Consider the following 72,089-nt stretch of genomic DNA (forward strand, 5'->3'; position numbering starts at 1 on the left):
AAACAAGAAGGCATTTAAGTATTGGGTATGCAAGGAACTTTCTAAATATGTCTGCAGTATGTGTAGATCAGAAGCTACAATGTTAGCAAGGATGCCAAGCAAGTATCAAAATCAAGGTAACTTTGCATGAAATTTCTCAACACTGTACTAGTGACAGATCAGTCTTTACACAGTTTACATCTGGTAAGTTAAACCTCTGACATAATGTAAAGATTAAACAGACTAAAGAAAAGTATTCTTATTATCAAAATAATGAAAATAAAACTTCCCATCTATAGACCAATAAAAACATACAGAAATTATTATTGTTCACTTCCATTTTGCACTTAATCATAGTTCTTTACAGACTTTTCTTGGTAACAAAATAACACGAAAACAAACATACAGTGTATCTTTTGGGTTCTAAAATAAAAACATGCACACAGAGGAGTTCAAAATTAAAAAACGATGTGGTTCATAAGCTTGAAGTAAGCTGGCAGTCAGTAAACCCTTGTTCTTCTCTCAATGAAAATCACTCTCATACATTTGATCCTACTCTACCTCTTAATCCTTCTTGTTCTCCCTCTCTGCGTTCTTTTCCAACCTTCCTCTCTTCTCTTGGAGCACTCCTCTTGACTCCTTTCTGCCATTCCCCTCCTCAGCTACCCCAGCTCTTTCATTAAATAATTTATATTTACTACTTAATTCTCCACCTCCTTATGTCTCAACCTCTCTTCCTCCTTCTCTTTCCACCTGTACTGCAACCTTTGTACCAAAACTTCCACCATTCAAAAATAGTGATCTTGAATTGTAATCATTAAGTGTAAAAGGCTGACTGCATAACACTTCTGATGAAGAACATTCAGATGCAATGGTAAACACAGAGAAAAATAACTCCTCAACTATCTGACATTGTCAAATTTTAAAGTTGTTTTAAAGAATACAGTAAATAAAAAAAATACTCTTATAACATTAATGGAGATAAAGGGTTGTTATTCTAAATTAAAATAGGCAGGCTGACTAAGTAGAGTGCACTTTTCATTTAGTAGCTTTTTTAGTTTACAGTCCATTACCCAAACACCAGACTTAAGAACAGCTAAAAACTTACTTTGAAATTCTGTATAACTTTGATAGTTCTCAGGCAATTCTAATGTGCACCCACAAGTGTGAGACAGTGGACGTCGGGCTAGTCCTTCAAGTTTGGAGAATGTAGCCTCAATTTGATTAATGCACATAATTTCAACACCTGTGCAGAATCTGAGGAAAGAGGCCATGTCTGCATCATCTAGTTCCTTTACAAATGTCAGTAAGTAGCTGGACACATGTCTTTGGCAAGCACTCATGTGCTCTGGAAAGCAAATTAGCTTTCTTACTTTTTTGGCATCTGGTGTAGCACCCTCATAAACCTTTTTAACATTTATTCTGTGAACTTCAGACTTTTCAAGATTTCAGCCCAGATATCAATCACAAACATTGGTTCTTGTACCAACTCTTCATGTGGAATTTCCACAGCAATCTGTCTGATGTTGTCAGCCTTTTTACATGAATGATCTGCTAGTATCTCAGTGAGCTCAGAGATGTCCAGATTTGTGAAATCCAATAAAGCAATTTGGATAATATCTGCTTCAGAAGGAGAAATGAACTACATGAAACTGTCTAACAATATGTCAGTTTCCTGAGACTGAATCTTTCCAAACAGCACTTGTTACATGAAACCTGGTACAAGACCAATTGGGAAACACCCACATTGCTTATAACCCACTAAGATAATTCTTGCTATGACTTCTCACTTCGTCTTTCCAAAATCATGATGCAGATAAGGCACCATTAAGGTTTTACCAAGTGTGCACCTTCAATAAAACTCCTCCCAGAACTCTGCAAATGTGTCTCATGAGACTCCTCCCAAATCATTTGCCTTTTCTATTTCTCCTTGGCAGGAGTCTTTGGATTCTCAGGATCAAAAAAATTATGTCTGTATAGTTTTCAAAAGCTTCCATCAGGTCATCCATTGCATTCCCATGTCGTATCACAAGGTTGTGTTCAGTGAGACAAGAGGGAGAGCTTGATTCTAAAGGAATGGTATCAGATAAATCATAAGTTTCATTAGAGACTCATCCAAACATGATCTCATTGCTGTCATGAAGCATGGATTTGTGCGCTGGTTCAGGAATATTTTTAGGCAGCAAATCAGTATGTGTTTCAAATGAAGCAACAAAGGTTATATCAGGACTTTCCGAAGAAAACATAATAATTTTCTTCTTGCAATTCATTCTAACTTTATTTTGAAGAATGAGGGTTTTGATCTACTGAATCCCTATTTTCATTTATCAATGTGTGTGGATAGTCCATGTCTCACATGAGTGGTGCTCCTGGTCAGGTTGGCCTTTTTCTTTTTCTGCTTATCATACAGTTACAAATGGACAGGATGTGTCTTCTGAATTTGATATTTTTTCACTTGTATTCTGCTTTCTGCAGGTAACAAGATAAAACCTCAGCATGGGAAGTTTTGTTTGTTCATAAAATTGTGCAACAGTTTCTCCTTCATTAAGGTGATTCTGTTGAAAATCAGTGTCATCTAAAATAAATTCATTATCACATCCACAAGCTGATTTTCCATTAGGAAAAAAAAATGCTCTACCAGTCTTTAAAATCTCTGTCTTCATACTGTCTTTGGAAACAATCTTCTTGTCCCTACCCTTGTGTTCGTACACACTAGGTTCAAGGTTTAATTGTCACTGTTTTTTTTCAAGCCATCCTATCTCAATTCTGCGTAAAGATTTTGCTTCATTTCTGTTTCCATATCACCATGTACTTTGTCCTTATGTCGGAGTCTTCATCATCTTCCTCTGAATGTGTTTAGGGTGTTTGGATTTTATCCCCAATTTCATGTGGAGTGATTGCCAAACATTTTCTTTTCTGGATTTCTCCTGAGGCTGAGTTGCCTCATACTATCATAGGATGACTAGCACTAGCAAGCACTTGACAGAGCACTCAAGCATTCAGCTTCTGAACGGGTTCACTAATCACACGAGAGCCTACTCAGTGCAGTGTTTCACAACGACGCAACAGCCAAAATCCAATCCACAGTGAATTAGAAATGCTTCTTGCATGTAATGCGCCAGAGATGAGTGCTACAACACACTGATTCACATGAGACAGGTTGATTTTCACAATAGTGAAATTGCAACGATATATTCCATAGTTACTGTATATGGGACCCCTAAGCATTTTGGCAAAGTACCGAAAGTAAACCTGAAGACAGTTAAATGAGATGGGTCAAGCACAGACAAGTATGTCTCGATTTTTGTGTATGTTTTGAATAGGGTATTTCCAATTAATCTGCATGGACAACAAAGACTAAATGAACAGTGGAAAACATGTGAATGCAACCCTCAGTATGCAGAAACAACTGCAGGACGTAACACTAATAATAATTAATAATTGCTTACACACGTAGCGATTTTCTGGACACTCAACTCAAAGCGCTTTACAAGTCATGGGGACTCCCCTCCACCACCACCAATGTGCAGCATACACCTGGACTATTACTAGTACTAGAACACTAGTACTATCGCAGTTTTGAACAAAGCCCTCTTTGCAGCAATATGTTAGCCTCTGTATCTCGTATAAACAAAATCCTTTCTCATACAAATACAATACTATCTCATATAAATGAGTTATTTTTTCAACTCTGTGGCGCTAATAAGCCTCCGTATTGATTTAGATAATTGTAAATTGAAATAATTGCAAAAACCAAAGACAGAGGTCAAGAAATTTATTAATAATGAATGAAACACATTTTGAATCCCTATATTTAAAATATATAATACCAGATATTGCATAAGCTTAAAAGTACATGGTATAGTAAATTTAATGTCAGAGAGAATTAGGTTTTTCAAAGTGGAGTGTCCAGTTAAGGAACAATTGTTTCAGACAAAGAAGATTTAATGTGTGCTTAAAAACAGCTTATCTAGATTCTATGTATTTGATTTTGAAATTTTTGTGGGGGGGGGGGGGGGGTTTGTATATACAAGATTTGTTGAGAATAGACATAAATGTTGTATAACTCCTAATTAAGTTCTTATTAGCATCCCATAGGATAAAAGAGTTGCTCACTGGATCTCACTTGAAAGAAATTCATCGAGTTGGAACTGAAAATAATGGCAGAATAATACTGTTGTGGCTTTAATTAGAGCTTCCATAAGTACCTTGGGTCACCGTATGGTTTGGGGAAAAAATTAGAAAAGGGGATCAAAAGTAAGAATAATCATGGAGATTCATTTATGTCCTATGAACTATTTTTTTTTGTGTGTTCATTAGCCAAGCATCAAATACAGTTTGTTCATGCATAAATCTACAGTGAACCACAGGTTATGCCTAATGTGCAGAACTCTACCTTGTACACAGCCTGTCAAGAACTGGGTTGGGTAGTGGTTGAAATCCACACCCATCACTGTACAATATTCTATTGGATTTAATCATTAGAAAATTACATTATTATACGTGATAAATCATTAGGAGATAAAGTAAAACTTCACTGATTAATTACCTTTTAAAAATATTGGCAAAAATTAGTCCTTCTTTCTCCACCACTCTCAGCACCTAAAAGTGGAAAAACAATATGTTGCAGTAGAACCAAATTGCCCCACATTGTACGATTAACAGACAAGGAAGTGTCAGGATAATAATATTTGTTTAGCATATTTGCTAACATTTTGCTGCCTAAGATGTAACTCCTGAATTGTACTTACATTTACTTTCCTTCTGTGTTGGAGATCTATGTAATATGCTTGTTGGGGGAGTTCACTGTCCAGGAGAGTACATATCGTTACAAATAGCAGAGTTCTAAAGTTCTAAAATAAGAAGTACAAAATCAGATCAATCAAACTCTGACACAACCTTGCTTATACTGTTACATTCCCAGCATCCCGTACTGTCCCTTTAAGAAGGCATAGACCTTTCAGTAATACCTAACCACTCAGCTTTTCCGACTTATCAACCTACCCTTAGTATTTCACTTTTTTAGGATGCTCTAGCGCAGGCGTCGGTAATCCATGGCCAGTGGCCAAATCCAGACTGGTGAACTTTTCTGAGTGGCCCGCAGCTCACAACTGTTTGACTCTCGAAGGTTAATTTTTGCATCAGATATTGAAAATCTTCCGCCGGTGGCCTCTTGTTAGCTCTGTTGCTCTCTCTCAGCACTAACGGTCAATTGCAGAACAACACCTATTGTATGATGCATTTTAGTTTTAGCCTATTAGACGTCAACTTTAGCCTATGTTACAGATGCAGCCATTCAAAATGCACGGTACAAACCCGCAGTACGGGAAACTACCCACAAGCCAACGCAGGGCACCGCGGTAAGTGAATGGCTAGCCAAAATGACCGACAGGGGCACTCGTGTTGCATCGGTCGGTAGTGAAAAGATTTAATCATTTAATCTCTTTACTGTGCACATTTTAATCCGCTTAGTATTGAATATTTATATGGAATTTTACCACTAAGGGAAATTTAAGTAGCTGAGCATAAAAAGAAGAGGAGCAAAACGCATCTGAAGGTCATAAACGATATTAATTTAGGAACATAAACATTACTGTATGTAAACTGTACTGTGTATGGCTGGTCTTGGTAGTTTAAAGAAAAAATACACACCAGTCTTCCATTTCTCCCTAAACATTTTAAGCATGAAAGTTTTATGAAACGGTACCCAAATATGCGATTGCTGTATAGAATGAATTTTAATTTAAAAAAATGTAACACGAAAATTAAGCACCCGTTGCTACCCAACACAAAAACACAGCCACTAACCAGCAAAGAGAGGACATTAGCTAGCCAATAAGATAAATAAATAAATGATTATTTTGTTTATTTCTTTTGCACATTTATTTGAACATTTCCATCGATTGTACAAGCTCTTGGAAACTGTCCAATCCCTAGTTCATCAGGCATTTTCTTTTATGCTGCGGGCATTCTCCCGGTCTGGCGCAGATCTGTGTCTTCTCGGGTATAATGCCAGCGAATTTTTGTTAATTTGGGTTCCAATAACGCCGCAGCAAACTCTTGTTTTTATGTCCACTATAACAGACAATTTCCTTTGCTTTTAACCGAGCGTTTAATAATTTCCTAAAATGAAAATGATTTACTTTATTTCCCTCAATAAAAGATCAATAAAAGTATCTATCATCTAAACTTTCTTTTTAGATGATATTCTGGGGTCTCCCTATACCAGAGATTACGGTAGGGCTTCAGAATGGTGATTTGCTGACACCATCTGACACCCCTCTGATTGAAGAAAAAAGACATGCTGGTCTGCTATACATACTGTACCAGGAAGAGGATTTCTTTCTATTCGAAACGTGTATTTTAAAAGTTTAATTAAGAAGTAAAAACCTTACAGCGTACACAGATTTCTAAACTGATCAGGAGGAAGAAAAATCACCCGTGTTTCGTGCATAAAAAGTGGTTATTAACTATTAAAACCTGTTTTATTTATTTTATTTTTATTTAGATTAAGAGTTCCCTTCACCCCCATTCCAATTTAAATCACAAACACATGTTTAATTAAGTCTTTTAACGTAAACCATTATCTTTGTCTTCTGCATAATAATGTTCACCACTCTGTCCAGCAAATTAATATCCCCACCTCCAAACAAGAACAAAATTGCAACGATTTTATTAACTGGCTGTTTCAGTAACCTAAAGTATATATCTAAAGTAATAATTTAACAATATATGTAAATGTTTTAAGATATGTTTATGTTGTGAATGTCTGTAGATTGTATCTTATTTTTAGTTTTTGTTTTGTTTCAAATGGCCTTGCAGATCAGATACTGTATCAAGCAACAAAACAATTATCGCGCCCAGCTCCTCAATGGAATCGTTTTAACATGCTAATGCGTTGGTGTAACACTCTGTGTCTACAGTACATTGTGAACAAACCGGTTTCACAGGTATTTTCAACCCCCAACCAATGTTGTTTCATCGGTTGTTATCCTGTAAAGCGCTTTGAGGAGCCACCTTTAAAGGCGCTATATAAAATAAAGTTTATTATTATTATTAATATTTATCATATTTTTCCTCCCAGAACTTGTAAATTGTTGTTGTTATTGTTGTTGTTATCCTGTAAAGCGCTTTGAGAAGCATACTGTCCAGCTTGTCAGGTGCATTCTTTTGTAAAATAATAAGTACAGCTTTGGGCTTATTAGTGCTCCACTTACAGCAACCCAATGTAAATACATTTTGTCTCCAAATCCACCACCACTTGTATGAATCATAGCCCTGCCAAATGATGCAAATTCCGCTGCAATGGTTGTGTGCAGGAATTATTCAGTTTGTCATCCCCATGTTCAAGTAAACACTGCTCTGTGTGCAAATGCCAATGCATTTAAAAAAAGTTACACCCCTACTCTTTTCGAGAAGTGCCCTGGGATTTTTAATGACAACGGAGAGTCAGGACCTCGGTTTTACGTCTCATCCGAAGGACAGCACCGGTTTACAGTACAGTGTCCCCATCACTGTACTGGGGCATTAGGACCCACATGGACCGCAGGGTGAGAGCCCCCTGCTGGCCCCACTAACACCTCTTCCAGCAGCAACCTTAACTTTATCCCAAGGAGGTCTCCCATCCAGGTATTGACCAGGCTCACACCTACTTAGCTTCAGTGGGTTGCCAGTTGTGAGTCGCAGGGTGATATGGCTGCTGGATAATCCTGCTGGATAATCCTTCATGGATGGTGAATTTATTAAACAGTGTATGCAAGAGGTTGCGGAGGAGATGTGCCCAGAGAAACGCGACCTATTCCAGTTGGCCAGTTGATTGGCTAGATAGAGGCTTTCCCTTAGATGGCCCTTCAAGGTTAGTAATTTCTTTTAGTGGCCCTTGCTCTAAAAAGTTTGCCGACCCCTGCTCTAGCGGATCATTCACTGCTCAGTATTTTGGAACCTCACTCCCGGTACTTGGCGTTCCCTTTTCGGATAGTTAACTTCAGGCTCCTGACTTTGTTTCTCTGTGACCACATTCTTTGGATTTTGCTTTTGGCTAGCTGTTTTTGGATCTTCGTTTAACTGGTGTTCAGACTTCTCGGTTTTCCTGGGTTTTGGTTTACGGCACTTGTATTGCATTTTGGAACTGTTCTCTTGTGTTTTTTTTGGCTTACTGAACTTTTGCTAGTACTTTGGAATGCGGTTTTGGGACACTGCTCTCTTCTCTGCACAGGATCCCTCTCTACTCACCTGGCTATCTGATACTTTCGTAACATATACAAGCGAATTGTAAACATTAACAATATTTAAACTCCCTACAGCAAAGCAATACTGAGTGTGACTGTAGATGGTGGAGGAAGATATAGAACAATTCAAGTCAGAATATATTCAACCAACAACATTCGTAGATTTCTAGAAAATAGCAGAGTGACAACCTAATATAATATGGTATTTGAGTTATTATAGATTGCTGTGTTATAGATATTTTAAAGTATAGAAATCATTGAGTCAATGGAATGTAATAGGTTAGGTGCTAGACATTTTATTCAATAAATATATTATGTAGTATGCATTAATTTAGAACAATATTGTATTAGTATGAACATCTGAATAAAAAATGAAAATAATATATTTGATATGTTGCAACTACACAAGTTTGATAGATGATTAGAAATAATGAAATAGTATTCTTTTACTAAAATATAATAGCAGGACTATTTTATTTTGTAATTTAAAGTTGATTTAAAATAATTCTTAGCTAAAACAATTTCCTTTCAATCAAATGTATTTTTTTTCTCAAGAAGGAACTTCCCCATTCTCATTTCTTCCCTTCAATATTGCTTTATCAAAAACATCAAAAGTTGTAATGATGAGCCTCCCACCTCTCTTGAGGTGTTTCCAAGACTGATGTAAGCACACTCCAACAGCATGTGCTATTTACAATATTAAAGCCAAATACATTGTTTTCCAATTACATGTGGTTTTCATAAAATAAATTACCATAAATATATTATTTTGTAACCTGCACACATTTTATTTTTAATTAAATATCAGAGTGTAGATTTTAAATTTATCATGTTGCTAATGCCTGAAAGCACTGTGCTCTTGTGATAAATCACAGAAATCAAGGCTCACCACCAAAGAAAACCACACACCAAAAGATTCTTATAAAAAATATTGATTTTTTACTGAAAATGTGGAATTCCTGCATCATTTTTAAAAATCACACATTTCATTACATTGGGAAAACAGTACAATATGATGCTGCCACATCTACACTGGACAGAAACACACAAAACAGAAAGTCTTGTTACAAAATAATGAAGTCAGGAAATAACTGTGCATTATGTATTAAGGTCTGCCATCCGAGTTTTTTTTTCTACTCCAACACAGCTCTAGTAATAGAGTAATTAATCATTTTCAAACATAGTACAGTAAATATTTTTAATTAGAAAAATTATACAATTATGTTATACAACATACACATACATACATTGTAACATGTACAGATGCAGCTATTTAGAATTCTTGAGGCATAATATACTGTGCTGCAAAGAACCTGTTACATGGCACTGTTAGACCCAACACCTATTTTTTTTTAAACAATCTGATGCAGCACTGCACTACTTTGTAAAACTGCAAGGTGGCGCAGAGAATGTTTAACGTGACGTGTTCAGGATAGAAAATGGATCTGTTGGTGAATGCCTAATTGTAAAAACGTTCCAATTCAAATACAATGAGGAAGGCATTCTCTTCAAATTTTGTTTAAAATATAAAAACATTTTTAAATATTACTGAAGTTTGTATGTGTGATACAGTCACATTTTCAGTGCTGTTTTGCAGATTTGTTATTAACTACTTACAGTAGATCAACTTAGTACATAGTAATTGTATTAAAACATATAAACCAACTTCCTGGTACTTTTCCATGTTTATGTATTTGCCTTCCATAAAATACACAGTACAACAATAGTCTTTTATCGAGAATGTTGTTCATTCCTGTGGTTGCTGTGAGCTACCAAACATCCAGGATATCTACTCAGCTAGATGTCTGAAAAAGGCCAGGTCCATTCTCAAGGAGCCCAGTCATCCCAGTCACAAACTGTTTTCCCTCCTACCGTCCGGTAAACGGTACCGAAGCATTCGGTCCAAGTCCAACAGACTACGGAACAGCTTCTACCTCCAAGCACTAAGACTGCTAAATAGCCAACCTGCAGCTCCTTTAGCAAATCACCTGTAATGGCTACATGGACACACAGTTTTCACTGTATTCAGCATAACTGCACTACTTGTATATATTGCATACACCATGGTCACATAGCACATAGACACATAGCAATAACCTTGATTTTTTGTGTTTTTGTGATTTTTGTGATTCTTGTGATTCTTGTGATTTTTGTGAGCTTGCAGAAAAGACATTTCATTGCCAGCAACTACTGCTTCATGCCGTATTGTTGTGCATTTGATAAATAAACTTTGATTTGATTCCAAGCATTTTAAATATGTCACTTGAAAAACAATTTGAAAATTTAAATGTTCTTTGAAGTGCCTATTTATTTAAAAAGGACACAATGAGAAACTGGTTACTTCAGTTTTAAAAATTGACACAGCTACAAAGTATAGATTCAGCCACTCCGAAAGCACAGTATTTCTTCCAAATACCTCAAAAGTAATGCAGCATGGTGCATGTAATTTACTGGTCAAAGACAATCGATGCAGAGCATGGCGCTGGAGAGTGGTGACATGTTGCATTTTGCTACCTAGAGAATTTTCATCTGAAATTATGTCTGCGGTGTATATTCCACCCCTGGCAGATGTGAAAAAAAGCACTCAGTGAATTAAATGCCACCATTAACAGCTATGAGATTGCTTACCCTGATGCTGTATCTGTTGTTGCGGGGGACTTGAATCAGGCCAACCTGTGGAAAGTTCTTCTGAAATACTACCAGCATATCTCCTGCCGAACAACGGGTGAGAATACTCTTGATCACTGTTACTGTTAAGACACCTACCACTCTATCTCTCGCCCGTGTCTGTCATGGACCAATATGAGTGTTAACACCTAGGAAGCTTGAAAGGACTCTTTTGTGTGAATACAGTGTTAATGATCGCTGATTGCAAAACACAATGATTAAAAAGAACAATCACCCATTTCAGATGTTTAACATTTTGTTGGAATTTTATTGGAGAATTGTATTCTTTATTTTCTTATAAAACCCTACACATTTGTTAGTGCTCTGTTTTATGCTGGTATGTACTGTTGAAAGGTGATGTCGCTCAGCCCCTCTCAAATGGTACTGGAGAACCGATCTTGTCTCATTCTTTAGTGCTCCAGTTGTGCCAGGCTGTGTCGTTGAAAGTAGCTCAATTGAAAGGGTTCAATTCCTGAGGTCCTATATGTGTGGAGTTTGCATGTTCTTACTCAGTTTACATGGGTTTCCTCCGGGGAATCTGGTTTACTTATACAGTCCAGAGTCATCCTGGGGGATTAATTTTTTGTAATTCCTTTAGGTCAATGGTCACTGTGCATAATCTCAGAATTTCTTTATTTAAAAATAAAAATGATTACAATTGGCACGTCTGTAGCTTTTTCACTAAACCTCCTAGAGTTACGAAAACACTTGCTTTGTGTACAAAGTACATTGCCACTGTTTTCACAGCCTTCACTATGTCGTTTTTAAGCCATTTTTTGACCACGCTCGAATATTCTTCTGTCCATATCTTTGGAAGGGAAACACAGAAAATCTTCAAATCAAATACATTTTAAAGACCAGGACTTGTGAAAATCAGTGAGGTATTTTTTTTTTTAAACCTCAGGTTTTTCATTGATGTGTAATTACGTACTAACTGGAACCCGGGGGGACCGCTGTGTACACACGTTCACAATGCAAGAAATACTGCCCCCCCTCCAAAAACCCTTTTTTTTTTCTTACAGTAGTACTTCTCGCGTTAAGAAAGTTAGGTGTTAGCATAAACTATTAGTGATCAATAGTTTCAGAGAAATCAGAGAAGAGGCTCTGGTGAAATTTCTCTGTGAACTGAAGAGTTAAAGTGTAAAGTGTCTCCTCCTTTTAACAGAAAGAGATGTGGTGCTTTAAACAAGAGAGTGTGGCATTACTTTTTTCAATGAAAAAGTGTGTTTTTTTTACTCCCAGGAGGAAACGGGCTTCCATAAGAATCAAGTAATAGGTTTATTCCATGCTGAAAAAAAGAAGAAAGAAAACACATTCCATAAGAATCAGTATATTGTAGCTTCTGGGAAATACAGATGCAGCCATTCAAAATGCGCGGTACAAACCCGCGGTATGGTAATCCACCCACAAGCCACCGCGGGGCACCGTAGGGCACCGCGGTAAGTGATTGGCAGGCCAAAATGACCGACAGGGGCACTCGTGGCGCATTGGTTGGTAGTGAAAAGATTTAATCATTTAATGTCTTTAATGTGCACATTTTAATCCGCTTAGTTTTGAATATTTATATGGAATTTTACCACTAAAGGGAAATTTTAGTAGCTGAGCATAAAAAGAAGAGGAGCATAACGTATCTGAAGGTCATAAACGATATTAATTTAGGAACATAAACATTACTGTATGTACGTAATCTGTACTGTGTATGGCTGGTCTTGGGAGTTTAAAGAAAAAATACACACCAGTCTTCCATTTCTCCCTAAACATTTTAAGCATGAAAGTTTTATGAAATGGTACCCAAATATGCGATTGCTGTATAGACTGAATTTTAATTTTAAAAAATGATTTAACATGAAAATTAAGCTGTTTACATCTTCCGCCTGAGAACAGTCACCTGTTGCTACCCAACACAAAAACACAGCCACTAACTAGCAAAGAGAGGACATTAGCTAGCCAATAAGATAAAGAAATAAATTATTATTTTTTTTATTTCTTTCGCACATTTATTTGAACATTTCCATCGATTGTACAAGCACTGGGAAACTGTCCAATCCCTAGTTCATCAGGCATTTTCTTTTATGCTGCGGGGATTCTCCCGGTCTTGTTTTTATGACCACTATAACAGACAATCTCTTTTGCTTTTAACCGAGCGTCTAACCAGTCTGGGATTTGGAGATTGGAGAAAAAAGACGTGCTGGTTTGCTATACATACTGTACCAGGAAGATGATTTCTTTCTATTCGAAACGTGTATTTTTAAAAGTTTAAGAAGTAAAAACCTTACAGTGTACACAGATTTCTAAACTGATCAGGATCGTTATCTTTGTCTTATCCATAATAATGTTTACCGCTCTGTCCAGCAAATTAATAATAAACTTTATTTTATATAGCTTTTTAAACGAATAAGTAATTAGATTGCTCAAAAACCTAATCACTTTTTCTACATAAACACAACGTAATTGCTCTCTGAAAATGCTTTTTCTTTTTATTTAGGCTCAGATTTCAACTACAGATTGTATTATTATAAACTTTCTTGGAAAAATGTCTTTTATGTAATTTGTAAACCATGTTTGCTATTAATTCATTTAGGGCTAGTATATGTTAATTGTCTTCCAATCGAGTCGAGTTGACATTAGAAGCTTGCCACACACGGACTGTTACACCAACGCATTAGCATGTTAAAGCGATTTCATTGAGGAGCCTAGCTTCTTAACTAGTAAGTACTGTACTTCCTTGGTTTTGGAGGGGGGAGGTGTCTTTCGTTGGAAATCTTGCCCCCTTCTACTTTGAAAATACCTGTTTAATTCGTCACAGCCAGCACTCCCGCAAAGAGGGGGGTTGTACTCGTTAATGTCTTAGCCGGAACACATCATTATATCTCATTTTGTATTTCTATAAAAAAATCACTATTGTTGGTATTGTTTTTATCCTGTAAAGCGCTTTGAGGAGCACAGCTTTCTCACCACTTAGATTGCTTTTTGATACCATCCTTACACAAAGCAGAAACTTCTTGTATTTTCCAATGACTTACAAGTTGAAAGATTACAGATTTTAATTGTCTTTTTTCTGAACTAGGGAAAATCTGATCATGTTTCTCTATAACAATAATAAAAAGCTTTATTTTACATATCACCTTTAAAAGTGGCATCTCAAAGCAATACAGTAGATATAAACCACAGATTGCAAAGTAAATACCCAGTCAAACGCAAATGCGTTTTTATTAAAATGTTTTTATTTATTCAGCAGAGAGAGAGCGTAAAACCTGGGTGTAACAGCTGTTCCTTTTTCTGATCACTCGCTCTCTGGATAAACGTCTCACCTGTCCTGTTCTTTGTTTTCCTAATTTGCTGATTATGCTTTCTGCGATCCACTCCTGCCCTCACACCTAAAGAAGACTATTTTAAATTTCATTGCACGGTCCATTGTGCAATTAACCCTTGTATGTGCTGTCCTTAAGGTGATATCACATAAAGGTGATATGTAAAATAATGTTTTTTATTATTGTTATAGATAAATATGATCAGATTTTCCCCGGTTCAGAAAAAAAGATCTAAAGTATACTAGTTTGTCACTAGTATACTTTTAATACAGTCTTTGCTGTGCTCTACAGGATCCTTGTGATATTTCGAGTTCTGGTTGAAAGATAAGTGTCGCAGTTTAAATACATTTCGTAGTTGGAAATTATGAAACACTCTGTTAAAAGCAAGGGAGTTTTTATGTTCGTTGCAGTTTTTTTGAATCCCCGGCGGAATACATTCCATAAGAATCAGCGCTTTTATATATCGCCTTTAAAGGTGGCTTCTGCAGCGCTTCTTGCAGGCTTATTAATTAGACAGAATTAAGTGTTGCTGGGCTTTCCCAAATGAGGCCCCATCTCCCTCTTCATCTCTGTGGTGCAGCCACAGAGAAGCTATTCATGCAGGCTGATTTAAAGATTTTTTCTTTTGATATGGGACAGCTCCCAAATGGGGATGCACTTAGCTAAGCATGGCTATCCTGATCAATGTATCTGTCTAGGGAGTGCCAGTTGGACATCTGGACTGCATTCCTAAGTGTCAGGAGGAAGTCACTCATGTCTCACCTTGATCAACCAATCAGGGACTGGTAGGGCCAAGTAACCCACGTGGGACTGTGATGCCCATGGAACTTTCAGCCAATGAACGAGCTGAAGTTCCTCCAGGTAAAAACAGGCAACACAGAGGGCCTGAGAGACTTTCTGTGGACTTTTCTGTAAAGGGAATTCAAAGGAGAATTCCAGGGCAGGACGGCCCAGGAGCAGAAGGCTCCCAAGGGCAGGAGATTCTCGCAGCGCGCCTCCTGACCGTCCTGAGACTCAGCCCGGACAACCACGGAACGGCCAGTGTGTCCGAGTGCCAGAACTTTCCTTTGTTCTAAGAGTCTAGAGCGGAGGTTGCCAGAGAGTAACCAGAGGATCCACCTGAGGTTAGCACCAGCAGCAAGCCTCGTGAACAGGTCGGAACTGTGGACAGCTGAATCACTATTCAGAACTAACGCTTCATCAGGAACGAACCGGTCCTCTTTCAGACCTGCTGGGACCCACAGTCATCTATTCTCCTGTGCACAAACTTTGCTAGTAAAAGCCAACACTAACTAGCCGGTCAGTGAGCATCAGCAGCGCAGCGTCGCAAGCCGCACAACAACAGCCTGCAACTGTTTCTTTTTGCCCGCAGGAGATCTGAATCCCCAGAGATTGGATGAGTATTCAACTTTACTGCATTACTGCTGGAGAATTCAATTGTTATCCCAACCAGTTGATATCAATTTAATTCCTAAGAGTTATGTACTTGTTTTGAGTATCTAATGTAGAAGTTATAACCAAGTTCATTTGCGAAATGGTCTAAATGAATGATATACTGAACATATGTCCTCTTGATATATGTAACTCTTCGTAACTGACTGAATATATACCTTTTGTATTCTGATAACCCTCTCGATAAGATCTGTTAGGTTTACATGCATATTCTATGTATTAATAAATGTATCCTCGTGTATTAGTACCTGTGTGTGTGCGTTGTTTGAGTTATATCGCATGGTTGGATTCTAAAGCCATTAAAAGATTCATTTTGTGATTTACTGTTACAATTAATAATTGTCCCAGTAAATGCCCAAACCCTACAGAACTGGTGCCTTCAGAGAGCACACTACACTTCTCAAAACGCTTTACAGGATAAAAACAACAATAACAGCAACAACAACAATATTGTATTTCATTGCACTTTGACAGATCATCCTTAAATCAATTGTTGACTTTTCTCTCTTTTCTACTGAACTTGTTTGGATTGACTGAGCTCCGTTCTGTACCACACAATGATCACCCCAGAGTCTCTGCCACAGGTGATTTGTTTTTTTTTTGACAGAGGGTAAAAAACTCTCTCTCTCGCTTGCCCTCCCCCCCTGTGTATTGTCTGTTTTTTTTGTGCTGTCCTTTGACAAGACAAGGCTCGCCAGATAATGTGAATCGAAACCTGTTTTTCTAGCCTTTAAAGTCGTGCGATGTGTAAGCGGGAACACATCATTATATCTTACATATGAAAAATATATAATATAGCTCCCAAACAAACGCAAACGTGTTTTTAATAAGATGCTTATTAAAGCTAATTTCAGGAAGACTAAGGGAGGACTAAGGGAATTGTCATCTGTTGTTGAAGCTCTGTGAGCTCGGTGACTTTGAGACCACTTGTTATCCCAGGTTGTTTGAATCACCACAATTCAAATAGAGAAAAAAGAGCTGACTGACAAGATTTAAGATGTGGCTGTTAATGTTGGATTTAAAAAAAAACACTTTGTCTTGCTTGAAAAATAACTATTTCGAGAGACTGGATAAGTAATTCAAGTGTTTTTTTTTAACTTCCTGAAAAACAACTAATAATTTAACTATATGTGCAAATGTTTTATGATATGTTGCTGTTGTGAATGTCTGTGGACATGTGCTGGCTGGACAGGAGGCTCTACTGTACACAGAGAGGGGCGGGAGGGGGAGACAAGCTGATACATACTCTTAGATTTTGATAAATAGGGAATATAATATAAAAATATAGTACTAAAAATAAGATACACTCTACAGACATTCACAACAGCGACTGTCAGAAGATAGGACACAGCGGCTCAGACACCCGCTGAATGGAAAGGGGCACTTTAATGTTCTCTATGGCTAATACTAAAGGCAATACTTTAATATTATTTTCTGTATGTTTAACAATAGTGGGTACTGGCCTAATTCGGCCCTGCTCCCGTTGTTAGGTGTTAATGTGTTGTTGTTATTTGTTATGTGAATTTGTACCTGTTTCCCTGAGGTCTGACTTTGTTTCTGGAAAACCATAACTCTGGTCTTGTCCAGATTGACTGTCAGTGCCCAGATCTGACAGTGCTGCTCCAGCATTGCCAGGTTCTGCCGCAGCCTCTGTTCTGTGGGCGACAGCAGGACCAGGGCGTCTGCAAAGAGCGGGAACTCAATTTCTGTAGTTAATGCAGTAAATCAAGGGACAAAACAATTATTGCGCCCGGCTCCTCAATGGGCTTTGACGTGCTAATGCGTTGGTTTAACAGTCCGGGTGTGGCAATGTTTTTTATTATTGTTATAGAGAAACATGATCAGATTTTCCCCGGTTCAGAAAAAAAGATCTAAAATATACTAGTTTGTCACTCTTCTCATCCCCTCTTTGCTAAATGACTTTTGAATAGAGTCACATGAAGAGAGAGGTAAAACAGCCCTACACAGCCCTGTCGCAGTACACAAATATAATTCTATCTTATTAATTTCTTTAGATACGTGATTCTTTTAATACAGTCTTTGCTGTGCTCTTGGGGATGCTTGTGATATTTCGAGCCCTGGTTGAATGATAAGTGTTGCAGTTTAAATAATTTTCGTAGTTAGAAATTATGAAACTCTCTGTTAGAAGCAAGGGAGTTTTTATGTCCGTTGCAGTAAAAGAAAATGCCTGACAAAGAAGGGCTTGGACAGATTCCAAGTGCATTTTTGCAATTTACGTTGCATTGTCCATTGTGCTGCTGTAATACAGTTTAAAATACTTCAAAGTCTAAACAGTATCAGCTTTATTTATGGGTTGCAATTTAAAAAAAGCCAAAAACCGCACTCAAAATGCAATTTAGAGCTTTCTGGCAAGAGGAGACACCCAAATTAATAATGTAACATGCCACTGTTTGTGCATGAACAAGGTTATACTGCTATTTCCTTAGATAAGCGATTAAAAAAATAAAATAAAATTTTGAATCCCCAGCAGAACACATTCCATAAGAATCAGCGCTTTTATATATCGCCTTTAAAGGTGGCTTCCCAAAACGCCTTACAGGATAAAAACAGCAATAACAGCAACAACAACAATATTGTATTTCATTGCACTTTGAAAACCAAGTAATAACTTAACAATATTTGCAAACGTTTTATGATATGTCGCTGTTGTGAATGTCTGTGTAGTGTATCTTATTTGCCTGTCTGTCCTGGCTCTCTCGCTTGCCCCCCCCTCCCTCAATTCAATTCAATTCAAGGTGCTTTATTAGCATGACAGATGGGTACAATCAGTGTTGGGTACGTACTTTGCTTTGAGATGCCACTTTTAAAGGTGATATATAAAATCAAGTCTTTAACTCCGCAAGTCTGAGTTCTCGTGTCTGTCCTATCCGAACTCGAAAGTATTACAATATGTATCTTTATAGCAGGTGGTGTATAGCTTTTTAGTATAGATTACACTTTTCCAAAATGTATTTTAAAAATAAAAAAACGATTACAATCTAATCTTTCCACGTTTGATCCCAAGATCCCAAGAAAAATAAATCTAAACGGGAAGAAAACTATGCCGAACGTTTATTAAGATACTTAGAAGACAAAGATATCAATTTATGTTGCATTTGTCTGATTGTGAATCAAAACACATATATTTAAACCCACGTTTGCGATTTAAATCAAAAACGCGGTTTAAATCAATATAAATGTTTATATTGTAACGACTAGGTGACTATTCATTGTTATTAAAATGACTTAAATTCGATCATGCTGTGATATTTAGAAATATAAATTTGTTTGGTGCGAGTGAGGTTTTAGTTAATCTCTGACTCAGGGAAACGTTTCATTTTTTCAAAGAAATGTTTGTTAAAGGAAATTGATGGCTCCAGCAGGATTCGATCACAGAGCATGTGACGTGGGAGTCAGGAACCTAACCCACAGTGCAACAGGCAAGTTCACATGCAGAGTGCTGAAAAAGCACTACAGAAACATTATCAACAGACAGGGTGCATTTTGGAGTGATCTAGGGAGAATGGACTATGTGCCATTTTCCTGGCCTGTGTCACAACGTATTCTAGATAGCTTGTCCCTGACCACTCTGCAGGAAGCCAGGGGTAGGCATTCTTCGCACTAAGTTGGTGCCCCTGGGCAGTAACCCGTCTAACAGGTACTTCCCCACTCCCCAAGTATAATTGTCTCCTTGATGATTTCTACTTTAATTCACCATTGTCCTCTAGAAAATAATAATAATACACTTTTATTTAATATAATGCCTTTAAAAGTGGTTTCTCAATGCCACTTTTAAAAACAAACAAAAAGCAAACAAAAAGCACGTAATGAGAGACATAACATTGATGCCAGAAAAGTGCCCAGTGGGTTTTGTGGGAATTCCTAAACTAATGCAGCATCTGTGAGCAATCTGTCTGTTCTAATCCCTGCCTCCTTTCCGATTGATGTTAACTTGTATGCCCTAGCAAAGTGAAGAAGTAGCTACTGCACACTAATGGGAAATATTAAATATATTGTGTAAATAATTACATCTAGATGAAGGCAGTCTGAAAGAATGCAATTGTTGTTCAAATGGATATGTGTGAATATTACTTCACACATCTTTAAGAATTTTGTCGACAACTTTCCTTACTTATTTTGACATTATTTTGCTCATGTAATAATTCATTTACCAACAGAATCCCATGTTATGAATCCTATCTTCAAGTTTAACCTGCGTTGATATGCAAATGTATATTCATGCTTAGGAACATGGTAAGGTAAAGTATAACTCATACTTTAGTTTGTCGCACCCCTCCTCCACTTTTCACAGTCCTCACTCTGCAGGGAATCCTAGCTTTGTCATCCACAAAAGAGGGAAGAAGGGGGGGAGGGAGATCAAACATTTTAAGACAATTGTTTTATAACATCATTAATCTCATGTTTCTGTTATGCCACAGCTTCATGAAGCTGAGGGAGGTAATCTTTAGACTGACAGAGTGAAGGGCCTCGGTGGTCTTTGGGAGCTGGCAGAAAAAGCCAATGTACAGGAGCTCGAAGTTTGGCAGAGATATCTGATCAGAATAGGAGTGCTGACTGAAATATGGTGAAAAGCATAGGAGTGTGCACAAACAGAAAGGAGGTGGCTGAGGGGAGACTCTACAGGATTTGTGTGGGACTTCAGACTGAGTAGGTTCCGTTTTTCTGGTTATGGGTTTTGGGTTACCGGTTTCAGGTTTCAGAATCCTTTTGGGTTTTCAGGTTTTCAGGCTGACATTTGTTAGAGCAGGGACAAAGTGCAGCACTTTCTAAAAAAGCTCACAATATCAAAGCACCAATCAAGAGGTGAAAATGGTATTAAAAAGTGTGAATCAATGTGATGACCAAGTGGAAAAATTAGAAGATTGATAGGGTATTGGGTTTACTAAGAAACAATCTGAGCATATTTGAACACAATCATTCGTGTACCATGTCCCAGGGCAACAGAGGGCTGTGAGCTGTTGGCTGTCCAGGTGTGCAAGTTTGTAGCTAATTGTCTTTTTAATACTACTTTGTTATTCTAGAATTAAATGAATAAAAATAATTAAACATAAGTTTATAGTTAATAATGTTCAGAAATATTTATACTTTGGATATTTTTATTTACAGCTGCCAAAATTTCCATTTTTGGAAATATTAATATGTCCATATTAATATTCAATATTAACTGGATTTACAGAAGTACAGTAGGGGAACAGATTAAATGAAGCAATCAATTCACTAATATCTAAGGCTTCACAAGTGTGACCTATTGATCGTCTTTGGGCAGTGAATCTCACAGTCAAATTACACCACAGTATGTCACAACACATTTAATGTTGCAACGAGTTCTACTATGCCTTCTGAGTGGCTGCATCTATACAATAGGGAAACAGATTAAATGAAGCAATCGATTCACTAACATCTAAGGCTTCACAAGCTCCACTTATCAATTGTCTTTGGCAAGTTAATTGCACAGCCAAATTACACCAGAGCATGTCGCAACATGTTTAATGTTGCAATGAGTTCTACCATGCCTTCTGACTGGCTGCATCCGTACAATCTGTGCATCCCAGATTCCTGTTTCCTAGAGGGCTAGATATCCAGAACTTGGCCCCTAAAATCCAAATCCACAATCGAAACATTTTAAAGAAGCAAAAGAGAGAACCTGCATCTGAAAGAAAAAAGAAATAACATGCGTGCCAAAAAGTGAATAGAAATAATTTTCCTAACTCTAAAAATTCAAAAACTAAAAGAGAATGTCTTCTCTCTTCTTCCCCACTTTTCTCTTCCTTGCCTCTGTATTTATGCTGTGAAGTTATTTAACCTGACGTTATCGGACACCGTACACCCTTCGATGTTTACTTGCCTTGCAAATATATCAAAATAATATTCTTTGTTTTTAGACTTCTTAAATAGGAAACGCAAACATGTCTTAATTTTAATACCAATCCTTCACATCCTGTAGCTCAATACAGAAGCTTAAGTAGCTCACTTAAACAGCTCCCTGTCAGCTTCAGGACTGAAAAATGCAATTGCAAGAGTCTGATGCAATTCAAGGTTTACAACACACTGTAGACACATACACTATGCTGTAAACAGTGTAGCAGGTGTTGTGCTGTAAGGAACCAGCAGCAATGTCTGCTCCAGAAGCAACGTTTCTTAGTGCAGTAGCTCTGCTAGTGTTTGGGACACTGACACCTTTGTCGTACCAAGCTTGGTCAGTAAATTTGACCTGGCAAAGCCCATCAAGAGCCATTGTCATTCCCAGTCTGAACTGGTTGAGATGGGTGCTAGGGATGAACTTGGCAGTAGCTTTCCAGTCCTTAAACATTGTGCTATATCAACAGAGACAGGGACATTTTGCAGCAAAGCACGAGCATCATCCTGCTGTTGCTGAATGGAGGGTGAACTTGGTATTTCCTGACTAATTAGTGTGTGATAGTATTTCATTTTATGAAGCTACTTGTACTCAGGTTTTCATATATCAGTTTTTCCTAACCATATAGATGTGTGCTAGGGCAGATGTGTATGCAAGAACAGGAGGATGCATGGAGGTTTACAGAGGAACCAATGTGTAGAGAGCACTCAAATAAGATGCAGAGGTGCAGACTGTATCAAGAGGTGGTGCATAGAAGCACTGAGGTGTGTAGAAACTACAGACCCCAAGCTTCAACACAGAAGAAGGCAAAAATTAGTATGTGAAACAAATTTTGGAAACTGCAATGCAGCTTAATACTGAAACCTGCTAATTATTATTGTCATTTTAGTTGTTTTCTCATTAAAACCCAACCACAAATATGAAGGAAGAAAAGGACAGTGCAAATGCCCCAAGCAGCCATCCATATGCTAACCACTTTATCCAATATGGGGTGGCAGTTATCACAATCTATCACAGTCTATCACAGAAAGCAATGAATACAAGGCAGGATACACCCTGGGGGATGCCAGTCCATTGCAGGGCACACACATACACAAGTATGCACACACTCATATAAGGGTGAATTTTCTCAGAAGTCAATGTACCTGTCAGTATGTCTTTGGACTGGGAGGAAACTGGAGGACCTGGTGAAAACCCAAATCAAACATGGGGTTAACATATAAATTCCACACAGATATCACACCAGTAATTTAACCCATGGTCCAATCTCTGCAAGATATTGATGTTAACTGCTGTATTACCATTCTGCCCTCAGTCCAAAGCAATACAGCAAAATAGAAAGACTACTTTTTTGTTGTGTTTTTGGTTGACTTCTAGAGTAAAGGAGGGCAACAGGACAAAATTATTTCTCAGCCTTCACTTCTGTGAAGACAGAATTTTAAAATTGACCGTGCTGAATATTTGTCAATGCTCTCCGAAATTTTTAATAATAAGTAGCTTTGTGATTGCTTTCAACATATTTGGGTTTGGTTTGATTCCATTTCCATTAATAAAGTGTCTTTCATTCCCAAATTTGTCTTTATTTGAGTTTATCTCCAATGCAATTCAGTGGGCAAATGCCTGTTCTTCAGGAGCAATGACAACAGCTGTGCCTTTGAAACTATAGGAAGCTTGCTCATCTGTCTTTGGGATATTTCTAGGACATACGTGATTATTAATCTGTGAAAACAAAATATGCCATATGGAGTACTAAAAGTAATTAACTTTGCATTACTAGGATGAAGAAGATTCAGACAATTCCAACTAGAGGTATCAAATGCAGAAAATACACAAACAGCTTTGATGCAGTGTTTTCCAACATTTGGAAAATGTTTGAATTGGGAAGGGCAGTGCTCATGTTGTGGTAAAGTTGTTCATTGGTTCACAATTTACAGTCTAATCTCTTTTAATCTATGGGTTCTATGTTCTGTACTTTTGTATTTTGTGCTTTTTCACAACTGTTTATATTCATAAACGTATGAGTTATCCACTTAGACCATTTACATTATTTGCAAAGGAATCTAAAAGAGGGAGCTGTGGCATTCTACGGTGTTCCGAATCATATTTGTAATTTTGGCACGTTTGCTTAATTTAAACTCCAATGGTCTGCTCTGAAATATAAACTCAACATGCCAATTTTCACATGTAATTCAATTTGTAATATCATAATGTGATATATTTAATCTGAATTACATTATCACAGATCATTTGACCAAAATAGAATGTTACTCGATCCTGAACCCTTGAAATACGTCTTTTGACACCTAATCTCAAAGTGACCCATTTTGTTATATTTCCTGCACCTTTAATTCCCTATTGGATAGGTTTCATTTTGTTTTCTGTGCTTGCAATCACAGTGCGCATGTGGTGCATACTGTATTCTTTCTGGCTGGTGAGTTTTGTTTTACTGTAATAAGATCTTTGACATTTTTGTTTCCATCAAGTTTTTAGTTTTTAAACTTTTAGTTTAGTTATTAACTGTCCAGGTTTATGGGAAATATCAAATACATCTTAAGCTGCTTCATTCTCCATGTTCTGCTTTTTAATCATCTTAGATTGATAAATTGTTTTAGTTTTCTTTGGCGTTATTTTCAATTCTACTTTAAAATTTCTGTGGGGCTCTATATTTGGTCTTTGTTACAGAGCCTAAATTTATTTTGCCTGCTCATACAAATTTCTTAAAATTACTTCCATTGTTTTCTCTACTTTCTGGTAATACTGATGAAAGCAGCCCATCTCATACATACCATTTCTCCTTTGCACAAAATGTTAATGAAACCTCTTATTCACAATATCTTAATGCTTAATGCTTAAAAATAAATGTTTATTTTAGGAAAACATACACTAAAAGGGAGAAATACATGCATTTACTAGTAGCTACTCTTAGAAACGTATGTAAAGCTTGTACTATGTATCGTAATGTTCATTACATTTATTTATTAAAATGTTAATTCATGTTTAAGCCAGTCCATTGCAGAGAACACAGACACATACTGGTGATCATTTTATTTAAAACTGTTATTGGATTACCAGAAAAAAAGAAACTCCAACATGATACAGAATAAGGAGTCAAGAATAGCTAATGACACACAAAAATACTTCACATTGATGTCATATCAATTCCTTTAACATTACCCTCAAATACAGTATATACATGTATATATTAAAACTATTGGACACACTATATGGTTCCATAATCATTGTCATTAACATAAAACATTATTTCTCAATCAGTACTGTATACAGATTTTTCTCACCTTAGACACTTGTACATAGGTTCACGTCTGAATTTTAAGGTATTCTTTGCTGCTTGTTTAAAGTATCTTCCACCTGTAAACATCTGTATGAGGACATCCTCATTATGTAAACATAAAGCAAAATAAAATGTTAGATTAGACCCTCCACCAGTAATGTATTGTGGTGTATTCTTTCCTGTGTTTGCAGTATATTTAAAAATTAGTTTTGGTTAGTGCTCAGAATCTGGAGCTGAGAAGTTGTGTTTAGATCCCAAGCAGGTGTATTCCTTTGCAGGCTGCTTCAGTAAAATTTTTTGAATAAAAGTCAGCCAAATTTATAAAAACAACAATAACAATCCCTGAGATTTCCTCCTGGCTGAAATTCATATTTTGCTAAAGACAACCCGATTCTGTAAAATAAGATTTATTTTTAGAGGCCTTGTCATCTTTTTACCAAATGTGGCTTCTAATATTTATCTTTTGCTTACATTTTTGTATCATTATATGTATAGTCATTGTAGGGATTCTAGTGGAGAATGGACTAGTAAAAAGTACATTAATTAAAATGCATAAGTGTCAAAATATCTGAAAATTGTTTGCACACACTCTTATAATTCCTGTGTGCTCTATAGATATTTCATTGGACATGTTTCATAATTTAATATTTGGAACCCAACTAGAACATCCTTCCCGAAAAGGATTAATCAAATGATATTCTGTCCTATTTTTTCTTGGGAAGAAGCTACCAACATCGAGAACTACTGGTAATAATTGTATTGCTCTGTTATCAACTGATATTTTTGGTACCTTAAAACATAAATACTGTATACATAGTTTTCTAAATCTCTTTTAAAAAGTGCAGAAGGAATCAGTATGAACATATCAAGATACTGTATCTCTCAATTAAGACAATGCTGTTTCAAAGATCGTGTTTCAAAAGAAATCTGCAGACATTTGAAAGTTATTCATAGACAAAAGGACATTTCATCTGTCAAAGCACAAGATTGCACTCAGTATGTTTTCTACTTGCATGAAAAATTCTGTCTTAAATGTTAAGTAGTATTACAAATCTTAAAATAGAAGTTAAAAATATAGAATGCTACATATTCACACAAAGCAAACTTGCAACTTGACTTTGCAAAGTAGAACAGATTGTAACAAAGCTCCTACGATGCTAAAGTGTCTTCATAATCAGGATGTTTTAATATTGTACAGTAGGTACAGTATGTGTGGCTCTTGTGTTTTTTATGTGCTTCTATTGTGATGATTTCTTATATGAACCATTATTGTCTGTATGTAATAACAAAGATGATCCAAATAAAGTTTATACAAGTTTTGCATTGTTCTCTAGCCTAGTTCTTGCAGAAAAATAAAGCCTCTGAGTGCCTGCCTTCACAATTAAAAAAAAAAATTAACCTTACTGTTCATATAGTGACTGGCTATATCTACTAGCCATCTAGAGTTCTGATCATGTTCCTTTTTATTTGTTTATTCTGTTTATTCATTTTATAAGCAAAGACAATATACAGTATAAGCTTTAGTGAGTGAGAAATAGCTAATCGTAAATTATTTACTTTATATTCCAAGCGATCAATACAATTGTGTACATTACATATGCTGTGAAAAGAGTAATATAATAATGCATTTGTTCTGCAAATTGTCCTACATATTGAAATATTATTGTAGCACAAACAATATAAAAATATTTTCCTTCATATATAAAGGGCAAGATAATTGTTTGCAAGGCAAAGAAAACAGTTGAATAATGAAGTCTCAATGGGGCACAATGTACAAAATATATCAGTTCAATAATGTTTGTTAACCCCTTGTTTCCTCCTGTTTACTTGTTTTCAGATGATGTATTGTGGTAATACATTTTCAGCAGCTTTCTTTATACATGAAATATAGTGCAATTCTGCTATTCGTTTTTATTCCTATTCATTATGATACAATGGGTGTTTGGTTGTAAGGATAGTATACCTACATTGTACATTGTACCATGCCAGGAAAGTCCAAAATCTGGAATGTGTGGAATGTGAAGTGTATACAATGTGGAATTTTGTTGTTATTTATAAACATAATAATGCATTTGTTCTGCAAATTGTCCTACATATTGAAATATTATTGTAGCACAAACAATATAAAAATATGTTCAAATATATGGTTGTAAGGATAGTATACCTACATTGTACATTGTACCATGCCAGGAAAGTCAAAAATCTGGAATGTGTGGAATGTGAAGTGTATACAATGTGGAATTTTGCTGTTATTTATAAACATAAATAACAACAAAATTCCTTAATTTATTTTACTTTATTTCCCTGTGGGATTAATGAAGTATTATCTATCTATCTAACATTAGGTTATAATTATGGAAGGTGCAATGAGGGAATAAGAGCATTGTCTCTATATCTTTCCATAAACACTAACTGTGATTTTTAACCATACATCTAACACATCAGTACACATTCTACATCCTGTCATGCCAGACAGAAACGCAACCTTTTATTTACCTCAGTATCATACCAATTTAAACTCCAGTGACAATAAACTGAGCTCCTGCTTGATAACCCATTATTTTTCATTTAATGTATTCATATTTTTATATTTTTCTCATCAAACTATTTTCAATATTATCCCATTGAAGAAGAAGGAGGGTTTGGCCAAGGAGAAACATTTCAGATTGACCCCAGAATATTATAAATGTCATATACTAGAGAGAGCTTTAGGTGCACAGAACAATTTACTTCACAGCATTTTAACACTTTTAGCTTAGGCTCTGGGTCCTGTTAATTATTCATTACATAATCTATGACAAGATCTTAAACAATTTCAAACTGTAGAAAAGCTTTCTACTGCAACAGACACACTAAATGCTGATCTGTGTCTAATAAAAAGAGAAGCCAATGACAGCCTGAAGCATCTGAAGTAGCTCCAGGCCAAAGCTGGATGATAGAGTGTGCTGCTGTAATGTGAGGCTCACGGGGCTGCCTGGGACACTAAAAGTAAAGATGCAGTTCAGTTCCTCCAGAAGATGGTGCCTCAGTGGATCCCTTCACGTCCTTTATCTACTGCTATTGAAATTAAGCGGGCCCACTGGATGTACAGATGCAGCCATTCAAAGTGTGCGGTACAAATACGTACCGGAGGTAATTGGCTACGGCCTCGCGCATCGTAAAGCGCCATGACGCAAAATAATGCGGTACGTGATTGGTTGACCGACAGGGGCACTCCTGGTCCGTTGGTCGGTCGTAGAAAGACTTACAGTAAATGTCTTTACTGTGCCCGTTTTAGCATTGAATATTTATATGGAATTTTACCACAGAAGGGAAATCTTAGTAGCTGAGCATAAAAACAAAAGGAGCATACTGTAACGCGTTTGAAGGCCATAAACGATATTAATTTTGGAACGTAAACATACAGTATATGGCTGGTCTTGGTACTTACACACCAGAAAAAATACACACCGGTATTCCATTTCTCCCTAAACATTTTAAGCATCGAAGTCTTTAACTAATGTGATAAGTCAACAAGCATACTTTTAGAATTTGATTAAAAGAGAATATAATATGGAATCGCGTATCTAAATAAATTAATAACGATATAATTATATTCAAGTACCGCAACACAAGAATAGTACACGCTGTACATTGTCTATTGATAATGTTTCTGTAGTGCTTTTTCAGCACTCTGCATGTGACCTTGCCGGTGGCACTGTGGGTTAGGTTCCTGACTCCCACGTCACACGCTCTGTGATCAAATCCCACTGGAGCCATGAATTTCCTTTAACAAACATTTCTTTGAAAAAATGAAACGTTTTCATGAGTCAGAGATTAAATAAAACCTCACTCGCACCAAACAAATGTATATTTCTAAATATCACAGCATGATCGAATTTAAGTCATTTTAATAACAATGAATAGTCACCTAGGCGTTAAAATATAAACATTTATATTGATTTAAACCGCGTTTTTGAATTAAATCGCAAACATGGTTTTAAATATATGTGTTTTTTGATTCACAATCAGACAAATGCAACATAAATTGATATCTTTGTCTTCTAAGTATCTTAATAAACGTTCGGCATAGTTTTCTCCCCGTTTAGATTTATTTTTCTTGGGATCTTGGGATCAAACGTGGAAAGATTAGATTGTAATCGTGTTTTTATTTTTAAAATACATTTTGGAAAAGTGTAATCTATACTAAAAAGCTATACACCACCTGCTATAAAGATACATATTGTAATACTTTCGAGTTCGGATAGGACAGACATGAGAACTAAGACTTGCGGAGTTAAAGCCATGATTTTATATATCACCTTTAAAAGTGACATCTCAAAGCAAAGTATGTACCCAACACTGATTGTACCCATCTGTCATGCTAATAAAGCACCTTGAATTGAATTGAATTGAATTGAGGGAGAGAGGGGGGAGGGCAAGCGAGAGAGCCAGGACAGACAGGCAAATAAGATCTACAGACATTCACAACAGCGACATATCATAAAACGTTTGCACATATAGTTAAGTTATAACTTGGTTTTCAAAGTGCAATGAAATACAATATTGTTGTTGTTGCTGTTATTGTTGTTTCTATCCTGTAAAGCATTTTGAGAAGCCACCTTTAAAGGCGATATATAAAAGCGCTGATTCTTATGGAATGTGTTCCGCTGGGGATTCAAAAAAAAATTTTTTTTAATCGCATATCTAAGGAAATAGCAATATAACTTTGTTCATGCACAAACAGTGGCATTTTACATTATTAATTTGGGTGTCTCCTCTAGCCAGAAAGCTCTAAATAGCATTTTGAGTGCGATTTTTGACTTTTTCTAAATTGCAACCCATAAATAAAGCTGATACAGTTTAGACTTTGGATTATTTTAAACTGTATTACAGCAGCACAATTGACAATGCAACGTAAATTGCAAAAATGCACTTGGAATCTGTCCAAGCCCTACTTTGTCTGGCATTTTCTTTTACTGCAAAGGACATAAAAACTCCCTTGCTTTTAACAGAGCATTTCATAAATAACTATCAAAATTATTTAAACTGCGACACTTATTATTCAACCAGAGCTCGAAATATCACAAGGACCCTCAAGAGCACAGCAAAGACTGTATTAAAAGAATCACTTATCTAAAGAAATTAATAAGATATAATTATATTTGTGTACTGCGACAGGGCTGTGTAGGGCTGTTTCACCTCTCTCTTCATGTGACTCTATTCAAAAGCCATTTAGCAGAGAGGGGATGAGAAGAGTGACAAACTAGTATACTTTAGATCTTTTTTTCTGAACCGGGGAAAATCTGATCATGTTTCTCTATAACAATAATTAAAAACATTTTATATATCACCTTTGAAAGTGGCATCTCAAAGCAAAAGGACCAAAGTAAATACCAGACAAACGCAAACCTGTTTTTAATAAAATGCTTTTATTCATTCAGCAGAGAGTGAGAGGGACATCCAGCAGAGAGAGACACACACACCGGTTTTCAATGACAAAAAGTAATTGTTTTTTTACATTCCTCTTGTCTAACAGGAATGTTTTGTTTGTGGACAGACTGTTAGACTAGAGGAAAACAAGCGCCTCCTTCTACGGAGCATTCTGTTGATCCGATCACAAATTCTTTTCCAGTCGCACAAAGTAAGGGTTGAGAATCTCCGATTCACCATGCTACTAATGGTTTCCCGGAGATTGCAAGGCAAGGCACTTTTGCCTCTGGATCCATCGAAATTTACAGACGTGGTGCACCCCCAGTAAATTTCAAAAGTCACAAGATTTCGAAACACGAGGGCGGTGTAGCGGTCGGCTCTTGCTTTCCCGTCCAATGAAAGGCAGGTTCCTTTTGCCGAAGTCGGGAGAAATCAGAGGCTTGCCACACCCAGACTGTTAAACCAACGCATTAGCACGTCAAAGCCCATTGTGGAACCGGGCGCAACAATTGTTTTGTCCCTTGATTTACTGATCTGCATTAATTACAGAAATCGAGTTTCTGCTCTTTGCAGATGACCTGGTCCTGCTGTTGCCCACAGAACAGAAGCTGCGGCAGAACCTGTCACGGCTGGAGCAGCACTGTTAGACCTGGGCACTGACAGTCAATCTGGACAAGACCAGAATTATGGTTTTCCAGAAAAAAAGCCAGACCTCAGGGAAACAGGTACAAATTCACACTTAACAACAACACATTAACACCTAACAAAAGGAGCAGGGCCGAATTAGGCCAGTACCGACTATTGTTAAACATACAGAAAAGAATATTAAAGTATTGGCTTTAGTATTAGCCATACAGAACATTAAAGTGCCCCTTTCCATTCAGTGGGTGTCTGAGCTGCTGTGTCCTATCTTCTGACAGTCGCTGTTGTGAATGTCTGTAGAGTGTATCTTATTTTTAGTACTATATTTTTATATTATATTCCCTATTTATCAAACTCTAAGAGTATGTATCGGTTTGTCCACCCCTCCCGCCCCTATCTGTGCACAGTAGAGCCTCCTGTCCAGCCAGCACATGTCCACAAACATTCACAGCAGCGACATATCATAAAACATTTGCACATATAGTTAAATTATTAGCTGTTTTTCAGGAAGTTAAAAAAACACATAAATTACTTATCCAGTCTCTCGAAATAAAGTTATTTTTCAAGCAATACAACAAACATCGGGCAATGTTTTTTTTTTTAATCCAACATTGACAGCCACATCTTAAATCTTGTCAGTCAGCTCTTTTTTCTCTATTTGAATTGTGGCGATTCAAACAACCTGGGATAACAAGTGGTCTCAAAGTTACTGATCTCACAGAGCTTCAACAACAGATGACAATTCCCTTAGTCCGTCCTTAGTCTTCCTGAAATTGTCAAATTATGAGTGAATAAAAGCATTTGATTAAAAACACGTTTGCGTTTGTTTGAGAGCTATTTTATGTATTTTTCATATGTAAGATATAATGATGTGTTCCAGCTTACACATCGCACGACTTTAAAAAATAGAAAAACAGGTTTCAATTCACATTATCTGAGGAGCCTTGTTTTGTCAAAGGACAGCACAAAAAAACTTACAATACACAGGGGGGGGGGGGGGGGGGCAAGTGAGAGAGAGTTTTTTGCCCTGTGTCAAAAAAACCCAAATCACCCGGGGCAGAGACTCTGAGGTGATCATTGTGTTGTACAGAGCGGAGCTCAGTCACTCCAAACAAGTAGTAAAGAGAGAAGAGTCAACAGTTGATTTAAGGACGTTCTGTCAAAGTGCAATGAAATACAATATTGTTGTTGTTGCTGTTATTGTTGTTTCTATCCTGTAAAGCATTTTGAGAAGCCACCTTTAAAGGCGATATATAAAAGCGCTGATTCTTATGGAATGTGTTCCTCCGGGGATTCAAAAATTTGTTTATTTTTCTTTAATCGCGTATCCAATTAAATAGCAGTATAACCTTTATGTGATATCACCTTAAGGACAGCACATACAAGGGTGAATTGCACAATGAAATTTAAAATATAAAGAAATTTAAAATAGTCTTCTTTTGGTGTGAGAGTAGGAGTGGATCGCAGCAGACATAATCAGCAAATTAGGAAAACAAAGAACAGGACAGGGGAGACGTGTATCCAGAGAGCGAGTGATCAGAAAAAGGGACAGCTGTTACGCCCAGGTTTTCGACGCAATTGTTTTCAATTGCTAATGCATCAGACACATTTCCAGGTGTCCTGGTATTAGCTCATCGGTGTAAGTTTTATCTGTACCATACCATACAGTATATAAGTACAGAATTCAAGCTGCACCACTGTATCGCTTTGGTAAGGAGACGGACAATGGCCAAAATCACAAAGACTCTCTCACACCAAATAATGAAGATGAAAAGAAATGGGAAGTCAACACGGGACACTGTACAGCATTTGGCTTCGATGGACATCTTCGTTTCTGAAAGCAGAAAGTGAGACGACATTATAAAGGGGAGAGGAGGCAAAGAGAATCTAAACCGAGGACGATTCAAAGGTAAATAACTTTCTAAAAATACTTTTCTTGCATGTAAATACAACCACGCACATTATTTTTAAAACTAACTGTTGATCTCTTTATTTTCAAGCCCTATTGTGCGAGCTTTCGACAAACTGACTGATGAAAATGATGAGCTACCGGCGATGCAAGTCCAAAGACGGCTATGGGCTGACCCTCGTTGCGACCGTTAGTCCGACATCGATAAGAAGAGTGCGCCGGAGGCTTGGATGGAGATACAGAAAAACCAACACATGCTCCATGATAAGGCTAAAAAACAAAGAGGAAAGACTCAAACAAGCGCTCCAATGGATTGTTCAGGGGGAGGCATTTCAGGATGTACTTTTCACCAACGAAACAACAGTGGCTCTGGAACAGTTTTCAACAATGTCATTTTGCAATGTCATACAGCAGCAAGGGCGAGGCTTGTAGCAGAAGGAGTGAACTGGGTGAAAACTCCAGCCGAATCCCCAGATCTAAATCCGATAGAGATGGTTTGGCATTCGCTGACAGACTACGTTCGGAAAACTGCTAAGCCCGTCACAAAGCAGGAACTGATCGATGCAATCTATAAATTCTGGGAGGAAGAACTGACCAAACAAAATTGTAACAATTTTATTATCAGGCTGTTTCGTGTTCTTCCTAGGATTGTTGACCGGTGCGGGGGACATTCAGGACTGTGAGTCTGAGAAAGACAGACTCACATTTGTGGACAGTCTGTCCACAAACAAAACATTCCTGTTAGACAAGAGGAATGTAAAAAAAACAATTACTTTTTGTCAATGAAAGCCTGTGTGTGTGTCTCTCTCTGCTGGATGTCTCTCTCTCTCTCTGCTGAATGAATAAAAGCATTTTATTAAAAACGTGTTTGTGTTTGTCTGGGTATTTACTTTGTAATCTGTGGTTTACATCTACTGTATTGCTTTGAGATACCACTTTTAAAGGTGATATGTAAAATAAAGTTTTTTTATTATTGTTATAGAGAAACATGATCAGATTTTCCCTGGTTCAGAAAAAAAGATCTAAAGTGCTACACCTAACTTTCTTAATTCGATGTATTTAAAGCAGTGAATTACTGTAGGTGTAACATAACATTCAGAAATACAATCGAGAATAGTTTTGTGGTGTTTTCATTGATGAAACGTTCCTAAAACGTATAACGTAACAAAACTAAAGACGATTAAAATCTGTGATCTTTCCACTAGTACTGTATGTCATCGTAAAATACAAAAAGTTTCTGCTTTGTGTAAGGATGGTATCATAAAGTAATCTAAGTGGTGAGAAAGCTGTGCTCAATGTATTTAAGGGACTTAAAAGTAAAAGGAGATGCTTCATATTGCTTGACTAATTTTAATTTTGTTATAAATGCAGACGCTCCCTTGGTGCCGTGCCAGGTGTAAATATCTAAATATACATTCATCCCGGGCAGAGGCCGAAGAGCACCCGGCTGGGGTGCGTGGGGAAGAGCAGGACAGGAGTGAAAGTGGTCAGGGCGGGGTTTAGGTAGGCTGCCAACCAGTACGGCTGTCCCACAGTGAAGTGGGCGTACAGTCTGGGCAGGTATAGATTACACTTTTCTAAAACCTATTTGAAAAATAAAAATGATTAGAATCTAATCCTTCCACGTTTGATCCCAAAATCCCAAGAACAATAAATCTAAGCGGGGAGAAAGCTATGCTGAAAGTTTATTAAGATACTTAGAAGACAAAGATACTGTACCAATTTATGTTGCATTTGTCTGATTATGATTAAAAAACCACATAATTAATCACGAGTTTGAGATTTAAATCAAAACGTGATTTAAATCAATATAAATGTTTATATTTTAACACATACTGTCCAGCCTCCATTTCTCTATAAAAAATTACTCAATTACAAATTTACAATTTGTTGATAATAGAATTGTTAGGTTCTCTAAAGCTTTGTGATAGTTGACCCATCCAGGCAGCAAAAGATCAGCTGCACTGGTAAGATGCTACACCGAAGATATGATTAATAACCTTTTAAATCTGAAGGGAGATCTGAAGGGATCCCCCCCCACCACACACACACACAATAGAAGCAGGAAGCAGAAGCAGGGACCATTGTCAGAAGGGAAGAAGGTGACTATTCATTGTTATCAAAAATTACTTAGATTCGATCATGTTGTGATATTTTGAAATATAAAAGTCAATTGATTGTCCATAATATTGCTATTCAATTTTTTCGAAGAAATGTTTGTTAAAAGAAAAGTCACATCGCCTGCTGGATTTTAACACACAACCCGTGAGTTGGTAATCAGGCACGTAGACCAGTAGGCTACAGGGGAAGTCACACTAAGATTTAAAGTATACTAGTTTGTCACTCTTCTCATCCCCTCTTTGCTAAATGGCTTTTGAATAGAGTCACATGAAGAGAGAGGCGAAACAGCCCTACACAGCCCTGTCACAGTACACAAATATAATAATATCTTATTAATTTCTTTAGATACGCGATTCTTTTAATAGAGTCTTTGCTGTGCTCTTGGGGATCCTTGTGATATTTCGAGCTCTGGTTGAATGATAAGTGTCGCAGTTTAAATAATTTTCGTAGTTAGAAATTATGGAATGCTCTGTTAAAAGCAAGGGAGTTTTTATGTCTGTTGCAGTTTTTTTGCAACATGAATATAATTATATCGTTATTAATTTCTTGAGATACGCGATTCCATATAATATTCCCTTTAATCAAATTCTAAAAGTACGCTTGTTGACTCAAGTATCACGTTAGTTAAAGACTTCGATGCTTAAAATGTTTAGGGAGAAATGTAATACTGGTGTGTATGTTTTCTTTAAAGTACCGAGACCAGCCATATACTGTATGTTTAAGTTCTAAAATATTGTTTAATATCGTTAATGACCTTCACACGCGTTACAGTATGCTCCTATTTTTTTATGCTCAGCTACTAAGATTTCCCTTCAGTGGTAAAATTCCATATAAATATTCAATACTTAAACGGACACAGTTAAGACATTAAATATACATATACATACTGCATACAGTACAGTTTGCATACGGTAATATGTTTATGTTCCTAAATCAATCTCTTTTATGAGCATGTGAAAGGCATGGTGAATCAATTCTCAAAAATTACTGTACTTTGCATGATTGGAAACAAATGCGTGATTGCGAAATGCTGTGGTATTACTTTTACAAAGACGGTCAATGAAAAAAGGAACGTGGACCAGGGCAATACTTTGAGTTTACACTTACAGCTTGTCCAAGGTCATTCATTATTAATGCTATTAGTAATATCTTCGTTAAAGACTTTGATGGCGACAGCTCAAACATGAGAGGTTGAGCTTTATTAGCTCCACCTTGCGGAAATTCCGGATACTATTATTTTGCTTGCGGTATTATAGAAGAATTTACAGTAACTAGCGGTATTTACCGGTAAGTCGCGGTAGACTGCGTACAGTGCACCGGAAAATAATGCAGTATCGCCCGCGCATTTTGAATGGCTGCATCTGTAATTCTATACAGTTATATAGAAATGCGTGCTATGAGCGAACATAATCAATTGTGTTGAAATAAGTTATCTTTAGCAAACAGGGAATTAGGAAGATGTGCTTGATTTTGGAACTCTGCCAATCTGATAAGCACAAGGAAGCGTGATAGAAAACAGAAAAATATTTAAGGACTGTTCTAGTTTACTTTGAGAAAAATACACCAAGCATCTCCCACGCGCATACAATAAAAACATATTTTAACATCTGAGAGGGACTCCTGACTGTCTTTTAAGGGGAAGCGGGAAAAGTTTCCCCAGCATTTATGACTAAGGCTGTCTCCTTAGTGGATTAATTGCACTAAGTGGTGAGTCATCTTTTTTTTTTCTCTTTCATCTACAGTATGTTCTTTTTTGTGGGCTCAGTAACACTCCGCTTTAGCTTCATCTGGGGGATCACATGGGGTTTTAGTGTTTTTATTGCGGCATGCTGTCCCTGTCACAAATGACAGATTTATTATGAGTGGTGGAAAGTAGAGGTCATCCGGTCTTTTTTTCTGTTTAGCTCAGCAGAAGATGGCTGTTTTGACTGAAGTATTCATATGTCTTGTTCTCCTAGAGTGTAGACCTGAAAAGGACCAGAATGCTTTCTTCTTTTTAGAAAAGTGTTAGTCGACTCAACATTTTGTTGATACAGGAATCTCACTGAATGCACAACAGTATCTCTAGACTTTCTCCTCTGTGCATAAGAAATCAAGGAGATCACCGATTCCACTATGCTGCAACTCGTATTTTGTTGTTAAGACGGGTGATGGAGAGGACAGAGTGGCTTTTTAAAAAATGTTCATCTGGTAAAAAATTATATTGTATCAGATTATGCTCCAAATACATTTGAGGCTGAATTAATCAGTTCTCTCACCAAAATACTATCAGAATTATCTGTGGCTCAAACCCCTGCCCCTTTGCCCTCATTGGCCCAAGTGCCCTTTTTTCCTCTACTTGAGGATTCTGCTTCTGTATTTAGTACAGATCTCCTGTTAGGAGAAAAAAAAAGTTGGACCTAATCTCATCCGAGCACAAGTGCCCATCTCCTGTTTGTTGTAAAAAGTGGAGAAAAAAGCAATGATAAGCAACTTAGGCTACTACACCTGTGAAGGTCATGTTAAACTTTTTGAATGGTGAAAAGATACACAGATTTCTCAGAAGGACTGTACAAAATTAACACACCAAGGGTGTCATATTGAGCACTTTGTGTTTAAGAAAGACTATTTTCATTCACCTATTCAAACTGACAAACTTGCCATGTTATTGACTGGATGGCTACTTAGCTAGCTAGATTTGAGATTTCCTTAAGAAAATTTAGTTAACTGAGTAGGTAAGCCAGTCTTTTTGTATTTGATATAAACATATAAACAGCTAACATGCATATTCTTTGTTGTATATATATGGTTCAGTCACAGAAACAAGAGAACGTGCCTTCAAAATATAAATAGTGTATATAAAACCATGTTACGTTGTACTTCAATGTTCTGGATCATAAATTGTTTACTTTTCCTTGCTGAAAGTCTAATGCACAAGGGAGAATGGTGATATACATAAAAAATGGTAACAGATTATTTCTAGCGGCTTCCTGAATATTTGTTACACAATAGACACTTTTTAAAAAAATATTTTATTTGATGTGCTATTATGTGAACTTTTGCTTTTAAGATGGAAAGACATTGAATTTGATATTGCATGTAATTAGATGGTAATTCTTTTAGTTTTTCTGACCTCTTGTAGGTGAGGTCCGGTATAGACGGTATACTGGTAGAAATGTGCCACGATATGGATTTGGCTATACCAATTATACCAGTAGAGTATGGATTTTGATGTTTACATAGATTGCGCTGCCAGCATCATCACAAAACTGGGTTGGAAATTTTAACTATTGACCTGTCATAGTTTAAAATTCTGCCGTATTTTAGTTCCAATTATATCACTCTGAAAATGTTCATCTTGCCGATATTTGGAAATCTGATTCAGAATAATTGAAATTTGGTGGTTCAGAAGTCAGGTTTATGACGCATCTGAGATCATTGCAGCCAATAAAAACACGCTGGTGTTTTTCCTTTTCCGTAATATAAATTTTAGGCCTTATAACCCACCCCTGTGCTCTTGTTAAGATGTGTTATATCAGGAAAATAAAGTATATAGTCAGTAGAGGGAGTGTAATATTTTGTCTGTTAATCAAACAATCAGCAATTATGGACAACCATATTTTGGTCAAGGTTGTGAATATTGTAATGCCTGTGAAGTCACATCCAATCTTCCTGCACAATTAAAAAGCACAGAAATACAAGTAGGCAGTGATTTCTGTCTAGGATTCTCTAATATAGCAAATCCTGCCCTGTAAAGTGCCCCTTCTCTCCTTTTGAGCCACTGCCAACCAAAAAGTCTGTGCACGTCTCTGTCTGGCGTAAAGGGAACTTCCAACATTCAGGCTTCTGACTTACTTCAGAAACTTTTGTGTAATTTAGCTCCCATAAACACCCTCTTTGAAAACGTAACAGTTTTGTTTTCTGAAAAGATGATTACACACTATGAGTGGAGACTGAATAGGACCTTGATTTTTTTTTAATGTGCCTCGATTCACAGACATTCTCAGAAAACAATGAAATGTCATTTTAAGGGATTATAGATCGCACCCGGTGGAAATTTAACTATCATCTAATTGCATTTTAGAAACCTTTCCTTTTAGTGTAGGCACAATTACACACAGGCTAGAATATGTCTGAACTGTGCTGTACATGGATTCACACTGTGAAAATTTCTGTTAAATAGGTATGCAACCTATCAACATGCAGCATGATCATATAAATACCTGTTGATCAGTAAGTCTTGCAGTATGAACTCATATACGCCATGGTTCCACCATATTCTAGCTCATGCGTAACTCCACAAACAAAAAGATAAGCTTTCTAAAAATGCAATTAGGTAATAGATACTTTAAAGAAAATTTGTGCAAAAATCTAAAATACTCTTTTAAACCTCAGTGGTTTGATAGTTCTGTGTTTTCCCTGTAAAGTTACTGACATTTGAAATATTGTGTCACAAAAATAGTCCTCCTTGTGTCCAATGCCACCAAATAAGAAAATCAGGAAAAGACCAAATAAAACATGTTGGAAAATAAACAATTACAATTAGAAATTTTGTGTGGACTAGACATCTCTATCTACAGTTTTTGTTCTATTTTTATTGTAATATCATAATAAGTCCTTTAAAATGCAATATAGTGACCCCCTACCCCCTCAAACAGGAGGAGGAAATTGAGGAAACTGGAACACAGTTGCCTGAAGTCCTCTATTGCTTAGCAATTAAAAAAATAGCAGAGATGTGAAGAAAATGCTGGATATTGAGTGCAGACAGGCAGTCCAAGAGGTAACAATTTTGATTGTTGGCACTTGAAACTTTCTGTGCCAACACTCTCAATTTCCAAGAAATATTTTGCATCTTGAAAGAAAAAAGAAAGAATACTTGCTCCAACCTTCTGAAAGGTAATTACCTTTTCTTTTGTCTTTTAGACATTAATCTCAAGATACTTATCCATGCACCAGCTTCTAAAGTTAAAACCCCTCAGGCAAAACTCTCAATGGATGACTGACTAAACCAACTATGGCAATGTAATAAGCATATTTAATATAGTGATGTGACAACAATTGTTGATAAATTGTAGATTACAGGTGAAAGAACACAGCCTTGAGGGGCACCTGTATTGGATAAGATGGAATGTAGCCTCAGCTTCTGTGTTCTGTTTGTTAGAAAGTTATTAATCCATTTAATCAGTCTTGTATTTACTCCTAAAACAAATAGCTTCTCTGCCAAAAGATGGGGCTGTATGTTCCTACAGGCACTGCCAAAGTCAACAAACAATGTTTACAATGGTGTTGGGTAAATCCAAGTGCTTATATATCGTATCCATCATAGTTTGTCAAAACAGAATCCTCTACACTCCAATGGGGTCTATAGGCAGACTTATCCATTACGTATCCAGTTGACCTTTGACAGATGAGGGGGTCTATTGAAGTTAAATTTCTCCAAGCATTTCATGGGAGCTGAGATGAGAGCCAGTTGTCACTGGCCATTTAATCTCCTTGGTGTAGCCTTCTTTGATCAAGGGATTGTTATTGACCTCTTACACAAGGAAGGAATGCAAATGGAGCCAATAGACAGTTGAAACTGTCTCTGGAAGGGACATGCAAGTTCCATGTGTAGTGGAAATCTAATGAGTTAATTGATTCTTAAAAATGTAGAGAGCTTTACAAAAAAATATATTGGTGCTTTTAGATAATATTTCAAGGATATAACTGCTATGCTACAGTACGTGCAGAATTTTAGAAAACAGTTCGTCAACAAAGTACACTGTTTAGGTTAGTTTAGAAGACAATGTACCAAAACAATATATGCTGTCTGGGTCATTAGAATTAGCTGAAAGTAACTGATAAGCTTTGAATAACAAATCTAGTTTTTCTTCTCTTGCTCTATGATGTAATCTGTTTTCTCTTAGAGAAAGGGGAAGTTTTAGAAGGGACCAAGTGCTGAACTTTTTTACAGCGCAACGTCTTATAAAAACCCTGTACTGCTTGTAACAAATTGAGTCTCTGGTTGCACTTGGCGAAGTGGCAGCAGGGCTCCCAATATTGCAATATTGAAATAAAGACCTTACTCAGGTGAGAACTCTCTCTTGTGGCTTCCTTGATAGTTATATTTCCATGACACATGGCACAGATTTTTAGCATTCTGCAGCTCACAGAGTCAGGCTCATGTGCTTTCTAAGCATTTAGTTGGTGAAGCATGGCTGCAACCTCTCTCTGATGTTGATATTGTCCCCTGGAATGTTATGTATTGAGTCCATAATACTATCCCACTGTAGTTCAAAATCTTGCCTATCAAAGCAACAATTGAAATCATTGAGCTCCTCCATAGATGCTCATTTTCCAATGTAATGCCTTGCCAGGAGGATTTACATTCCTGGAAAGTTAGCATGCCCATCCAGACCATCCTGATGTTATTATCCTACGGTAACTGTTCAACTTTCTTTATACTGTATTTTACACTGCTTGATTTTTTTAGCTAGAAATAGCCTCTGTAACGTGATTAATGTCTATAGATTAATCTAAAAACCTGTCCCAATTATTCCAGAAAATCCTTCAGAATTTAACTAGTCAGCCTTGTCCACTGCCTAATTTCAACCTATGTTGCAGGAGCTCTGACCATTTTGTATTTTAGTTGATTACATGCACCTGCCCCCTGTTTTGTCTCTTTATTTAAGTCTGGCTCAGCACTGGGAGATGGATGTCTGGAAGCCTGCCTACCAGTGGGTCCAGCAGAAATCCGATGTCATAGGCTTCATCACAGCATCCTGATGATCTAAGTCCGGGGCTCGGAGGGCCTAGCCTCATTACCTTGGTTTTATTCCGTCCTTGATTCCATTCCGGATTTTAACTGTGTTTGTCTCCTCTTGGATGGATCCCCTGGTTTTGGACTTTGGACTGCGTGCCAGATTCCCCCTTTTGGACTGTCTGGATCTGTTTGCCCTTGCCACGCCCCCCGATCACTGTCGTCACACCCCCCGGTCTGTCTACCCATCCAATCCTGTTGTAGCTTCTCCTAATGTCCTTCTCTACTTCCGTTCGGATTATACCATCTGCATAGGGTCCTGAACTACGCTTCATTTCACGCTTCAACCGGCTCCCATGTCACCTTTCTCAATTTAGGCTAAAACACAGGAATAAGATGTTCTCTGTGACATGAGCTGTGATCTCATCAATCCAAACCAGGAAGTGCCTTTGCTATATATGCCACAGAAATATTGCCATAACAAATCCAATCATTCCTCCCTCCTGATGTTACAGGTAACATATGCTTTATATGTGGGAGGGCACTCACTCAGAGTGCAAAGATTGAAATCCCCAATAATGAGAGGGGCAGCTGCTGGAGAGCAATTCTCAGATTTAGATATCAAATCGGTGATAATTTCCACAACTATCTGTATATTAGCTGAAGGCTTTATATAGCTCACAAACAATCTATTCTGGGGAATCACACTCAGTAAAAAGGGATGTTAATTTGCAACCACAAATTCAATGTGTTTAGTACAAAGCGTCTTTTTAACAGTAATAAAAGATGGACTGCAATATCGTTCATTTATGAACTCACACATGCCCCTTCCCTTGTTTTTACAAGGGAGCAACGGTAAGCTGCCGCCAACATCCCAGAAGCATTTCAAAACAGTTAAAAAAATTAAATCAACCTATCACTACAAAACAACCAAAGCACACTAAAACAAAAAAAACAATATATAAAACAAAGAAAATGTGAAAAAGTGAAGCCAAGCCAAATAAATATATGAACTGTGCCATCTTGGAATAAATAATGGCTATATAATATGAAGATGGATTACACAATAGATGTGTATAACCATAACTTTAATTCAATGCATTGTAGCTGCTTTGTTTTCAATGATTCATCTATAAAAAAGTACAAACGTTTATTATAAACATTTGATGTGCTTTAGATTGGTAAAACTATTGACTTTTGCATTAAAACATAACACCACTAATGTTAATCTGATATTTACGGATATAATGACTTTATAATTTACATCGTAAGTTATTTATGCTTTAATAAATGTAAAAGCATCCTCTAATCAGTTTAATTAGTTCCCAGAATTGCACGGGTTAAGGCTATATAAATACACACGTACAGTTTTGCAAATGAATGGATGTGGTCTACAGGGTCCTGGGACATTCTGCTTGATAAGCATGTCACAATAACCTCCAATATTTACCTTTTTTAAAATAGCTCTTTTTAAAATCGTAGTTATCTATTTTGCCCTTGTGTTTAAATCCTTACATTACTAATTATGTCCTTCAATTATCATCAAGAGGTAATGACTACAGCACATATGGGAATGCTAATTAAGGTATATAATTGAAACTTTGCTAATGACAATGGTACAATGGTACAGTATGTAAGCAAAAAATAAATCTATAGCAAATTATTATCTTTTACGTTGTTTAAAATTGCAGAAAATATTTAGAAAAAAATGTTCCTTCTTAAAACATATACACGTCTCACAGGTCAATGACAGTGTGATCAATCACTTTAAAATGCCAACTGTGTATTTGATAAGATATTGGAAGTTCAGGTGATATATATTTTCTGAATTTTAATTAATCCATAGATCCTAATGCAATTAAAATTATTCCAAAACAGAATTCAATAGTTTCCACATTGCTAGAGGAAATAAAGCTGTTCTTTCTGAGACAGTTAAAGATGTATCAAAAGAAGGAATGGCCCTCTTTTACAGATTGTTATTGAGAGTGTTTTGAATTTTTCCATCACTGTGTGGTATGGCAATACTTCTGCCTAGGACAAGAAGCAGCTAGACAGAGTAGTGTATTCTGTTTCATCTCCAAAATTGTAGGATCTTACCTCTGTGGACTCACTGTCTCTGTAGTTTGAAATTCAAGTCTTTAAAGATTCTCAGTGACCCTTCCCATCCTGCCCATCTGCTTACTTTCGTCCCCTATGGTAAGCAGCTTAGGTCTTTTAGGATAAGGACTACTAGGTTCTGTAACAGCACACCTAGACTCTGCAAGATGCATGAACTCAGTAATTTGATTGTTTGTACAGCTAATTGTTATTTTTATCAGGTTTCACTGAAATGTATCTAATTACTTTTGTGTATTAGGATGGTATGTGTAGATGTGTGTGGGGGGGTGCTGTTTATTTTTTCCTCAATATTGTATATTTGTTTTGTATGTCTTTTAATTTATTACCTCACCTAACCAAATTCCATCAACTGGTTATAACATTAAAGTATTTAAATTAAACTTGAAATCTAATCTATTTGTGACCATGAGATGCCCAAAGCTACAATACATACAAAACCCATCTTAACCCATGTTCCTCACTAGTTATTTATTAGATTATTGATCTAATAAGTTATTTTAGGGAATGTGATGGTAAAACTTATTCCAGAATGCAGTTTTCTGGTTAATTGTCTCTTTTTTATGTCAGCTTATATTCTTGGGTCTTTTTCTATAGTGGTACTTGTTAACAAAGTGACTGACAAAACACGTGCACATGAAGAAATTATTAATTAGTAAAATTCACAATAAAGCAAACTCAGTATATTGAGTGCAGTGGAGGTTAGGGGTGTGGATGGAGAATGAGCAGTCAACACTTTCTTTCCACTCAACCAAGTCACTCTCCTGCTGCTGTGATTTGTCTAATTTGCTTTCTTCCAATTTGTTACTTCAATAACTTTAAGGACCACAGAGCTGTTTTTTGTTATTTTATTTTTCTTTTATGCAGCACAATACTCACATACCGTACACACATGACTCCAATAACAGGTCTACACACAATGTACATTTCTTCCTGATGGAAACTGAATAATTTAAGATGCAAGAACAATGCAGGTAATGTGAATGAAATCTGAGATAAAAATTCACAGCTGAGTATTTGCATTTCCTTTCCTTTTGAGACACTCACAAATAGTCAGTTTTAGCCTCAAATGCAGATAAAGTGGTTCCTAATAATTACGCATAAATGGTCAAAATCATAAATGTAGAACTTGTGAACATCATCAAGGTTTAACCTTATGTACACAACTATTGTATTCATAGGCATACATCCTACAGACTGAATAACTTGAAAACACAACACCTTTACAGGCCAAATAGAGATATAAAAACCCAAGTACCAATAAAAGAATGACAAAAATTAATCTCCCTTATTACAACACGAATGCCCAAAAGAGAATGGAAATCAATCTCCATCTTCTAAAAACGCATCATTAAAGTAGGAGAGAATATTTTTAGTCTGATGATTATACAATATAATAAATCAGAATTCCATGGAATACTGTAGAATAATGTTCAGATGACTTAAACCAAATCTGGTCTCAAGGACGAATCAAAACAAGGTCCTCTAACATGACAAGCTTTGAGGAAGAGGAAAGGGTGGTTTTGTTCCTTTTTCTACTTATGTACATTGTCTTTTATAGCAAATGAATTGTCTAATAATTTTTCCAGTTAAAGTAGAATACAAATAACCATCTGTGCTGAACTGTGCATTGACTTCCACTCTCTTTTGAGCATCTAGGCAGCAAGTAGGTTTTCTGTTGGCAAATACTAAATGTTACTTTCAAGGGTTATGATTACAAGCTTTAAAGGGGAAAAGCAGTCCTTATTTCTCAGACCAGATTTTAAATGTCATTAAAAAAATAAATTCATTGACATTATAGAAACAAAAATACAAATTTCAAATTAAGCACCAAATCGTGAACTGTGTGAAAGTACTGTAAGTCACCATGCTGTCGCAAACCCCTGGTCTCTTGGGCAAGAACAAGAGATCCCACAAATTGTGATGTAATGCAGCTTTTCCTGCTTGCTAGTCACTTTAATAACTAATGTAATGTGGTGTTTAAGCAGGAGTATGTGCAGCAGATATTTCACCTTGCAATATTCCATCAAGTCAGATAAAAATCAGATTCCCGGTCTCTGAAATTTAAGTCATTACAATACATAAAAGCTGGGCTGTTTTGGGTTTTCCTCTTAAGTGCTAAATGAATCACAATCTGAAACATTTTATGTATGTAAAAATGTATAAAGCATCAAGGGCTCAGAAGTAATCTAAATGCATTGCTATGGTTGTTTTTTTCCCCATTGTTTTTTCATGTAAATCTCTGTCTTCACAAAGAAAAAGATTAAGATAAGATAGGTCATCCGAGGATATAAACAAACTATTTACCACTAGAAGATAGGTTATCAGTAACCATACTGACTAAAACATCATTTGTTTTGAAGAATAAAAGTCTCATATTCAATAATCTTTTCATGATTTATGACCACGACCATTTTGATTTGAAAAAAGTGTGTAACAAGATCAAAGCACTTTTTGTTCCAACTAGTACTGTCAGCTAGCATTAAGCAATTAGAACATAGGGCTGTATTGTACTACCTTTTTCCACTAATTTCTGAAAGAATGTTGTTGATCAGATTGTGCAAGCAACATAAGAATAAAATATCTGTCAACTATCAATTCTATTCCTAACAATTTACACAGGTAGTATGTGCAGTGCATCATTATACCTTTTTTTTACATTTAAAGTCTATTTATAATAAAATTAAACAAATAAGATTTTTTTCAAAAGATTAATTATGATTTAATAAGAAAAAGTGACCTATTATATTTCTATTTTATTTCCTGGTATAATAACATTGTATGCAATAATGTGCTGTCTGATGTTTTTAAGCTTCTGCCTGAACGTTTTCACAGAGTTCTTCTCTACAGTATCATGGCTTAGCAGCTACTTTCCTCAAAACAGTCTCTCTCCACAATTCTTTACATTTCACAAAATGTTTACACCCTCCCTGCAGTGGCTGACACATGGAGACTTTCTGCCCTCTGGCATTCAGATAGCAGATATCCATTGACTGCCCCCCTCCATTTCCTGTTTCCTTTAGAGCCACCTGACCAATTGGCTTTCTGTAACTACCCAGAGATCAGAGCAGCAACTCATTCACTCACAATATTCATACAGAAATAAAGTACATCTGTAACAAAATAAGTCATATCTTTTGAGACATTTTTGAGATGCAATTACTATATAATTACAACATGCTACATATTTAATTACTACTAGATGGACATTAAGGTATATTAATAATATATGGAAGTGCTTGCTAATACTTGCATGTCTGATATAAAGAATGACTGTTACGAGAAGTGATTCATACCTTTCTAAGATGCTAATTTAAAGTTGTACACTAAGGCATTTTAGTGAGAGACAGACCAACATAAAAGTGCCTCAATTTGCCTTAATTAAAAAACTATTCATTACATCCTTTCCACATAGATAATTATAAACTATATATGATTATATTTCATTTTTGTATTTCTCATAAATCTGCTAACCAAACAAAACTGTTTATCCTGTGATATCAGCAACCCAATGATGGTTTTAAAGCTCTCATAAAAGCAACTAAAATACATTGCTTTATTCCACAGTTCATCCCCTTTTTTTGACTGATCAGTTTAACTCTAAACTATCAACAATATGTGGGAATTTCTATATCCAGATGTGGTGGTTTGATGGGTTTACTGAGACAAATATTAATTGTAGCAGTAATCACGAGGTTGTTCGTTGGGGCTTTTGGAAAATCAATCGTCAGAACAACTAACAACGCACACACACGGGTTCAATACACAAGATACATTTATTAATATAAATTGTGCACCAAACATATACTAGTCTGCCTGGATATGAGCAGCAGACCTTACTGTGAGGGTTATCAATATACCAGATATATAATCTCGAAGAGATGCAAACACAAAGAGATACACAACAGAGAATATATGTCAATATATATCATTCGGTTACCAAATCGCTAATCAGTGTTATTACCCACTGTTACTCTAAACTCGGAAGTAAATACATTACTCATTAATTAAATTGATAACAACTTGTGTTGAGGTACAATTGAATTCTCGAGACGCAATGTAGAACAAGGGGTTTACTTATCCACTGTGTATGGATTTGGAATTTCCCGGCACAAACACCAAACTTGCTGACAGGCTCTGTTGCAGCCTCTGTTCCAGCGGTTGTCCAATGGGCATTGTGTCGGCGTCCTCTGGCTACCGGCCAACCAGTCAAGGTGCAGCTCGGAGTAGGACGGGCGGAGGAATCTAACTACGGCGCGCAGGGGAGTCGTTGCTCCGAGGGGATGTCCCAGCAGTCCGGCTGGCTAGTAGAAAGTCTCTATGCACAGAGTGTGACCGCGAGTCCTCACATGTCACTCTTTTGCCTGGGAAGAAACTGGTTCGTTCCCGGTCCAGCGCTGCTTCTGAATAAGCTATTCAGGTTGTCGACGAGGGTCCAACTGTAGGCTGCCGTTGATCAAGAGGAGCATTCACGTTGGCAGAATTCCGAGTACGTACGGGATCCTCGGCCTCGTGCTTTGAACAAAGTCCAAGTCCCTTTGCAGACAACAGCAGTTGTCACGTGATTGTCTCTGAGGATGTGCGAAAATGGCCAAGGAGAGCCCAGATCTGAGCTTGTGCTCCCTTTTTGACCAAGACACAAATGTGTGCTGATTGGTTGAGAGTTTGGCGGGCATTGGAGACCCACGTGGTATTACCACGCCCTGCCATTCCCTGATTGGTTGGTCAAGGTGAGATATGAGTCACTTACTCTTGACACTTACAGATGCAGCCATTCAAAGTGCGCGGTACAGACATGTACCGGAGGTAATTGGCTACGGCGTCGCGCATCGTGACGCAAGATGACGCAGGGTACCGCGGTACGTGATTGGTTGACCGACAGGGGCACTCGTGGTCCGTTGGTCTGTCATAGAAAGATTTACAGTAAACGTCTTTACTGTGTCCATTGTAGTATTTAATATTTATATGGAATTTTACCTCTGAAGGGAAATCTTAGTGCCTGAGCATAAAAAAATAGGAGCATACTGCAACGTGTGTGAAGTCCATAAACGATATTCATTTTGGAACTTAAACATACAGTATTTGGCTGGTCTCGGTACTTTAAAGAAAACATACACACCAGTATTCCATTTCTCCCTAAACATTTTAAGCATCGAAGTCTTTAACTAACGTGATACCAGAGTCAACAAGCATACTTTTAGAATTTGATTAAAAGGGAATATAATATGGAATTGCATATATCAAGAAATTAATAACGATATAATTATATTCCTGTTGCAAAAAAACTGCAACGGACATAAAAACTCCCTTGCTTTTAACAGAGCGTTCCATAATTTCTAACTACGAAAATGATTTAAACTGCGACACTTATCATTCACCAAGAGTTCGAAATATCACAAGGATCCTCTAGAGCACAGCAAAGACTGTATTTAAAGAATCGCGTATCTCAAGAAATTAATAAGATATCATTATATTCGTGTAATTCGTATAATAATATAATGCCAGCGAACTCTTGTTTTTATGTCCACTATAACTACGCTGGGCAAACGTTCCGAGGTCAAATTCTTCCAGCACAGGGGTACCTTTAAAGCGGAGACGACGGCACCGAAATTTTTTGGTGTGCCTTCTCTTTAAAGCCCTGGCCAAATATGAAGACAGTACGTACAGTTATAATTCAAACGGAATTAAAAACTACACATCCCAGTTACCATGGTGGTGCTTGTGATCATTGCGTTTAACCAACGAAACAGGGCGAAAAATCAGTCACATGACTTTGGGGCAGAGTTTCGAAAGCTTAACCTATCAGCAACAAAGCGAAATTTATACGATAGGCTACCTCAAACTGTCAGTTACACGACTGTGTATGTCGACATTATGAAAAAAATGTTTCAGGCATTGATGTTGTAGCGGTGAGGCTTAATAATAAGGCAGAATTAAGTGTTTCTGAGCTTCCCAAATGAGGCCCCATTTCTCTGTTCATCTCTGTGGTGCAGCCACAGAGAAACTATTCATGCAAGATGTTTTCTTTTGATAAGGACAGCTCCCACAGGGGGATGCACTTAGCTAAGCCTGGCTATCATGATCAATGGTCATCCATTGGCGCCTATCTGTTTAGGGAGTGCCAGTTGGACATCTGGACTGCATTACTAAGTGTCAGGACTAAGTGACTCATATCTCACCTTGATCAACCAATCAGGGACTGGTAGGGCCGAGTAACCCACGTGGGACTCTGATGCCCATGGAACTTTCAGCCAATCAATGAGCTGAAGTTCCTCCAGGTAAAAACAGGCAACACAGAGAGCCTGCGAGATTCAGATTCAGATTCAGATTCAACAATTCTAAAGGGAATTCAAAGGAGAATCCCAAGGGCAGGACATTCTCGCAGCGCGCCTCCTGACCATCCTGAGACTCAGCCCGGACAACCACGGAACGGCCAGTGTGTCCGAGTGCCAGAACTTTCCTTTGTTCTAAGAGTCTAGAGTGGAGGTTGCCAGAGAGTAACCAGCAGCAGGCCTCGTGAACAGGACGGAACTGTGGACAGCTGAATCACTATTCAGAACTAGCTCTTCATCAGGAACGAACTGGTCCTCTTCCTGACTTGCTGGGACCCACAGTCATCTTTTCTCCTGTGCACAACCTTTGCTAGTTAAAGCCAACAGTGAGCATCAGCAGCGCACCGTCGCAAGCCACACAGCACAGCCTGGCACGGAGCCAGAGAGCGCGGATTGGACAGCAACAGCCTGCAACTGTTTCTTTGTGCCCGCAGGAGATCTGAATCCCCAAAGATTGGATGAGTATTCAACTTCAATGCATTACAGCTCGAGAATTCAATTGTTATCCCAACCAGTTGATATCAATTTAATTCCTAAGAGTTATGTACTTGTTTTGAGTATCTAATGTAGAAGTTGTAACCGAGTTCACTTTACGAAACGGTCTTAATGAATGATATACTGAACGTATGTCCTCTTGATATGTGTAACACTTCGTAACTGACTGAATATATATCTTTTGTATTCTAATAACCCTCTCGATAAGATCTGTTAGGTTATATGCATATTCTATGTATTAATAAATGTATCCTCGTGTATTAGTACCTGTGTGTGCGCGTTGTTTGAGTTATGTCGCATGGTTGGATTCTAAAGCCACCAAAAGAATCAACTTTGTGATTTACTGTTACAATTAATAATTGTCTCAGTAAATGCCCACCCCCTACAGAACTGGTGCCTTCAGAGAGCCACTATGATTACATATTTGGCTTCCCTGAACCGGTTTTCCCTACATTATTTGGCGTCCCTGGGTGGGCGTGGCAAGACTGAAATGAGTCAACCAAGCGAATAATTCATATAAAACGCCGCGGGTTTCATACACGACAATACAGTGTGCTGAAAGCCGAAAGGAAAAAAAGTTCCCCTTGATCTTTAAGCAGTGCTTGATTGTTTTGTGATCTTTTGCGATCTACCGGGTTGATTGCATACTTGATCTTGTGGTTTTCTGTGGTAAAACTGTAATTTCGTACTTAAAAGTAATACTCTTTAAGTTTAACGATGGTTGCTAAAAGGTCTGAATTCGAGTCACTATTAAGCACTCTCTCTAGCAGCGACAGGTCTGACCACGATCTCTTCCATATCTCCGTCAGCGGAGAAGCTAGAATAAATCTCCATTCTCTGAGAGAGCTAGCGAAAGACATAGAGAGATTTGACCCCGCAGTGTCAGAGAATAATATCGAGAGTTATATTCAAGACCTCAGGTATACCCTGCAGTACCTGCCAAACGCCACAGAACAGGAGAAAGTGTTTCTGGTCAGGAAAACTACCAGCAGAGCTGTACATGAGTGGATGGCTAGGCAGATGAAAGAAGTCTGTAATGACTTTGAGCAGCTATGTCAAGCACTTATCGAAGAATACAGTGCGTTTATTGACCCGACTGCCGCGATAGCCGTCGCCCTTAACATTAAGCACGAGAGAGCAGAGTCCCCTCGCGAATATTACGAGAGACTTAGACGAACTTATTTTGCAGGGCGAAATGATGAGGGTTGCGAAGAGAACACACATTTCAAGGGTTTATTCATTGCGAATCTCCACCCGTCAGTCAGAAAGATGATCTGCATACAGATGCACATGAAAATGACTGATATTAAGAGATTCGTGCAGAAAGCCTGGGAGTATGATGTCCAAAGTCGCTCTAAGCAAAAAGCTGTTAAAGCGACTGTGTTCGCCGTCAGAGCCAGGAGGGTTAACTCCCCCCTGCTCGAAGGAGCACAGGCTCCTGAGCTGGCTAAGTCCCGTTCCAAAGCACTCACACAGGACCGCACACAGCGTCCTAAGTGCCATGAGAACACCAGGGGAGGGAAAGGGCTAGAAAAAGCTGAACAAAAGGATTCAGTAGCCGCCCGCCTGGCCAAGCTTGAACAAGCTTTATTAGGACAGGGACAACCGCTCCCCAAGGCTGCCAAAAGCGTGAATGAGCTGATACTCTCCACTGGAGGAGGCGGAGACCCGCCCCCTCTCCCTCCCTCAGTCTATCTGATTGAGCGGAAGGGTTCCTGCCTGGATGAGGTCAGCCACTCCCAAGTAAGTGCTGACTCCACCCCTGAAGTCACAGAGCAGGCAGTAAAACGCAGAGGAAAAGCAAGAAGCTTTTACCTCAAGGCTGCCATGGGAGATGTCTTACCCAGTGAGACACTGATTGACACTGAGGTTGAAAGGTGTTTGATGTCACACGGCAAGCTCAAACGGGTAGAAAAAGAAAAGGGCATGCGACTCAGAGAGGAACCTTTGGTGGATCACCAGAAAGGCAAGGTGTGGAAACAGGTCAAGGCTCCTAAGCCTTCTGTACAGAAGGAAAGGGGGGCCAAGAGGCAGACTGTGCTCACACAGTGCCCACCGAACACAGAAGCCTATGCGGAGATTCCTTCTGTTCCCTCTGGACAAGAAATAAAAATATTTTCTTGTTCCCCAGATATACAGGGAAGTCGTGTCCTGGCTGAGGTCACAACAGCCTTCATGCCACAGGAGCGGTGCTCCAAGCAGCCGCCTGATCCACCAGGTAAAGCACACACCTTTTACATCCCTAAAGAGGAGCAGATCTCCCCACCAGGCGATGAAAAGGAGCTTTCCCTGTACACCCTGGCACCCAAGAGGGGTCAGGACCACCACCCCGCAGTGGTGGAAGGGATCCAGATGGCAGGAGAGCAGGTTGATGATGTAGCCCTCACCCTTAGCGCTGAGAGGTCCTCTATTAGTGAGGATCTGCTTGAGCAGCTGTCACAGGGCCACCGCCAGGTGCCCCTAGTGCAACATTCACAGGTTAGACAGGAGGTCCAGCTGGACGCTGAGACTACTGCGCTGTGGACACACCTGATCCCAGATGCCGATTCCCTCTGCTTTGACCCAGGGAACCTGCAGGCAGGTAACATTATTTCTCACAACTACCAGGTAGTGAGTGAGACTGACCTGATTGTTCCTGCCTCAACGGCAGGGTTGCCAACACACCCAGTCCCCCAGAAGGGACAGGGAATGAAAGCCGAGCCGGTTTTCTTACAGCCACCAGCTCAGTCTGTCAGTCTGAGTCTGACCAACAGTGGTTCAGTCAGACTGGAGCTGGATGGTCAAGCCACCCACCTGCCAGTGCAGAACATCGCAAAGAGAGGTGTCAGAATCCCCGCCTGCACTGACATGGGCCTGGTGAGTGATAGTAAGTTCAAAGACAGTGAACTAGCTATCTTACTGCTGGGGCAGCTCCCTGAACCCCTAGCGAGGGAAGGGGGGAGCGAGCAGGTGTCCTACACCCACCCCCAGCGAACGATTGTAAACATGCCGATAGAAGGATTCCTCAATCAGGAGGTGTGCAGGGTGGACCGGAATAGTGAGAATGGGGTAACAATCCCAGATCACTCAGGTGCTCCAGATGACCACTCAGCCGAGGGTCAGGCATGCTCCACCGCTGCACCGCCCCCTGCAGGGTTCCTAGAGCACAGGCATGAACAAATCGAAAAAGCAGATGCCCTGGTAACGGAGGAGCAGCATCAGCCGCTGCGTCAGATCTCCCCAGATTTCCAGGATGTTGGTGCCCAAGATGCCACAGGGCATACTGAGAAAGACACCATGTACACGCTGCGCCAGCTTAGAAAGGCAACAGTCACTCAGAAGGAGATGACTGGGATCAGCCACCCGAAAAGACTTTTGGGAGGACTGATTGCTGCCGCCACTGTTGCACGTTTGCTTTTTCTGGTAGGTTTGTGTGCTACTGGCACTCTCACCCTGACTGCCCCAAGAAGGCAGGTGTCAGAGATGCCAGAGGGTAGTGACAGACTGTATCAATAGCAGCAAAAGTTGGAAAGATTAGGGGAAACCCTACAGGCAACTTCCTATGCAACAGGGTTAAACCTTATTCCCCAACCAGTGGACATGATTGTTGGTGTTATACAGTGGGTTTATGCTTGTGTGCAACAGGCCAGAATGTTGACACAAGACCTGTTAAGGGAGTTTAGTGCCACTGTAACCAGTCTAACCACGGCACAAATCCCAACCCACTTGATTCCACTCTTTTCAGTAGAGGAGTATGTGACATTAACCCCATCGCTCATAGCTCACCCAGAAGGCAATCCAAGATTGAATTCGGTTCCAAATCTTGAGATGGGTATGGCTACCAAAGCTATCCATTGGCTGTGTCTAAACGATTCACCAATGAAGGGTGTAAAGCTACTAACGAGCAGAGGGAGGTTAATGAACCCCATGAAGAGCAGGTGGGAAGTAAATGGCTGGTCAGCACACCACATTTAACTGACACTATGACTTGTGACAGGCATGATACAGCTACCGCAATGCAGCTACCTAACCAATAGTTTTCCTGTAAGTTCCCGAGGAGGCCATAGTACAGCATGGTAACTTAACACTGTACGGTCTGGAACCAGACAACATAAGACCAAACTTGAGGTCATGGATGCCTTCAGGTGCCACACTATTGAATTGGATAGAAATCCAAGAAACAGTAAGCCCTGAAGAGGTACAGGTAGTTAGTTTGCTTTAATGGAACAAACCTCCAAACCACCCTAGCAGATACCCAACACAGGTGTTGTGGTTTATCGGGGGCTGGGAACAGGAACTGTTGTTATTGTAGCACTACTGCCGAGTAGCTGGATCATGACTGACAGTGTACTCTGAATGCTGTACTCTTGCATCAAAATGTACTCTGGGTAGCATGAATGAGTCAAAGGTAGCATGTCAAAAGAAAGGAAGTGACTTCTCCCCAAATATCTACTACAGAGGTATCAGATATTGACAGTGAACTTCCTCATGTGTAATTCCTAGACTGAGATAATGTCTCCTACCGTGTTTATACATACTCCAGATGTTATTCATCCTGTTTGTATCCAATGCTGGTTCCGGTATGAATTCTCGAGGAGTAATGTGGACATTTAAGGTTAATGTTCTAATGGCAAGGGACATCACTTAACTCTGTTTTGTTTTGAAGGCAACAATGCCTCGGGACCTCGTGGCCTTCAAAAAGGGGGGATATGTAGCGGCGAGGCTTAATAATAAGGCAGAATTAAGTGTTTCTGAGCCTTCCCAAATGAGGCCCCATTTCTCTGTTCATCTCTGTGGTCCAGCCACAGAGAAACTATTCATGCAAGATGTTTTCTTTTGATAAGGACAGCTCCCACAGGGGGATGCACTTAGCTAAGCCTGGCTATCATGATCAATGGTCATCCATTGGCGCCTATCTGTTTAGGGAGTGCCAGTTGGACATCTGGACTGCATTACTAAGTGTCAGGACTAAGTGACTCATATCTCACCTTGATCAACCAATCAGAGACTGGTAGGGCCGAGTAACCCACGTGGGACTCTGATGCCCATGGAACTTTCAGCCAATCAATGAGCTGAAGTTCCTCCAGGTAAAAACAGGCAACACAGAGAGCCTGCGAGATTCAGATTCAGATTCAGATTCAACAATTCTAAAGGGAATTCAAAGGAGAATCCCAAGGGCAGGACATTCTTGCAGCGCGCCTCCTGACCATCCTGAGACTCAGCCCGGACAACCACGGAACGGCCAGTGTGTCCGAGTGCCAGAACTTTCCTTTGTTCTAAGAGTCTAGAGTGGAGGTTGCCAGAGAGTAACCAGCAGCAGGCCTCGTGAACAGGTCGGAACTGTGGACAGCTGAATTACTATTCAGTACTACCTCTTCATCAGGAACGAACCGGTCCTCTTCCTGACTTGCTGGGACCCACAGTCATCTTTTCTCCTGTGCACAAACTTTGCTAGTTAAAGCCAACAATGAGCATCAGCAACGCACCGTCGCAAGCCGCACAGCACAGCCTGGCACGGAGCCAGAGAGCGCGGATTGGACAGCAACAAGCCTGCAACTGTTTCTTTGTGCCCGCAGGAGATCTGAATCCCCAAAGATTGGATGAGTATTCAACTTCAATGCATTACAACTCGAGAATTCAATTGTTATCCCAACCAGTTGATATCAATTTAATTCCTAAGAGTTATGTACTTGTTTTGAGTATCTAATGTAGAAGTTGTAACCAAGTTCACTTTACGAAACGGTCTTAATGAATGATATACTGAACGTATGTCCTCTTGATATATGTAACTCTTTGTAACTGATTGAATATATACCTTTTGTATTCTGATAACCCTCTCGATAAGATCTGTTAGGTTTAAATGCATATTCTATGTATTAATAAATGTATCCTCGTGTATTAGTACCTGTGTGTGCGCGTTGTTTGAGTTATGTCGCATGGTTGGATTCTAAAGCCATCAAAAGAATCAACTTTGTGATTTACTGCTACAATTAATAATTGTCTCAGTAAATGCCCAAACCCTACAGAACTGGTGCCTTCAGAGAGCCACTATGATTACATATTTGGCGTCCCTGAACCAGTTTTCCCTACAATGTGAAGGACAACAGAGCTTTCACTGGCCGATTATCATTATTATCATTATAATCATTATTATTAATAATGATATTAATTTAAGGGTCTAAATATCTAAACATATGTATCTGTATAGCAGGTAGTATCACTGTATTCCACTTTCTTTGTAAACATGGAAAAACAGATTCACAACGCAAAGCTGTATCGCTGTGTAAAAAAACCCGGTTTGTAATAAGCTGCTGAGCTAAGAATAGGAATGTTCCTGCTGGCAGAGGGGGTGGAAAGTGACTGCGGTCATTTAATTAGTATGCTTTCAGAGAAAATGTTTCAGGTGTGAAGAACATAGATCTCCAATGCAATTTCAACCAAACCTGTTCCCACACACCCTGCCCCCTACCATTAGAATATACACAAAGCACTCAAATCTTTCGAGCTAATGATCAGGTGACCCGAGAGAGAGCAAGAGAAACACCAAGGGGTGCGGAACCAGGGAACTATTTACATGGAAAACGGGCGATCTCCCCAGACTGTCTGCCTGTTTCACTGTTACCTGGATACCTCTTTATTTAGAACTCACTAACACTGATTTTTAGTTTAGAAGGATTCAAGTAGGGTTTTAGATGAAAGGCAGCGACCTTAATCTCTGACCAAGGGAAATGTTTCATTTTTTCAAAGAAATGTTTGTTAAAAAATAAAGTCATAGTTCCATAGGATTCAATCACATACATGTGACATGGGAGTCAGGAAACTAACACACAGCGCTACCGGATTTAATAACGCTATAAAAACGCTATAAGATAATGTGACTAGGCACAGAACAAGTTACAGCACAGTACAATAATAAATGCTGACCATGACTTTAGAAGCATAAATTGCCTTACACTCAATTTAAACACAAGCTGTCTTTAGCCCTCTAAGCTGGTTCATACAGAAATGTAGAGATCCAGGCTCAGAACACACAGCTTCATTAGCGAATACATATGCAGGACAACTAGAGGAGACGTTTTACAGAGGATGGATTTTTAGAAACATCCCATCAGTGACATCACTGAAATCAACTCCTAGGTACTGTAACTGTCGTGTGGATAGTTTCACAAGAATCAGACAAAGGTTTAAGCATCGCTTGTTCTAGATAAAACTGCAAAAAACAAAAACAAAACAACAACCCATAATGTACTTCTTTGCGGCTCTGTTTGCCCAAATCATATATTCACAACGTGAAATCTAGAAAATAATATTACGTAACCAAAATCCGCAATATGGAAACAGAACCTGTGTAATTGTTGATAGATGATGTACTCGTAACATTTTTACAAGACGAACTACAACATTTAAAAAATGACTTGTATGTACTTGATATCTCTAATCAATCCACGGCAACATTGTTAAAAGCAGAGTCCCAGCACAAAACGAAACTAATATGCATACCGTTTCGCGCTTCTTATTAGTTGCTCAAAAGTAATTTGACCGTATGAAATGCATAATATAAACCTAGAAACATATACGTGAGCAGTATTTACGCACTGTAGTATAGGTGTTAAGACATACCTCTCAAATACTGTAAATCAAGTTAAAAATATCTCAAGACCGATTCTGGTCATAATGAAACCATGTTTCGTGTATGTTTTCTTCAAAGTACCGAGACCAGCCATATACTGTATGATCCAAAATTAATATTGTTTATGGCCTTCACACGCGTTACAGTATGCTCCTATTCTTTTTATGCTCAGCTACTAAGATTTCCCTTCAGTGGTAAAATTCCATATAAATATTCAATACTACAACGGGCACAGTAAAGACTGTAAATCTTTCTACGACAGACCAACGGACAACGAGTGCCCCTGTCGGTCAACCAATCATGTACTGCAGTACCGCGCGTCATCTTGCGTCAAAATGCTCAACGCCGTAGCCAATTACCTCCGGTACGTGTCTGTACCGTGCACTTTGAATGGCTGCATCTGTATATTTCTTAGAGAATAAAACTAGCCTTTTAAAATGAGATATTTCAGAAACAAAATTCTTTGTGATTATATTTGTCATTAGTTCCTTTTTTTCCTTGTTTATATGTTGCCTTTTTGCAGGTTTTACTTGAAAGACTTAAAGCTAGAAACTTCAAAAACATTATTTTTTACTGTTACAGTACTTATTAGAAACCATTGATAGTTAAACATTAAGAGAATGTCATAGCAGAATTTATAATAAATGTATTATTTTTATTATAGGGCTGTACGGGAGCCTATCTTCACCTGGCAAGTGCACACAAGAATCACACACATTTTAGAAAAATAATCCCAGGCTTGTCATTTAATGAAAAAGCTATAATCTCTAAATCTAATTCACATACCGTGACAGAGGAGCCTGTTACAAGTTACAGGTAGCACAGGAAATACACTATTCATACACTCTACATTGAGTGGTTGCTAGATAATTTCCAGACTGTGCACACTCAGGGTTTGACTAGTAACTGCTATAACTTCATTTCACATACCCTCACATAAGACAGACACTTACATATGGGTATGAGTGAGTATTGTGGTGTGAATGGAGAGTGCTCACAAATTGAATGATACTTTTCAATTTACTGTTTACAATTTACTTACTGTTTATGTTGACTTTTATTGAACCGGGATAAAGGGAAATATAAACTGTTGTTAAAATACATTTGATGGTGTTCTTTTGTAGGAAATCAAACAGATGTATTATGGATTTATAATTTCTGAATTATCATTATGTAAAGGAGAAATGGTTTGTTCCAAAGAGGGCATGGGGCTTACATATTATATAAGCCAACTCCTCAGGCTGTTAGAGGGTCAGTTGGTATGCCAGTTAGTTGTGCCCTTAAATCAGTAAGTTAATTAAATTAATTGCAAGAGAGTTTGTCTTTATTTTGGAAAATTATTTATGTTTTATCTTTCTTTTAGGGGTTTTTCTTGTGAGGGGAATGGGGGGCACTGTAAATAAATTGCACTTAATTCACTTGAGGGCTTTGTGGTGGAGCCATTCTTAAAAATAGACCTACTTTGGCCTTCCTTGGGCCATCATGTGACATACATAAATATGGATGATTATCTTGTGCTACCTAAGCTGTCTTTCTTGAAATAAAGCTTGAAATAGACCTGTTCACGAGGCTTGCTTCTGGTGCTAACCTCGGGTGGATCCTCTGGTTACTCTCTGGCAACCTTAGCTCTAGACTCTTAGAACAGAGGAAAGTTCTGGCACTCGGACACACTGGCCGTTCCGTGGTTGTACGGGCTGAGTCTCAGGATGGTCAGGAGCCTTCTGCTCCTGGGCCGTCCTGCCCTGGAATTCTCCTTTGAATTCCCTTTAGAAAAGTCTGAAATAGTCCTTAGAATAATCTTGGAGCTCTGTGTTGCCTGTTTTTACCTGGAGGAACTTCAGCTCATTCATTGGCTGAAAGTTCCATGGGCATCAGAGTCCCACGTGGGTTACTCGGCCCTACCAGTCCCTGATTGGTTGATCAAGGTGAGATATGAGTCACTTACTCCTGACACTTAGGAATGCAGTCCAGATGTCCATCTGGCACTCCCTAGACAGATAGGCGTCAATGGATGACCATTGATCATGATAGCCAGGCTTAGCTAAGTACATCCCCATTTGGGAGCTGTCCCTTATCAAAAGAAAACATCTTTAAATCAGCCTGCATGAATAGTTTCTCTGTGGCTGCACCACAGAGATGAAGAGAGAGAGGGGGCCTCATTTGGAAAAGCCCAGCAACACTTAATTCTGTCTTATTAACAAGCATTGCCGCTACAGGTGTATAGTATATACAGTATATGTCTGGTGCAGTATCATATACCTAAAATGATGTTAGCAATGGTATTTTTCTGCAAAACGATTTACCCTCTCATCCTGCACACATGTTATTCATAGAACAACAATAGGTCTGCTATTTTATAATCAATAGGTTACCCTGTTTAAGTAGGGTTCCAAGCTATCAAACTTCTGAAGGTTTTTTAGGCTTTACTAAGAGAGCACTCTTTACACTATTTTAATTAAGTGTAATATTTAAATCAAGAACATCCATTGCATTTTTACTTACCATGTTACAAAGAAAGAATAAAAATAACATTTCCTGGTAAAGAGCTCAAAGCAGAAACACTAGATTAATTCCTGGACTCAAAAGAATGTCATTACACAGACATGTAAAGAAAATGAATCTCTTTATTCTTGGACATTTAAGCTTAAGTGGGGATTTTACAGTGTTTAAAATGAAACAAGAATCTAACAATACATGGAATTTAAGAGCATATACATACAGACCTAAGCGCCCAATATCCACAATCTCACACTGCTAAATTAAAATTAAGCTTTCAACTGAATCAGTAACCTAATGTACCACCTCAGTCATTATTCATCAACATTTCTGACAATTTACATAAAGCCTTTACATAAAACTTTCTAATTTTTAAGTGCCAAAAACCTTCTCCCTTTTGAAAACTTTTTGGATCAAACAATGAGGGAGACTTAAACTTAAATCAATAGGTCTAAGTCTAGAAAAATATGGTCTAAGTGTTTGAATTAAAAATAAAAATGAAAGAAGAGTTTCTTCTGATTGAAAATCTGTAGACAGACTATTTCACTATTGCAACATTAACTGAAATACAAAAGATTAAACAAATAGAACAAGATAATGAAGGACTTAACAAACCCAAAAAGAAAGAGTAAATATTAAATTAATATTTCACAGAGGTTTACAATAGATGTTATTTATAATTAAGGAGTTGCATTGATTATATTTATTAACATGCAATAAACAAATGAACCATATACAGATGTAGGGCATTCAGCACAGTAAAACCCCATAATGATGGATTGGGGCTTTAGATTACCGTGGCATGTGATTCGCTGGCCAAAGATGTTCGACAGGATGTACTTGTGGTGCATTAGATGTTAGTGAAATGATTGCTTCATTTAATCTCTCTACTGTCCATGTTTAAATCTGCCTAATATGGAAAATTAATATGGAATTTTACAACTAAAGGGAACTTTTGGTAGCTGAGCATAAAAATAACAGGTCTCTGAACATCATAAACAATTTTAAATTTAGGAATATAAATATATATACTACTCTCGGTCTCTGAGCAACTTCATAAATCTGCATGTACTACGAGCAAACCAGGCTCTTTTGTTAACACCAGAGACCAGCTCTTCATGTTACGGAAGCCAGCAGTGTTCTTGTGTGAGCGATTGGAGATCCCCAGAGAACTGATTCAACAGAGTAGAGGCTGTAGATCCGGAGCAATGTATCGGGCTAAAAAAAAGAGGTACAAACCTTCTTTACCCTCCATCATAATGGGGAATGTACGATCTCTTGCCAACAAGATGGAGGAGCTAGCGGTGCTGACGAGGAGCCAGTGGGAATATTGTGAGTCCTCTATTATGTGCTTCACAGAGACTTGGTTGAATTAACTGGTTCCAGACGCTAACGCTACAATAGGGGGTTTTCAGATGGTGCGTGAGGATTGGAAAATCAAGGAGAGCAGTAAAAAGAGAGGAGGAGGGCTAGCAGTGTTTGTGAGTAACAGATGGTGTAACTTTAATCATATAACTGTAAAAGAACAGCTCTGCACCCCGGACATTGAGCTACTAGCAGTTAGCCTGCGGCCATATTACCTACCTAGGGAGTTCTCACAGGTTATTATTGTGCTGGTATACTGTATATATTCGTCTCCATCCAGTTCCCATCCATACAGGCAGAGCGTTTAACCACCATCTGTAAATATATTTCACACACACTGTACTGTAGTGATTTTAAAACCATACAGTATCATACTGTATAAACGGTATATTAATACAGTATACAATCACATTGCTGTTCATTGGCGTATATGCTACTGTTTCAGTACATCTGTGGAACTGACTTCATGGGATTTGCATGTGTGGAATGGCGGGAGATGAGATTGATTAGACTACAAATGAGTCTCTGAGGCATTACCATCCAAGTTTCATAATATAAAAATACACTTTATTGTATATAGCGTCTTTAAAGGTGGCTTCTCAAAGTACTTTACAGAATGACAACATTAAAAAATAGATATGCATGATGATAAGACACAGTTAGAGGAGACAGTAGATTGTGGTACTGAATACAGTAGGAGAAGAGGGGTAAAGAACAGAACCAGTTAAGTAAAGGCTCTTCTAAAGAAGAAGGTTTTGAGTCTGGATTTGAAAAAGTTCAGAAGGTGACTCTCTGAAATCCTAGGGGATAGAGTTCCAGAGCTTTGGGGCATCACAGGAGAAGGCCCTGTGACACATAGAGTGTAGACAGGTTTGGAGACCAGAATTAGAAGAGTGAAGGTTGTGAGTTGGGGAGTCCGGCAATAACGGCTCAGACAGGTACTGAGGTGCCTAAGACAAAGTAACAGCGATCAGTGAGGTAAGACGAAATATTTGAGCGAACTCCAAAAACAGTCTCAAGATGAGAAAGTAAATATCCTGGTTAACAGTGTCGAAAGAGCACTGAGACCAAGAAGAATGAGGATAGAGGTGTTTATCAAGAAATCACTTAAATAGGACCTGCCTGACAAAGTGAAGTAGACCAAAAGATCCTCAAAAGCGAGACATCATGCTGCGATCCAAAGAAATTCAGGAACAAATGAGAAACAGAGTAATTGAGATTTATCAGTCTGGAAAAGGTTATAAAGCCATTTCTAAAGCTTTGGGACTCCAGCGAACCACAGTGAGAGCCATTATCCACAAATGGCGAAAACATGGAACAGTGGTGAACCTTCCCAGGAGTGGCCGGACGACCAAAATTACCCCAAGAGCGCAGCGACGACTCATCCAAGAGGTCAGAAAAAAACCCACAACAATATCCAAAGAACAGCAACCTTCACTTGCCTCAGTTAAGGTCAGTGTTCATGACTCCACCATAAGAAAGAGACTGGGCAAAAATGGCCTGCATGGCAGAGTTCCAAGAGGAAAACCACTGCTGAGCAAAAAGAACATAAAGTCTCGTCTCAGTTTTGCCAGAAAACATCTTGATGATCCCCAAGACTTTTGGGAAAATACTCTGTGGACTGACGAGGCAAAAGTTGAACTTTTTGGAAGGTGTGTGTCCCATTACATCTGGCGTAAAAGTAACACAGCATTTCAGAAAAGGAATATCATACCAACAGTAAAATATGGTGGTGGTAGTGTGATGCTCTTGGGCTGTTTTGCTGTTTCGGGACCTGGAAGACTTGCTGTGGTAAATGGAACCATGAATTCTGCTGTCTACCAAAAAATCCTGATGGAGAACATCCGGCCATCTGTTCGTGACCTTAAGCTGAAGCGCACTTGGGTTCTGCAGCAGGACAATGATCCAAAACACACCAGCAAGTCCACTTCTGAATGGCTTAAGAAAAACAAAATGAAGACTTTGGAGTGGCCTAGTCAAAGTCCTGACCTGAATCCGATTGAGATGTTGTGGCATTACCTTAAAAAAGTGGTTAAGGCTCAAAAAACCCTCCAATGTGGCTGAATTACAACAATTCTGTAAGATGAGTGGGCCAAAATTCATCCACAGCGCTGTAAAAGACTCATTGCCAGTTATCGCAAACGCTTGATTACAGTTGTTACTGATAAGGGTGGCCAACCAGTTATTAGGTTCAGGTGGCAATCACTTTTTCACACAGGGCCATGTAGGTTTGGATTTTTTTTCCCTTAATAATAAAAACCTTCATTTAAAAACTGCATTTTGTGTTTACTTGTGTTATCTTTGTCTAATATTTCAATTTGTTTGATGATCTGAAACATTTCAGTGTGAAAAATAAGAATAAAAAATAAGAAATCAGGAAGGTGGCAAACACTTTTTCACACCACTGTGTGTATATATTTGCAGTTTATTACTGAACAGCCACCCTTACCACTCCATGTTCTGTCCTGCTTTCTTCCTAATCTCCACCTGTCCTAGTCATGTTCTCCCCACAAACCAATCCAGCAGCTGAACCAGAGAACTCCACACAACTCAAAAACACTTCAAACTGCTCAGCTGAACAAAACTACAGCTGAGCAGAAAATGTCAGGAAATCTATAGGTAGAATGGGAGAATCCTTAGCATAGCTGTGAATCCTGTAGAAAACAGAGTAGCACAGGGACAATATCATAATCCGAGACAAAAAAGACAAAATCCTGAGACTTGTTCGATAGGAAAAGCAATGAGTCCAGTAACCAGGGAAATCTGAGAAAGACAATCCGATAAAAGCAATTGTTCTTATTACATATTCTACAAAAAGGATAAAGCATTATAGCTTTTTTATGAAGTATATAAACTTTATATCGTGTAGCGGCGAGGCTTAATAATAAGGCAGAATTAAGTGTTTCTGAGCTTCCCAAATGAGGCCCTATTTCTCTGTTCATCTCTGTGGTGCAGCCACAGAGAGACCATTACTGCAGGGTGATTTAAGGTCCTAGGACAGCTCCCAAAGGGGGATGCACTTAGCTAAGCCTGGCTATCATGATCAATGGTCATCCATTGACGCCTATCTGTCTAGGGAGTGCCAGTTGGACATCTGGACTGCATTACTAAGTGTCAGGACTAAGTGACTCATATCTCACCTTGATCAACCAATCAGGGACTGGTAGGGCCAAGTAACCCACGTGGGACTCTGATGCCCATGGAACTTTCAGCCAATCAACGAGCTGAATTTCCTCCAGGTAAAAACAGGCAACACAGAGAGCCTGGGAGATTCAACAAGATTCAGATTCGACAAGATTCAGTAAGATTCTGGAGAGGATTCTGTGGACTGTTCTAAAGGGAATTCAAAGGAGAATTCCAGGCCAGGACGGCCCAGGAGCAGAGGGCTCCCAAGGGCAAGACATTCTCGCAGCGCGCCTCCTGACCATCCTGAGACTCAACCACGGAATGGCCAGTGTGTCCGAGTGCCAGAACTTTCCTTTGTTCTAAGAGTCTAGAGTGGAGGTTGCCAAAGAGTAACCAGCAGCAGGCCTCGTGAACAGGTCGGAACTGTGGACAGCTGAATTACTATTCAGAACTAGCTCTTCATCAGGAAAGAATCGGTCCTCTTCCTGACTTGCTGGGACCCACAGTCATCTTTTCTCCTGTGCACAAACTTTGCTAGTTAAAGCCAACAGTGAGTAACAGCAGCGCACCATCGCAAGCCGCACAGCACAGCCTGGCACCGAGCCAGAGAGCGCGGATTGGACAGCAACAGCCTGCAACTGTTTCTTTGTGCCCGCAGGAGATCTGAATCCCCAAAGATTGGATGAGTATTCAACTTCAATGCATTACAGCTCGAGAATTCAATTGTTATCCCAACTAGTTGATATCAATTTAATTCCTAAGAGTTATGTACTTGTTTTGAGTATCTGATGTAGAAGTTATAACCAAGTGCATTTACGAAACGGTCTTAATGAATGATATACTGAACATATGTCCTCTTGATGTGTAACTCTTTGTAACTGACCGAATATACATTTTGTATTCTGATAACCCTCTCGATAAGATCTGGTAGGTTTAGATGCATATTCCATGTATTAATAAATGTATCTTCGTGTATAAGGACCTGTGTGTGCGCGTTGTTTGAGTTATGTCGCATGGTTGGACTCTAAAGCCATCAAAAGAATCAACTTTGTGATTTACTGCTACAATTAATAATTGTCTCAGTAAATGCCCAAACCCTACAGAACTGGTGCCTTCAGAGAGCCACTATGATTACATATTTGGCGTCCCTAAACCGGTTTTCTCTACAGCAATTAGCCATGGTTCACTGCATTGTACCACAGTATGTGATTTGGCTGGCCAAAATGACCGAGAGGGGCACTCGTGGTGCATTGTTTTTTAGTGAAATGATTTAATCATTTAATCTCTTTACTGTGCATGTTTTAATCTGCTTAGTATTGAATATTTATATGGCATTTTACAACTAAAGGGAAATTTTAGTAGCTGGGCATAAAAAGAAGAGGACCATAATGTGTCTGAAGGTCATAAACAATATTAATTTAGGAACATAAACATATTATGTAAGCTGTATATGGCTGGTATTGGTAGTTTAAGGAAACAATACACACCAGTATTCCACTTTCATCCCAAACATTTTAAGCATGAAAGTCTTGCATTCAGTTATATACTGTGGTTATTTCGGAAAAGTTTTTACGTGCTCTTCTGACTATATTAAGTTTATATACTTTGTAAAAAGTTATGTTTTAACTTTTCTGCAAATATGGTCGTTATCTCATTAAACAAAAGCCTACTTTTTAGAATTTGATTATTAGGGAATATAATATGGAATCGCATAACTAAATAAATTAATAACAATATAATTATATTCATATACTGTAGCTCAAGTTATCACAGTAGTACACTTTCTTGGGGAATGTCTGCTTCGTTTCTGAGAGTTTGTTCAGTAGTAAATCAAGAGTGATTGTTTTGAATGCTGAGCTAAAATTCACAAACACAATTCTACAGTATGTGCCTCTAAGGTCCAGATGTTGCAGGACAAAGTGTAGGTCCAGATTCACGGCATCATCCACTGACCTATTGACCCTATATGCAAACTGCAAAGGATCAAGGTAAATAGTAGGGACAGTCTTCAAGTAATTGAGACTCAGCCATTCAAATGTTTTCATTGTCACTGATGTTAGTGTGACGGGTCTATAGTCATTAAGGCAGGTTATTTTGTCCTTTTTTGGAACAGGAACAAGAACAGAAGATTTGAAGCAGTCTGGCACTGTGCACTGGGGCAATTATTGATTGAAGATATCTGTGAATACTGGTGCAAGTTGGCCAGCATAGTGTTTTAGTGTGGCTGGAGATATGCAGTCAGGTCCTGCTGCCTTTTTACAGTTTTGCTTTTTGAATAACCTTAACACATCCTGTTCTTTAATTAAAAGGGCATTCTGAAGACTGTTCTGAAGACTGTAAAAGGTGTTAAGTGTTCCTGAGAGATTATGTGGGAATGGGTGTGGCACTCCAGTAGAGTGAGGGACAATAGTTCATCTCGAGGGTGTGAAGGTCATTGGAGATTCTTTGTGTTTCAAATCTGCTGTAAAATGTATTCTAACTAGAATTTGAACTATAAATTAATTAGAACTATAAAAACTACAAAAGTTGTTACAACATGAAAATATTTCCAAAATATCCACAAGTGATATTTAATGCTGCCGACATAGTTAGTTACATAATAATAATAATAATAATAATAATAATAATATTCCATCAAGTGGTATTGAATCAGTACGAAACTTTTGTTTACAAGAATAACAACAGCAAGTACACTTGTCATTAGAACAAGCACATAAAACCTTTTCCAAACTAACCACTGTATGTTAAACACTTTGATGCAGAAAATGTTTATAAAGGAGGTGGAATATTGTTGAATATTATTTTCAGTGATTATTGTGTACTCTTCTAAACTAAAGTTCTACTTCTGTTGTTTTTATTTTGAGCTACCAAAATGTCCCTTTATAAAATTCCATATTAATATTCCATATATAGATGAATTAAACATACACAGTAGGGAAACCGACTGAATGAAGCAATTGTTTCACTAACACACCACAGTGAATTACATAATGCAACGTGCTGCATTACAGGTAATGTATTTAAAAGAAATACTGCGCATTTTGAGTGACTGCATCTGTATAAAGCAAAAGTCAGTTATGGTTATGATTAAAAACAGATGGGTTGTCTGTTGTTATCCCTCCCAAATATTTAGGGATTTTGGTTATGAAACAAACTTAATGTCTTTATAAACCCATTTGGAGTGCATTGTGGTGTCATCTGAATGGGTGAGTCCTTGACATTAGTGAGCTAAACTGAGCAACACAAATGTTGTCATAGTTTCAGAGAGTGGGAGCACAATATTATAGGACAGTGGGGTGCACAAATATTTGTTAATGAGCTGAAATTTAAAATCTAATGTGAAGAACATTTCCTGCATTCAAAACAAATAAGGATAAGCATGCATATTTTGTTGGTAAATATTTGGTTGTATATGGTAATTGAATATAACACACTTACATTTGATATTGTAAATTGGATATTCAATTGAGTTGTGGATAGAACAGATGATGCATGGGGTTTAAAGGGTGTTTTCCATTCCATAAGAAATACTTGTATAGTTTCTGAAACCACAAAGTCCTAGTTTTTCTTGGACTTTTACCTTACTGAGTTAGCAAAAGATGATTAAGCTTATGTGTAATGTTAATTTTTATAAGTTTACCTATAAAGTGATGAAGGGGAAAACGATAAAAATTGGCTCTATGTTTGTCTAACAGATTCAATATCAGAATTCAACAGAATTAAACAAATAATTTGCATAATGATATGTTCTGTGTGTGCCATGAAATAGACTGTCATGCTGCCCAGGGTGTAACCTGCCATGCATTCATTGCTTGCCACGATAGGCTCTGGTTCCCTAATGACCTTGTATTGGATAAAGTGGTTAGAAAATGAATGTATGTATGGAATTTTTTGTTTAAGTGTGCTTCCTGGTGTCCTCATCCTTGCAATTTATGTCTTTAAACACTAATCTGCAAAATATTTCTGATAATGTTTTTCAATCGAAAGTTGGTTTAGGATAGGATTTTTTAGATAGAAGGTCTTTAGGCAGTCTGTGAGTTCACCTATGCCTACGGTCAGCCCTGATACCAAACAACAAGGTCAAGGAAAGATCTCACCTGCCACTTGGTATGTAGATGTCACTGTTCTTGTTTCCATTTTATCTACCTTCCCTAACCGGGAGCTCAAGTATGGAGCATCTGTTCTGAATCCCTTACATGTCTATATTTTGAGTGACAGGCCCGTTGCAGCAATCTTACCCAAGACAGTGTTGATGTGCTGAGCATGGGTCTCCCAATCTGGGATGATAATGACTACATCATCAAGATAACCAACAATGAAGTCTTCAGAACATGGTCCTCCAGTCTTGGCATGACTGTGAACTAAAATAAACTGTTGGGTGTCCAAAAGGCAGTAGATTCCCTGAACCTCTTTTTCAGGGTAATCTGCCAATAGCCTTTGCACAGGTCCAGGTTAGAGATAAATTTGGCTTGACCAATGCAATCCAACAAATCACCACTTTGGGGCATTGGTTAAGCTTCAAACAGAGAGATTGAATTGCTCTTTCAGAAGTTGAATCACACGAATGACCCATCCTTCTTAAGAACATGCACAATTGGACTGCACTATTTTCATTGTGAGGGTTCAATCACCCCTAGTTCTGTAATGGTTTGAATTTAAGCTTTTAAGGCTCGCACCAGCCTCTCTGCTACACAGTAAGAATTTGTCAAAAGAGGGTTGACTTATTGACGTGAATAGTGTGATGGATGAGAATGGTATGACCAGGACTTGGTTGGAACAAAGCTCGATACAAGGTGAAGACTAGTTGCAGCTCCTTTCCCTCACATGGAGCATGATGAAAGATCTCTGGCCCTGCCAACCGACTCCTTTCAGGACTGAATAGTCTTGTCATCTTTTGTGACATCCTCCGTGTCATCTTCTTTTTCCACATAACATTTCAAGAAGGCTGACTTGGGTAAGGCTTCTCTCTCCTTCCATTCCTTTACACATATTCATGTGGTATTCTTGGGAATCTTTGCCCATCTCCGAGTAACGCATTTCATAGGTTACTGGGTCATGCCTTCATACGATTTCAAAAGGCCCTTGTCACTTGACCAACACTTTGTTTATTGACGCTGTGGGTCAAGTTCCTGACTCCCCTGTGACATGGTCTGTGATCGAATCCCACTGGAGCCATGACTCTTTTGTTTTAACAAACATTTCTTTGAAAAATGAAACATTTCCCTTGGTCAGAGATTAAATGAAACCTCACTCGCACAAAACAAATTTATATTTCTAAATATCACAACATGATCAAATTTAAGTCATTTTAATAACAATGAATAGTCACCTAGGCGTTACAATATAAACATTTATATTGATTTAAATCGCAAACGCGGGTTTAAATATATGTTTTTTTATTCACAATCAGACAAATGCAAAATAAATTGATATCTTTGTCTTCTAAGTATCTTAATAAACTTTCAGCATAGCTTTCTCCCCATTTAGATTTATTTTTCTTGTGATCTTGGGATCAAACTTGGAAAGATTAGATTGTAATCGTTTTTATTTTTTAAATACATTTTTACACCACCTGCTATAAAGATACATATTGTAATACTTTCGGGTATACAGACACAAGAACTCAGATTATTATTTGATTTTCAGGAAGTTAAAAAAACACATGAATTACTTATCCAGTCTCTTGAAATAAAAATATTTTTCAAGCAATGCAACTAACGTCGGGCAACATGTTTTTTTTTTAATCCAACATTGACAGCCACATCTTAAATCTTGTCAGTCAGCTCTTTTTTTCTCTATTTGAATTGTGGCAATTTATTTAATCTCTGACCAAGGGAAACGTTTCATTTTTTCAAAGAAATGTTTGTTAAAACAAAAGAGTCATGGCTCCAGTGGGATTTGATCACAGACCATGTGACATGGGAGTCAGGAACCTAACCCACAGCCCCACTGGCAAGGTCACATGCAGAGTGCTGAAAAAGCACTACAGAAACATTATCAACAGACAATGTACAGCGTGTACTATTCTTGTTTTGCGGTACATGAATATAATTATATCGTTATTAATTTCTTTAGATACGCGATTCCATATTATATTCCCTTTTAATCAAATTCTAAAAGTATGCTTGTTGACTACGGTATCATATTACTTAAAGACTTCGAAGCTTAAAATGTTTAGGGAGAAATGGAATATCGGTGTGTATTTTTTATTTAAAGTACCGAGACCAGCCATATACTGTATGTTTATGTTCCAAAATTAATATCGTTTATGGCCTTCACACGCATTATAGTATGCTCCTATTCTTTTTATGCTCAGGTACTAAGATTTCCGTTCAGTGGTAAAATTCCATATGGATATTCAATGCTTAAACGGGCACAGTAAAGACATTTACTGTAAATCTTTCTACGACCGACCAACGGACCACGAGTGCCCCTGTCGGTCAACCAATCACGTACTGTGGTATTTTGCGTCAAGATGCGCGACGCCATAGCCAATTACCTCCGGTATGTGTCTGTACCGCGGACTTTGAATGGCTGCATCTGTACATAGTGTTTCACATAGACTAATGTGCTGACCTGCAAATTATTATATATTTTGACTACTAGCTCTGACATAAGCATGGCATGGGAAAAAGACAAATATTTACAATGCTTTTGGATTTTGTGGATGGCATTTATTAATTTTTTGTTTCTAAATAAGTTGACTTTTTTATTTTTAAAAGGATCTAAAGGGTTTATTTAAAATGGAGCAGGAAGTGTATCTCTAACTATTCACAACATGTGATTTTTAATTTGGTGGATGAGCTGAATACATGGACAAAAACAACATTTCCTTATTTCCCACACACATTAAAGAATTCTGTAATGTAATATCTGCTGTAATCCACACTATTACCACCGCTCTTCTAGTCTGTCTTCATATAGATGCAAGTATTTCACCAC

This window comes from Lepisosteus oculatus, chromosome 12 (genome assembly GCF_040954835.1).
Source record: "Lepisosteus oculatus isolate fLepOcu1 chromosome 12, fLepOcu1.hap2, whole genome shotgun sequence".
Classification (NCBI taxonomy): Eukaryota; Metazoa; Chordata; class Actinopteri; order Semionotiformes; family Lepisosteidae; genus Lepisosteus; species Lepisosteus oculatus.